Source organism: Amborella trichopoda, chromosome 9 (assembly GCF_054954075.1).
Source record: "Amborella trichopoda isolate Santa Cruz 75 chromosome 9, AtrichopodaSantaCruz75HAP2 v2.0, whole genome shotgun sequence".
NCBI lineage: Eukaryota > Viridiplantae > Streptophyta > Magnoliopsida > Amborellales > Amborellaceae > Amborella > Amborella trichopoda.
The window spans coordinates 56,002,973-56,075,061 of NC_142344.1; the positions used below are offsets into that span (position 1 = coordinate 56,002,973).

General features: G+C 34.9%; 3 protein-coding genes and 1 long non-coding RNA gene across 12 annotated transcripts in view; 3 read left to right on the forward strand and 1 right to left on the reverse strand.

Moving 5' to 3' along the window:
- The first annotated feature begins 6,672 nt into the window (after positions 1–6,672).
- LOC110008429 (uncharacterized) lies at positions 6,673–15,713 on the forward strand. Of its 3 annotated transcripts, none has more exons than XR_016041588.1 (6): positions 6,673–6,814; positions 7,022–7,112; positions 9,357–9,466; positions 12,188–12,306; positions 15,177–15,222; positions 15,325–15,713. It is a non-coding gene; the product is annotated as an uncharacterized LOC110008429 (long non-coding RNA). The 3 variants fall into 3 exon arrangements; XR_016041587.1 differs by having other exon boundaries at positions 12,188–12,301; XR_002283324.2 differs by lacking the exons at positions 12,188–12,306; positions 15,177–15,222; positions 15,325–15,713 and having other exon boundaries at positions 6,676–6,814; positions 9,357–9,566.
- A 2,338-nt stretch (positions 15,714–18,051) lies between these two features.
- On the reverse strand, positions 18,052–31,715 carry GCD1 (ribosomal protein L20). 3 transcript variants are annotated; one of them, XM_006857836.4, is made up of 4 exons: positions 31,450–31,715; positions 28,205–29,608; positions 19,449–19,638; positions 18,052–18,502 (listed from the first exon to the last, which is right to left on the reverse strand). In XM_006857836.4, the coding sequence occupies exons 2-4, from the start codon at positions 28,933–28,935 to the stop codon at positions 18,278–18,280; spliced, it is 1,146 nt and encodes a 381-aa protein (XP_006857898.1). In that variant the 5' UTR covers positions 28,936–29,608; positions 31,450–31,715; the 3' UTR covers positions 18,052–18,277. The 3 variants fall into 3 exon arrangements, with proteins under 3 accessions (XP_006857898.1, XP_011628361.1, XP_088704443.1); XM_011630059.3 differs by having other exon boundaries at positions 28,205–29,611; XM_088848317.1 differs by having other exon boundaries at positions 28,205–29,652.
- Positions 31,716–56,051: 24,336 nt separating this feature from the next.
- On the forward strand, positions 56,052–60,357 carry LOC18447748 (BAG family molecular chaperone regulator 1). Its single transcript, XM_006857835.4, has 5 exons — positions 56,052–57,340; positions 58,501–58,666; positions 58,880–58,970; positions 59,133–59,279; positions 60,019–60,357. Exons 1-5 carry the CDS (start codon positions 57,112–57,114, stop codon positions 60,202–60,204), a joined length of 819 nt encoding a protein of 272 aa, XP_006857897.1. The 5' UTR covers positions 56,052–57,111; the 3' UTR covers positions 60,205–60,357.
- A 9,121-nt stretch (positions 60,358–69,478) lies between these two features.
- CRR1 (Dihydrodipicolinate reductase, bacterial/plant) overlaps positions 69,479–72,089 on the forward strand; it is a 4,994-nt gene continuing 2,383 nt past the window's right edge. For 3 of the 5 annotated variants that reach the window (XR_016041591.1, XR_016041592.1, XR_016041590.1), the window contains exons 1-4: positions 69,479–69,631; positions 70,414–70,536; positions 71,789–71,863; positions 71,981–72,046. Coding sequence is in view for 2 of the 5 variants with exons in the window: in XM_006857833.3 (XP_006857895.1) it covers positions 69,533–69,631; positions 70,414–70,536; positions 71,789–71,863; positions 71,981–72,046 (363 nt within the window). In the remaining 3 variants the exon portion in view is untranslated. Of the gene's footprint in view, positions 69,632–70,413; positions 70,647–71,788; positions 71,864–71,980; positions 72,047–72,089 lie in introns of all 5 variants that reach the window. The other 2 variants (XM_006857833.3, XM_088848320.1) reach the window with 2 other exon arrangements.

Genomic DNA, 72,089 nt, shown 5'->3' on the forward strand with positions numbered 1-72,089 from the left:
GTCAACCCATGCATGTCACATTTGTACGAAATATCAAGGGACAAAGCTCTCTCCATCTCTAACCCACATACATAGCTCTCCCTATATCACAAAAGCATATGTTTCTATGAATCCGCTTACTTGTACTATACATATGCAGACTCTCTCATAAACTATCTTAAAAAATAGATTTTTAATCCAAAATTTTAGGGATGCATGATCTAGTTTTGGATGATCATGAACAATAAAAATAAAAAAAAATTTATGTCTAAAATGTGATTTTTTTTCTAAAACATTTATACATTGTACATATCCTATAAAGTTTTTTACAAGATGGATGTTGGTGAGTCAACAGCTCTTGCACGCGCTGATTCATGAAGGACTTTTCCTTCACAAATCATGAAGGACTTTTCCATCACAAAAAGCTCTTTCTCAAAAAAAAAAAAAAAAACTAAACTAAGATCTTTATCCTTCTAATCAATGGTTTTAAAAGCGGATCAGCGACCCTGATTGGACACTTCAAAAATCGATCTGGATCGGCGAATCGACGATTCGAATCGGGATTCAGCTGAATTGGTCAGGTTAAAACTTCAAAAAAATCCAAAAAAATTATTAAAATTCATTATAAATATTGTTTTTTAGGAATTCAATAAGAAATGAGGGTACTCTATTAAGAATGTTTATTTCTTTGCATGAATATACGAATATTGATATGTTTTTTCCCTGCATGAACTACTATTTATCATTTAATTTACATCACACAAAAGAATAAACATAGAATTATCATGGAATAAGTATATCAACATACATGAACTAAAATAATGCATACAATTAGTAACATACGATCTAAAAATAAAATGACAGACAACGTTGTTATTCACAATGCCAATACATATGGACTTGTCACAAATCTTCATTTCGACAAATATGAATTAGTTCCTACTGAGAAAAAAAAAATATTTATGCAACATTATAGATAAAAAAAAGTCTGTATTAGTCACACATGCCAAATATTCATACATCTCAATTACAAATATGCAAGATAATATAATAAAAAAAGCAAGCTCCAAACATGCCTACAACTCAATTATCAAAAATATACATTTTTTGCATTAAAAATTTAATAATAAAATTGATAATTGCAAGCTAATATAAGTATCATACATGATATTTTACAATGATATTCACTTTAATTCCTCATGATAATACAGTTTAACAACATATATTTTTTGCATTAAAAATTTAAAAAACTTTTTTAATGCAAAACTGCATTAAAAATATAATACAGTTTAACAACATGTATTTGTTAATGTATTTTTTTGCATTAACAACAAATTAAAAAATACAGTTTTGCATTAAAAATATAACAACATGCCACGATTTTTTTACAATGATATTCACTTTAATTCCTCATGATAATACAGTTTAACAACATGTATTTTTTGTATTAAAAATTTAAACAATTAAAAATACTTTTTCAATACAAAAATTCATTAAAAATATAATACAGTTTAACAACACGTACTTGTTAATGTATTTTTTTGCATTAACAACAAATTAAAAAATACAATTTTGTATTAAAAATATAATAACATGTATTTTTTTGCATAAATAAGCTATCAACATGCAATTTTTTTAACTAGAAATTTAGCAATAAAATTTTAAAATATTGTTTAATTCCTCATGATAATTAAAAACAAATTTTCGAAAAATCACGATTTCTCAAAAAAATTGATCATGAAAAAAAAAAAAAACCTAGTTCTTCACAGACCAACCTAACATCAGTCATTCCAACTCAAATAGAATAAATTACATCAAATTTAATACATGTTTGATAAACAACACTATAAGGAATCAAAGCCCTATAATATTAACACATTATTATCAAAATATTAAATTAAATCGATTGAATTGAGGAAAAAAAAAAACTTGCAGTTCTTCACAGACATCAGTCATTCAATCTCAAAAATCATTCCCAAATTGAATAAATAAGATAAATTTGAATACATGAGATGATAAACAACACTATAACGAATCAAAACCCTATAAATTTAACACATTCTTTGCAAAAAAATTACTGAAATTGTGAAAATGGCGGAAAAAAAAAAAAAAAAACAGTCCTCTTTTTTTTTAACAGACATCACGCTTATTTTCTATAAAATCCAACTCAAATTGAATAAATATAATCAAATTGAATATATCTAATAACAAAAAACACTACAAAGAATCAAAACCCTATAAATTTAATACATAATTTGTAAAATAATGACTGGATTTGATCGCATGGTGGAAAAAAAAAAAAACAGAGTTTTTACCTATTCTTCTTGCATCCATGCCTTCAAACTCAAAATTGATATGTATTCCTCCAAGATAATCTGAAATTATGAACACAAAATTCTGACCAACACTCTTACAATCACTCAGCCTGAAATTTTACAAAAAATGAAACTTTATTTCGATTGAAATCACTGAAATGGTGGAAACCCTAAAAGTCACTCTTCGATCCAAATTTGTTGATAAAAAACGGTGGTTTTAATTCGTTTTATTGAATGAAAATGATTCGAAATTTGAATTAAAGCCTGTAAGATTCATTCATAAGGCTGAAAACGTTGAAAATCGATCACAAAATGATAAAAAAAATCGAAATCCCTTGTAGAACACTGTGCAGCCCGTGTTCTTCCAGGTGACTCAGTTTGACTCGGACGGAATCGCGAGTCTACTATTGGGAATCGCTCGGTTCTCTCTGGACACGGGCGATTCCCGTTTTATGTGCGGAACCGGCTCGTCCGATGGTGATTCTCGAATCGAACGGGGTGAGTCCGGTTCGACTCGACGTTTTTTAAAACCCTGCTTCTAATCCAAAAACACGGCTCCCTCTATGTGGCTCTCGGCATTCAAGCAAGATGAAATACTTGAGAAAAATGCATTCAAACAACTTTAAACGAAAAGCTTTCTCCACCTAAATGGGAATCGTAACAAGGTTCGCTTTCAAAGACTGGAATATCTTGGAGAAGCCAAGAATTGTATTTTGGAGGTTCTAATGAAAACAACGAAAGTGAAGAAAGACTTGGAATGAGTTTGGATAATGCAGTCTTTTTGCCGTGTTGAATGGAACTGAAAACAATTACACACTCATATTTTCGTTGAATGAAGGTAACATCTTAGTGACAATTATTTCCGATAATTTGACTTTATGCTTATTTTCTCGCAAGAAAATCAAGACCCGTTAATATATCTGATATTACCACCATAAAATGCATTTGCCGCAATAATATGATCCTCCTCAACAATAATCTTAGATGATAATAATTATAGTATTTAGAAAAATAAATGGGATTGTTTTCAAAGAAACCATTTATTTTTTCTACTTGGAGGTCACAATCATTCACGCTCTTTAAATTTCGAAATGGGTGGTTTTAAGAGTATTATTGAATAGATACAAAGTTCCAAAAAACAATTCTTAGACTTTGTTACTCACCCCAAGCCATCCAATTTGGTGGCTAACGAGTATGAATGATTGTGACCTCAATGTACCAAAATAAATGATCTCTTTGTAGATATTCAGAAAATAAAATAAATTTGAGTAAGAAACATAAACAACGTATCCAAGAAACGTAAAAAACGTATCCCTTACTAATTAGTGATATAATCCCTTAAAAAGTAAATAAGTACATTATTTTTGAAATAACCGAAATACAACCTAAAATTTGAAGGTTGTTGCCTAAAAAGAGCCTTCAAAATTTTTCATCTACATTTTGATTTTTAAAAGAGGCTTAAAACTTGCTCAAATTATGTTTGGAATAGCTAAATGGATCAAATTTTAAAGACTTGACCAGAAAAGGATTTTTATAGGTAAGTTATACTTATTCCACGGCAAATATAATACCACTTCTATATTTTAACTTATGATAAAATTCCAATAAATAATTTTTTTAAAAAAAAAAAAAAAAACAACCAACATTATCCTGGTAAAAATTATGGGCAATAATATCATCATATTGATAATTGTCACTAAGGGTAAGTTGTAGATTATTTCATCAAAGAGAAAAAAAAGGCAAAATCGATCATTTTGACTTTAATAATCATGTATATGGATATAGAAAAATAAAAAATAAATTTGGGAGCCAAAACAATCGCATCTTGTAATGACCAATAATTTTCATTGTTCATAAATGCCCCAGATCTACACCATTCGTAGAGCTTCAAAAGTTCATGGTCGTAGGAGGATATGGTGTGGTTTCAAAGTACGACTTCACTAAATAGGAAAGTATATAAAGAGACCATTTACTTTTAGTACATAGAGATCACAATCACTAGAGTCCATCAAATTTTATATGAGGTGGTTGTAAGTCTATTACCGGCTAGACTCAAGTTCAAAAAAGAAAATTTCTTGTGTTTCATAATATACCTCGAGCCATCCAATTTGACATCTAAAAGCTATGAGTGATAGTAACCTCCTTATAATAATGGTAAATGATCTCAGTGCATACAATTCTTAGCTAAACATGAAAAAGAGGCAGCCTTATGAAAAGGGCAAAGTTTATATAGAGTCGAGGCTTTAAACAATCAAATTCGACCCTACATCAAAAATTTCACAAGAGATTGTTTTGATGTTCAAATATCCTCAAATTGATCATCTCATCATCAAGATGCATGGACATGAGAAAAAAAACTAGATTTCAGTTTTGGAAATAGTGTATTGTGTAATGCATTTTTGGACCGTCAATTTCAAGATTTGCAAGATTTTCAGTTTTCAAAGATCAGTCGATCTATACTATTTTTTAAGCTTTAAACTTTATAAATAAAGATGAAAATATATTTTAAGGCTATCACAAAGATTTTCAGTGTTGAAACCACATTTCTCGATACTATTTGAAGGTAGGCTCTAATTTGATTGTTTAGAGCCTAGGCTCTATACAAACCGCACCCTTATGAAAAACCACACCCCACCTAATTTGATCTCTTTTTAGAAGAACGTTAAATGGATAAATTTATGTCTTTTTAATATAAATAACATCAGTCGAAGTTGTGTGCCAATTCCCCTTAGAATCCTTCGAAATGTAAACGACACACTAAAACACAAACACTCGCCGTCTCTTTCATATGTTTCCAACTTTTCTACGATCCAATTTCCCTCAAGCCTCGAATTCGAATAATATAATAAAAAAAGGGTGCATGAGCCATGGTTCTAAACAATCAAAGTAAAGCACTCCTTTAAATAGTATGGGAAAATTTGGTTTCAATACTGAAAAACTTTACGATAGTTTCAAAATATATTTTCATCCCTAATTACAAAATTTTAAGCTAAAAAAATAATGTAAATCAAGCAAATCTAGAAAATCTTGAAAATTGACTATCTAAAAAAGCATTACCAGAAGTACTTTTTTCAAAACTTGAAATCCATTTTTTCTCACCAGGAAATGTGTGAGTGGTTCAAATTTTGGGGTAACTTGCGTGTGTTATTTTGATCTTCAATAGCTCCCTCAATTGGGATCGGGGTGTCTACACAAATATACAATAAGTATATCTTTGACATTTTAAATTTCTCATAACTATACGATTAATTCCAAAAAAAATTAACTCGATAAAATTCCTATCAATGATTTCCCGATGGTGACAATTGTCACTAATGTTGTGAAATTTGCCCAAATTTCATTTAATTAGGGACATGGAGGAATAAAAACAAATGACATGATTAGTTTATAAGAAAAATGTCAAATTTTTTTCGATCAGTTCAGTAATCGAACTTGAAATGCACTACTAATGCTAGGTGATAATAAATGTTCCAACGGAGCCGATTACTCGGCCGATGCGATGCCCCAGTTGAGTAGTCTCTCGGGTCCGAGTAACTCAGACCGAGCAGGGTCGAGTATTGTAGTAGTTGAAAATTATTTAAAAAATAAAACAATGCAAAAAAAATCTTTATAAATAGGAAAAATATATTCAAATAAAATTTAACGAAAACACAATTAGTTGTGTTTAAAAATTTAGCGAAAAATAAATTTTAAAAAATGAGTTTGTGAAATGGCATTTTAATTTTTTTTTAGAAAGGGTGGGAAAATGAATACTTTCTAATCTTTACCGAAATGATGGAAAACATAAAAAAAACATATTATAAAAATATAAGTAATGACACTATGAAACCCTCCGACACCTATGTGAGTGGGACTCTAAAGGATCACTATTAAATTTTGACACATATATAGAAAAATTATGACATGGGTGTGGAACTTAAGATAATGGGTTTTCTAAACCTCTGTGTCAAAATTTAATGATGATCATTTGGGATCCTACTCATATGGGTGTGGAAGGGTTTCATAGTATTATTATTCTATAAATTTATACTTTTTTCTTATAGTATTTTATAATTTTTTTAAAATCCCCAAGTTGGCGACAAGGGCCCGAGCCCCAGTAACTTGGTTGAGTTGCAACAACTCGGCCAATTTTTCAAACACCGGTGATAACCACTCAAGCCCAAGCCCAAGCCCAAGCCCAGCCCAAGGCCACAGTGGCTTGGGTGGAGGTTGCTTGGAAGGGGCCTTACAACTAGAAGGGGTTCGTAGGGGGTGTTTTTCAGATAAGTTGCCTTTGGAAGAGGGTCTACATTGTAAATTCCGTTTTTGGGTTCTCCAACGAAGTTTCGGCTTCGCCCCCCCGAAATTTATAATTTTCATATTCTCCCGCCCCCTCAAGCCTTTAAAAAGCACAATTCCCTCCATTTTAAGCCCATTGTGAGCAGTGATCTCTCTGTTGAGACAAGAGAAAATAAGGGAAATTGCAGATGTACGCCACGCCCTGAAATTTGCAGAGATATTTACGAATCGTAGGCTGTCTGGTATGCTCTCTCTCTCTCTCTCTCTCTCTCTTTTTCAATCTATGTTTATAAGAGAATTAACATCTCTCCATGTGTTTTTGAGAGAATTAGCATTTTGCCCCACGTATGCTGTAGGATTATCTTCCTCCCTCTGACTATCTAGGTTGCAGAGATTATTACAGAGCTTGTAGATTTAAATCTTAATGTTTGCTCTCTCTCTGTCTTTAGGTTTTGGAGAGAACCAGACACTATACCATTTGCTTTCTCTCTCTCTCTCTCTCTATGATTTGGAAGAATTTGGGCTTTTACAGATTAGGCGGTAAGATTTTGCACTCTCTCTCTCTCTCTCTCTAAGCCTTCAGAAAAAACATGAAGGCACTTGGTGATGTAGCCTTAAGCTACTCTCTCTCTCTCTCTCTCTCTCTCTTGAGTTTAGAACTGGTTTACTTACTATGATGTTGGATTTATATTTTTTCTGAGAAAAATTAAATTTCATCTCACAGCTTTAGCTAATTCCAAGTTCCAACAGTAGTTTAAGCCCTTAAGGCACTACCATACCCTTTTTTTTCATTTTCTATTCAATTATTTGCTGTCCATTACCCCTTAAGTCTGATTTTCATCGGTTTCTATGCCTTTTTCTATACATTCGAGTGCATTTTTCTTATATGGTTGATCAATTCATCCAATTTATCAATACCACTAATAATTTGTGCATCCGGAGTTAACAGATTTGTAATGCTTAATTTGCTGACTGCTCTTAGTTTTAGAAGCTCCTTTTAGTCCGACTATATTTTACTTCATCTATTTTTATCAATAAGGTTGCCGGTGGGCTATGTTACCTAGACACGACAACTGTGTCCGAATCCGATTCATGTCTGTATAAATTTCAGATATGAGGAGACATGTCGGGGAAATTACTGTTTTAATACTATGATAGATTTTTAGGAAATTTTTGCTAATATACTCATATTTTCAAGAAATTAGAAAAAAAATCCCAACTTCTCAAAACCTCACCCACACTTTTTTGCCCTATTTTCATAAAATTTTGGACAAAAATGCCTTTTACAGTAGTAGTTGTACCGTAAAAACAATTACGGTCCTTTTATGACCGTAATGTTCTTTAAGAACATCATGGTACTAAGAGTACGATAATGCTCATTACGGTACTCTTAGTACCGTAATGTTTTTTTAGACCATTACGGTATTAAAAGTATCGTAATGGTTTGTTTTTTTAATTATTGATTCATCCTAATCTTGAACTATTACGGTACTCTTAGTACTGTAATATTATTTAAAACCATTACGGTACTAAAAGTACCGTAATGTTTTTTTTTTATCTTGGAGCATTACAGTACTCTTAGTACCGTAATGTTATTTAAAACCATTGCGATACTAAAAGTACCATAATGTTTTTTTTTTTTTTTTCTTAATTATATCGATTGGCCAATCTTGGAGCATTACGGTATTCTTAGTACTGTAATATTATTTAAAACCATTACGGTACTAAAAGTACCGTAATGGTTTTTTTTTTCTTAATTATATCGATTGATTAATTTTGGTGCATTACGGTACTCTTAGTACCGTAATGTTATTCAAAACCATTACGGTACTTACCGTAATGGTTTTTTTTTTTTCTTAATTATATTGATTGACCAATCTAGATAACGGTATTAAAAATACCATAAATGTTTTTACGGTACAATGAATATCGTAAAAGGTATTTTTGTTCGAAATTTCACAAAAATAAAGCAAAAGGGTGTGGGTGACGTTTTGGGAAGTTGGGGTTTTTTTTTAATTTCTTAAAAATATGGGTATATTAGTGATAATTTTCCTAGATTTTTTACTCGATCCATAACTCCCCACTATAATGGTATTATCTTGTTTGGATATAAATACAGATTCTTTGTATCTTGTGAAAATCTTATATACGATTGTTAAAAGACAGTGATATGACCTTTTTTGCAAAGTCTATGTTACTCTGGTTTCAATCACAGAGAAACTACATATTCTATTTATGTATTTATGCATCTGGATGTCAAATTAAACATAAATGGAACTTAAGATGATTGTCCAAAATTTCTCAATCTCTGTTTTGTTATAACTTGAGGGGAACTTTTTTCTGTTTTTTTGACATGTTGAGTGGTATATGTAGTAGATAGAAATGAAACATCATATTGTGGCTGTGCTACACTGACCACCCAGCCCTCGCTCGGGCCCATTCTTACTTAAAACAGATTTACTTGGCCTAGTTGTTTCAACTTTAGTATTGAAGCTGTAGGAGTATCAATTTTGTATGAAAGAGACATATTTACCTATCTTGAGTGCAAACACCTATAAATCCACGCAACAAGTGGAGATGTTATTTTTTTTATTTTTGAAGAATTTGCTTGTGAAGTGATTTTTCTTAGAGTGAGATGATTATTACATTAAAAAACTGTTGAGGTCAACTTGAAATTGATTTAAATCACGCATAAAACTTCATACCAGGGGAATCATTTTGCTTTTCATGATAATTTATTAAATTTAGTTGTTTTTGCATATTATTTTTTGTTTGCTGTTGCAGTCTTGGGATCTGAATCTGCGACTAGGTGAAAGACTTAGAACTCCAAACTACCACGACACAATCAGATTCATCCAATGGGCATTACTGTTTGTTCTATATAGGAGAAGTTGGTACTTGTACTCAACTGGTTTTCTTTGAACTTTTTACTTTCATGTATAAATCCTATAAAATAATGCATATGGAGACCACTGGCATGTTCATATGCTCTTCTATGATGTCCTTTTTCCTAGTTTTTTAATTTTACAATCTAAAGTTGCAAAAAATGAGACAGGAGGTTGTTCAGTTAAGAACCACAAATCTTCACAGCCCTCAAGAAATCTTAAAAGTTTCAAACTAAGGGAAAATTTTAAATTAATGTGGTTTGATAAAGATCATCGGCTATAGAGGTAAGTTAGCTGTATACAATGTTAGAGGAATGTGGGGTAGGATATACATGTCTCAGCGATTTCCTTTATAAGAAAACTGTTCAGTGAAGCTAAAGGCTTGATCTCACTTGGTCTATGGAACCAATGCTAAATATTGAAAACGGGGAATTGTAAATATATAAAGCCACAAAATCTGATATATCCAAAATCACCAGAGTAGAGTTTAGGAATCTGAACGTGGTAGGTACACTGCTGGTAAGTAAATTTCTCTAGCTTGTCTCAAGTATGATACGATAAGAATGAACATGATGATCATAAAGGAAAGGAATCGCGGAATTGGGACAAAACCCAAAGATATACACCTGCTTTGTTTGCTTGTAGGATATGTCTACGGTGAGTATTGTGTGATTAAGAAAACAAATGTCTTGGTTGCGAAGGGATTGTATACAATGAGACCATTTACCATTAGAGCAAGGAGGTTAGAATTACTTATGACCATCCGATTTGAAATGTGATAGCTTGGGTGTCGCAAAGTTCGATTATTATTATTATTTTATTTTTTTTAATTTTGAGCTTAGTTAGTGCAATTATTGCAGCCATCCAATTTCACATTAAGATTACTTGTGACCACTTTATACAAAAGGTAAACGGTCTCATTATATACTTTTTTTTTTGGATGTAAAACCCTCACAGTTATGCTTTAAAATTGGGCATGTTTTAACGCTTGGATCTTCAATATTCATCAGTATATCGAGACATTTGCAACGTATTGAAACACAACCTCTGGGAAACTCCTATCCGTATATGAAACCGTTGGCAAAATAAAAAGGAATTCAAGCTAATGATATCGGAAAAAAACAATCCTCTGAAGTATTTGGTTTGATACAACATTCGTTATCATCAAGAAAATGGAACAAAAAAGAAGGAGATGGTGATTTGGCAAGGAAATGTACCTTAATCCTACTTCTAGTCCTTGAGTTTTGTTGAAGCCAGCTGTCACTGTCTCCCACATTTTGTGTGTTAGTAGCTACCAAGTAGAAGCGTATAGAAACGTCCCTCAGCCAGAGAACTTGCTCTTTGGCCGGCTGAGGTGAGTTACTATGTGAGTCCAGCACATGGCCAAATGGCTTTAAAAATATATTAAAAAAGTAAGAAAATTTTGAGAAAAAAAATGAAAATATTAAAAATAAATTCTAACCATTAAAACGTTAAAGCAAGGTTAAAAAAGTGGAAAAAATATAAAAAATTGATTATGGCAAAAAACACTCACCATTGTATTGGGACTTTGTTGAGTTCACTCAAATTCGGCTGACCTACTCGGCCTCATCCTTTGGGTGGGGTGAGTTTCGCCCGAGTGTGTTGTATGCATGTATAGTTTATATGTTAATATGCCAAAAGTGATCAAATGGTACATCGGGTAGCATCAATACTTTCTTTTCATCGTGGCAGGAGTTTGAGCCCCCCACAAACACTTCCCATATCTTGTAAAACCCAACTCTTTTATGGTGTCAAAAAAATAAAATAAAAAGGTTAAAAAATGTGCCATTGTCGGAATTGAACTTGTTGCCCACCAGTAAGGGGCACAGGCGGCAAGCATAACCAAAACGCCATCTTATATTTGTTGTAGAGAACATGGAATTTATATGTTATATATTTTACTTTTTTTTCTTTGTTTTTATTTTGGGATGGACACCGGCAAGTTATTCCGACTCGCTTGAGTAACTCACCTCGGCCAAGGTTTGAATACCTTGGCTGAGCCCTGGTCGAGTCGTTTTTCTGTATGTTGACACTGACAGTTGCCAAACACATATAAATCATGTAAGAAAATTGTATAACTGTCATTTTTTTTCAGTTTTTCTTTTCAGTTGGTTTGAATGGTTCTCAGCCGAGTAGTGGACTCAGCCAAGTCCTGGTACAATTCTAAGAAGTATCAATTTTTAGAAAATTGGTACTGCTTTTCTAGAGGTAGGTGGTAAGTTTTGAGGTTGATCATCAAGTAAGCAAGCACCCCATATTATATGCAGCTCGTATGTGATATTTCCTTGATGCCAATGCTTGCCTTTCTTTGAGCTAGGGCCTATTGGAATTGCAGGGAAATCTAGTTAAGTTGTTGCTTTGAGAGTATCTTTTGCTGGTAGCTTCAGTAGATATACTGGCCCAATAATAGGGTTGCGTACAATTTTGCTGGACAGATTTTAGTTACCATAAAGGATTAAGAATGTGGAAAGATTTAAATTCGAATATGACGGTTTAAGGTTTCTAATATGAAAAGTTTGTTACCAGTAATCTGAAAGATAGGTATCACTTTTTCCCTTTTTGGAGCGGCATTTTGAATGAATGAGTCATTATTACTGATTTCACACATTTTAATTCATTTGAATTCAAAAGTTGAGGTATCTGATAGCTGTCAAAGTCTTGTCCTTTGGAGTTGTGATAAGAGCTTAACTGTAAATTCCCAACACTTAGTCTGTCTCAGTGTTTCAAAAAATGGAAAGATAGGATGGATTGCACATCCACCAACTAATGGAGACAAGGAAGGCATCTGATGGTTTCTGCCTAGTGAAGCAATCGATCCCCGTGGTTAAGTAATTCTCCCTGTGTTTAAATGATTTTCAGTCACTCACTTACATGCATAGATTATTTTGGTGTTATGCTGCTGCTGCAACAGATGGCTTTAGAACAGGGGTTACAAAATGAAGAGAAATCTAGTTTAGGATCGAGAAAAAATGTGGCATCACTTAAAATTTGGGCCATATTCTTTCTCTTTTTATTCATATTTTGCCTTTGGTTTGAAAGTATAACATTGAACGGTCCAAAACCTCGTAAATTTGATTATTTGGGAGGTTTAAGAGTCCAAATTTTGAACCGCCTAATGCACAAAAAAACCGACATCTTTGAGCAGTTTGAAAATTGAAAATTGGAACTACCCAATACTTTGGTTTGGAAATTAGGGTTTCAAACTACCCAAACAAGTGTACTTGCAAGCCTCCTAAACAAATGTTTTTGGTGGCTCAAAATGAGACTTTTGAATTGCCCAAATACAAATTTTTTTGTTTGTGTTTTATGCACTTTGAGATCGAGAGTTACACTGTCGAATTGGGGTTAAACAAAAAGGAAAGGTTTATATGCTTCCTCTACAGTATAGAAGTTCTATTTTCCCTCTACTATCCAGCTGTCCAATTTTGATCAAGATAGTCATTCACTATTTGATTTTAGAATCGATCTCTAAGTATTTTATTTTTAGTTTTTTTATACAAATTGTATGAATATGAAATTTGGCACCTACCATATTCTCATTGGGGCGCACCTATAAAAAATATTAAAAATAATTTTTTGATAAAATATAATGACCAAAATACCCCTTAAAATTTTCAAAGGTATTTTGATCATTTTATTTTATTGAAAATGTTTTTATATTTTTTGCTAGTGCAAGTTTAATAAAGGAATAGTCGTCCAAAATTTGGTGTCAAAATAGTTTATAGAAAGAAAATTAAAAATAAATTAGTATAGAGACTTGACATTATGATTGGGGTAATCTTAGCCCTCCATTCAGAATGGACGGTTGGATAAAGGAGAGGATAGAACTTCTATGCTATAGGGGAAGTATAGAAAACTTGCCCTAAACAAAAAACGAAAAAAGTTAGACCTCAACTTAATATTCAAAATTTGGAAAATGAGGTATTGTATCATCTTTTCATAGTCCATACATAAATTTTTCTAAAATGAACTGTCATTTTTTTTGAGAAAATATCTCCGTACCTTCAGTTTTAAGTTTCATTTCTCAATAAATTTAAGGTTTTTAAATATATCTTGGAGTATTGAGATCCAATGTATTATTTCTTTTGACCCCCTGGACCAATTTTATCCACTTTGACTCTATTTTTTGGCCAAAATTAATCTTAAAAAGACATGCCCTTGTGTTTAACCAATCCCCTCTCTGTTCACATGATTCTCCTAAAATTTATTTCTCTCTCTCTCCTCACTCCAATGAATACCGTTACTTTCTCTCTCTAAAATTTGCTATTATAGTACCTAACAACTCCCTTTAGAGCTGGAACTGCTCCACCGACTACTGCTCATGGAGCGGTGTAGCATGCGACACACATCGAACCATGTTGTCTCTTAAGACCTCTCATTGGTTTGGGTCCACCTTAGCTTTGCTATGGTGGAATGCTTACCACTTTGATAACCTTAAACAATAGGGGAGAGAGGTTTGGGGGGAAATACAGAGCGAGAGAGAGAGAAGATTTTGGAGAATCATGTGAAGAGGGAGAGGATTATTTTAAAAGATCTGTTTTTTTAAGGTTTGTTTGGACTAAAAAACTAGAGTAAAGTGGATAAAGTTGGTTGTACGGAATTAGAAGATATATAAGATATTTATATTTTAATATATGTTTTAAAACTTTGGATCTATTGAATAATTAATGTTAAAAATAGGGGGTGCAAAGATATATATATTTTTTTTAAATTATTTTTTCTCAAAAAAAAAGTGTACAATAAGAGTGCTTTACATTTGGTACACTTATAATCAGCGTTAGATATTTGATGCGCAATTAGGCAGTTGACAGTGTATCGTTGACTGGGCCAGGCGTGTAGAACAAATTTTCTAGTGAAAATTACAGTATTTTTACACGTTACAGTTATGGATGATTGTGATATTTGTTTGCGTAAGGAATGGCGTCATTGCATACAAGCATAGATGCTTGGCAGTTATTGCCCAAAATTTGGTCTATTTTTTCAGTACATCAGTCCAAACAATTTTTTTCTTAAAAAAAAGGTCATACGTTTTTTATCTGATAGGAAAACAAAAAACACACGCACCCAAATAGTGCATACTCACTTACAATCTTTTTTACTCCTTAACATCTTTCTAACATCTCTCTCTCAAGTGAAACATTTGATGCATTGTTCAAATGCAAGCAAAGAAATGACACAAGAAACAAATATTTAGGGACACTAAAGTTGAAAGCATCGAGTACATCATCTCTCTAAAGTCATAAACTCCAAGAATTTTAACCCCCACAGCGCTCGATACCTTTGGTGTTCAGTGAAGCGGACTGTGAGTTTCAGTATGTTCTCCCTAACGTCGACAATTTTAATGGCGATAATCGGTAATTACTCTGAAACTTCCATACATTCACCCACCCTATTCTAGAGTTTCAAGGAATTCCAAATATTCGTCTCCTATGAATCCATTTCCTCCTACTCTCTTGTTGGTAAAATCTCTTCCCACTGTTTGTTCCAGGTGAGATTTTTGGAAGTGAGAGGGGAACTAGGGTTATTGGCTGTTCCCCTCTCTTTGGCAACAGAGATTTTTTTCGTTAAAAAAAGAGAATATCAAGGGTAAAAACAAAATGATTCGCCAATAAGCATCCAACTTTCAAAATAGCTTCTAATTTGAACATGTACTGTAAAAATCTACGAGTCTAATGCTTTTATCGTTTGTTTCTTTAAGGTTACTGGCTCCAACTGTCTATGTTCCTCTCCTCTGCAGTACCCAGGTGTTTACACATCTCTGTCAATATATATATATATATAGAAAGAGAGTATTATCTGTTCTGAACTGATCCAACTATCCTGCCCTCTTTCTCTCTCTCACTCAGGTGGGTGCAGGACATCGGCAATGTGTTCCATAACACTGCAGTTGCCAACGCCATAATAACCATCTCAGCAGTCTCTGGCCTCACCTTTGCCATGGATTTTAACACTGATCTGACCTATGCAGCCGCTGCCCTCACCATCATTTACGCACTCTGTTTCACTATCTCAATTAACATCATTCCAATTTCAATCTTTTTCAATCGCTCCCTCGGACACTTGCTTGTTATCATGGTGGGAATCAATCTCAATCTTCTCCTTTTGGCTTTCATACTCCATATGATTATTTTGCTTCCCCATGTAAAGGATATATGCTCAGAGGATGCTGAGCACTTGTTGAGAGAGAGGCATGTCTTATTATTGGGCCCGTGTTTCTACTTAAGCCATCTTTTAAATGGATGTTAGGAGAATCTCTCGACATCTATCTTTCAAATTACTAGTAACAAACTTTTCATATAAGGAAACTTAAACCATCATATTCAAATTTAAATCATTCCACATTCTTAACCCTCTATGGTAACTAAAATCTGTAAAATAAAACTGTACACAACCCTATTATTGGGCTAGTGTTTCTACTTATGCTACCAGCAAAAGATACTCTTCAAGCAATTACTTAACTAGGTTTCAGGGCAATTCCAATAGGCCCTAGCTCAAAGAAAGGCAAGCATTGGCACCAAGGAAATATCACATATAAGCTGCATAAAAATGGGGTGCTTACCTACTTCATGATCAACCTCGAAATTTGCCACCTTCCTCTAGAAAAGCAGTTACCAATTTTCTAAAAGTTGATACTTCTTAGAAGTGTACCAGGTCTTGGCTGAGTCCACTACTCGGCTGGGTACCCCGAGTAGTGTAACAAATAGGGGGTATTTAAAAAGAACTCAAAACAATGAAAAGAAAAACTCAATAAGTGAAGTTATAGAATTTTTCTCACATGATTTATACGTATTTGGCAACTATCGGTGAGTGTCAACATGCAGAAAAACGACTCGGCCAAGGTACTCAAACATTGGCAGAAGTGAGTTACTCAAACGAGTCTGAGTAACTAGCCGGAGTCCATCCCAATGTAAAAAAATTAAACTAAAAAAAAATAAAATAAATTAACATGAAAACTCCTCGTTCTCTACAACAAGTATAAGATGGCATTTTGGTTATGCTCACCGCTCTTGTATGGCCCTCTCTGGTGGAGAAGGAGTTCAATCCGACGATGGCACATTTTTTATCTTTTTTTTTTTTGACTCCTTAATAAGGCCGGGTTTTTAAAAAACATGGGCAGAGTTTGTGGGGGGGGGGGGGCTTGAACACCTGCCACGATGAAAAAAAAGTAGCGATGCTATCGGATGTGCCATGTGATCACTTTTGGCTCACTACATATTAATATAAAAGCTATAAATGCACAGTATAGGAATGCGCTAAGGACGTGAGTTCTCTCTCTCTATCTCAACTTATGACATGATGACAACTATGAAGTCTGTCGTTATGTCATCCGTCATTATGTCATCCATGACATCAAAGAAATATGGGTATTATACGTTTGCCCAAAATTTATTCTCCCAATCCAACACCTATATAGGGGATACTTTCGCTCTCCTCTTTTTTTTTTTTTTCCTTTTTTTTTCAGGGGTAATTCAATAGGATGGAGTTCTTTGTTCATAATAAAACAAAAACTCAAGCCGTGTTGTGGCAACCCACCTCCCTACATAGCCTTGAGCCTATTCCTACTCTTCCTATCCCATTGATTCTATTAACAAATTACTGAGTCATAAAATTATCTGATTATTAACAATAAAAAAGAGCATTGTAATTTGTATCAATTATTAACAAATTACTTAGTAAGAGATTTCATTAACTATGAAGAATACCTGATATTTTAATAAGAGAAATTACAATTGTTAACTACGTTGAAATCTGATCCATAACAGATAAATTACAATCGTTAACAGACAAAACGCAGAAAGTACAATTGTTTATAAGTTACATAGGGTTGAAAATTTGTAGGGTACAGGCATTTAAAAGAAATTATTACAGGGTAAAATCACAGAGAATATCCAATTACAACCAGGAATTTCTAAGTTTCATAGGGCTGAAAATTTGTAGGGTTATGGCAACTTACAGAGAAATAACACTGCCATCATTGAGTAAATCTATAATTTCGCTGTAGTGACAGAAAACTCATAGTAGTTTATCTCGTTATTAACAAATTGGTCGCTAATAGTTCCGCTGATATTGAAAAAAATACATCTAAATTACACATAAGCTAATAAATCATTGTAATTTCTCTATGTAAGCCAATAAATCGTTGTAATTTCTGTTATGTATTGACAAAACCTACGGGGGTTGAAATCATACAACCATCATTAAACTTAACAGTGAGAAGCATCGTACTTGAATGTTTCATTTCCAATAAATCAATGCTTCGAATCATACGCATCTGATATAACTTGTGGACAGGGCCCAGCCCTAAAAGCTAAGCTACAAAGTGTGGCCCTAGAGGCCGGGCCAAGACTGAGCCACCATGGCCTGAGAGTCAAACAAGGCCACCCCTGGCCCTATCCAACCCATGTTTTTCTTTTAGACCCGGCTCAGCCCAACCCCGCATGGTCTGGCCCTGGGTCATGACCGTGGCCCTAACCAGAGGATGCAGCACAGCACGTACAGTATAGTAGGCATTACTCAAACCATTTTGAAATTAGAAAAACCACAAAAGCCCTAATTTCTAAAAGATAAAATAATGTCTCAACTTTGATGTTCATAACTACTGATTGAAATTAACTGTTCTAGTTTCTAACATTCAAAAACGCCTCTATCAGCTTAATGCGTGTGCATCTACATCAGCTTATTTTGTAGGGTTCAATCTCACCAGAGCTCAAGCCCAACAAAATCACCTATAAAACAGCGGAGTTACTCAATAGAAAGTACAAAACCTAGTGGCACAAGAAATGTCAACAATTTCAAGAATCAAGCAGTCGGGAGGATTTTGCGCCGGCGCTTGACTGTCTCCCTTTTGACATACATCTTCTCCATTTCGTTGAGGGGGCGGCTCGACCCATCAGGCAGGCTCACAAACTTCCATCCACCTCCACCTCCCCGCTTTCCACGTGGCCCCAGCTTCTCCACAGTGAAATTCCACCCTTGTGAAGGACGACGCCTGCTATACTTGTGGACTTTTACCTCTCCAGCTACCTGCAATAATATAAGAGCAACAGCATAAACCCAGAATCCTTTTACATCTACACTTTCAGCAAACAACCTTCGCTATGAATATGAAGCAACAGAGAATACATGGAAGACATCCCTTGCCTGTATCATTATATTCATATTCTAATTTAAAAATAACATGATCAAGATTCATAAGAAAAGAAGACATAACTAATATGTCAGTATATCATTCTCATGACGGATTGTCCAACAAATAGCAGCAGTCCCCTGTCATGAAAATCACCCTGGGGAGTAAGTGAAAGCTATCAATAATTTAATTCGAAATCTAAGCTTCTCACTTTTATAGAGTAAGCACCTGGAAAAGAGTTTATATATCTCGTCCATGCATATAATAACAGAATCCGCTTTCAAGAAATAATGCCTTCAATGGGAACATAGTGAATAACATGTGCTCATTAAATATGTGATAATGCAAACGAATATTTAAATTGAGGATTATAAATAATGGAAATGATCATGTAGGAGGTCCGCTGTATTGAGTTTCAAAGGAGATGCCTGTAGTGACTTGGAGGTTATTTACTTTATAAACACCACCCACTACAAGTAAGCACCATCCTATCCCACATAAATCTTCTAATCCAATGGTTGGGGATAGAACTCTCATGAATCTAAATATAGGACCTCCTAGAAGATTATTTCCCTATTAATAAAAAATTATTAGTAGGCTTCATTTCATTGAATCGTTGGTTGACGATGTAAAGATCCCAAGAAAACAAAATTATTCATTTTCTCTTTTTTTTAAAGTTCAAAAATATTTCCTTTGTTAAGATAATAATTAAAAGGCTTCAATGATTTAGTCAAACACAAGAAAAGTGAAATCAAGCATACTTCTTAGTATTAAATCAAGGTATAGAATGGATAGATCTCAAGCATAGAAAACCTAGTAAAGTTGGAAGAATTTCAGACTTACTTTCTTCTTATTGAAGTTAAATCTCTGAAGGAATTCTTGATAGAGCATTTCATCTTCCTTTTGAGAGATCTCATACAACACTTCATCAGGATCCTTGGCGGTGCCATCCCAACCCTCAGGCATGACCTTGAAATCTGGCTTGTATGGAAGTGATGCCACGTGAAATTCTTTGTCATGTGAGTTGAAGAATCTACAAGGGGCAAAAAGAAATGCTCACTCACATAATCAAACAACTTAAAGGCAAACCTTATGTGCATGGGCATGTGAGAGCACTAAAATAAATGGCAGAGAAGAGTAACAGAGAATGTCATTTTGAGAACTGTTGATAAATGCCAGAGATAAGAAAGAGACAGTTTTAGACATTTTTATTTTCTGAAAAAACATGTCTAGGACTTCGACTGTATAACATATTTTGAAACTGTAAACTAGAAATTTAGCTTGATGTGCATTGTTGCTGAATAATACCCATTGTTCCTTAAAAATTCAGTTATATCAAACATGTATATTTACAATGCAACAACGACACATGTCACATGAATCGAAGCGAACTGATGTGTGTCGACATGCAAAACTCATATACACAGGAAATCTGTGTTAACATTTTCATACAAAAAAAAATTCTTCTTTTTTTTTTTCTTTTTTTTTTGGTACTCTCAAGCATGCAAATCAACAGAGAACAAATAAGACATGCCTGTCTATTTTGAAAAACACATGGTTCAGCATTGTAAAAAATTATTCGTTTTTTTTTTTTTTGGTACTCTCAAGCATGCAAATCAACAGAGAACAAATAAGACATGCTTGTCTATTTTGAAAAACACATGGACAGTGTCACGCAAACAATGTGGAGCCACAAGCACTGTTATTTCGAATAAAATTATTGATAGCTTTCGCTTACTCACTTTAAGACAGTGTGATGCAAACGATGTGGAGCCACAAGCACTGTTATTTGCACTACACAACCTAAAGCCATGATGGAACTCCTTTTGTGCAGAAGGAAATTCTGCAAATGTTTTATAGCATGGGTGATCAAGACTGCTGTTGCCCACGAGGCTAACATGCATTTATTTCTTAAGAGATTTTCTGAATGAGTGAATGTGTGCATAGAGTCCAACAAACTGACTGACTTGTTTGCCAAATAGGGACATCTTAATTGGATATAGTAGTTACAGCCATCAAGTAATAGGCAATTAGCTGGATCAATTTTGTTTTATGTGTCAAATGCAAAGACATAAAACACGTTTTTTTTTTTTCTTATATATATATTTTTTGGATTGGCAACACATGTATATTTTGAGAAAATTAATAAAGGAAAGCTGATACTTCTTGAAAGTTCCTAGGATGTATATTGTGGATTTTTTTTCTTTTTGGATTGGCAAGACACGTGTACATTTTGATACAATTGATAAAGGAAAGCTGATACTTCTTGAAAGTTCCTAGGATGTATAGTGGAGATCCTTGGTGCTAGTTCCTCTTTGATAAGGCTTGAAAGAAGCAGGAATACTACTCAAAGGCACACCAAAGAATAACATCCCTCATAACCAAGACAAGAGGAAAGAGTTTGGGGTTCTCAGACAACAGATTTCTTGAATAAATGGAGTTTTTTGTCGATTGCAGCACCAAGATTATTTGACCAGTAAACTGGCATCCATCGCCTGCTGGCAGAACAAAATTTAAATTTTGATAGTAGTTCCATGAGAACAGCAGGAAGGGCAAGGCTATGTGGAATTACGAGGAATCATGAACGTGCAGGTGGAGAATACATCCTAACATTCAAGGCCGGCCCCTTTGGACAATATGACGCAAATGATGTGGAGTTACAAGCACTGTTGTTTGGACTACACAACCTAAAGCCAGGATGGAACTCCATTTTTGCATGAAGGAAATTCTGCAAATGCTATAGCATGGGTGATCGGGACTGCTGTTGCCCAGGAGGCTAATGTACATTTCTTAAGAGATTTTCTGAATGAGTGAATCTGCACTTCGAATACATTTGCATAGAGTCCAACAAACTGGCTGACATGTTCGTCAAAAGACGGAACATACATAACTGGATCTAGTAGTTACACCATCAAGCAATAGGCAAATTGCTAGATCAATTTGGTTTTGCGTCAAATGCAAAGACAACGCATGTAATTTTTTTTCTTTGTTTTTAAGGATTGGCAACACATGTACATTTTGATACAATTAATAAAGGAAAGCTGATACTTCTTGACATCCTCCCAATCAACTTGGGCCCCAAACCTTTACAGTTTGAAAATATGTTTCACTTGTGGTAGTGGTCTTTCCATGGCAGGGGTAAGTTGTAGACTTCACGGAAAACAAAAAATTCTACTACTCAAGTCATCTCCAAAACAATGGATCCTCATCCTTCTAGGAGAAGTTCAACTCCTCAAAGTGGTCCTTGCTGAATAAAATTATCAAACAAAATCTCCTAGAACGGAGCAACCCTTTCCAACAAGAAAAGAAAAAGAGGCATGAGGCCAAATTGGACTGCCATACCATTCTCAAACGAGAAGAAATTGATTGGTAGCAAAGATCAATTTTTAAATGGTAAAAGGTGGGAGATAGAAACACAGCCTTCATCCATAGAATCACAAACTGCTACCAAAGGGCCAGTTCCATTACCAAAATCACAGCGGATAATTGAGCCTTCAAGGAACCCCAAGAAGTCTGCTCTGCCATCATCTCCTTCTAGAAACTGTTTACGGCCTGCCATAACTTTCTTTGATGTATGACAAACCTTTCCATCCTCTCACTCCTTAGTCATTAGGCCACTTGGCTGGAGCAACCCTTCTCAGAGGGAGAAATTCTTCACCCCATCTCCGACCAAGCCCCTAGACAGGATGGCTTTCCAGTCCGTCTTTGCTGAATTTGGGACACCCTGGAGCCGAATGTTTTAGCCTTCTTAATCAATTCTTCAACAGGCACTGTAGAATGAATGCAACCTTTAATCCTCCATTACCTTAATCCCAGAGATCTAAGGAGCACAAGAGATTAAAGATTACAGCCATCTATGCTTACACAATTTTTCTTACAACATCATGGTGAAGGTCTTGGTCTCTTGCTTGCATGAGGTTCTTAACTTTATTATCTCACCTAATCGGAGCGGCTTTGTAATAAAATAGGCAAACCTTGGTTGGGGCTTTCACAACCCATGAAGCTGATCCATTCCAGGCACCCAGCCAAAGGCCCCCCGCCTAATTCTTGAACTGTTCTAGGAGAAAGCATATGACCATGTTATGACCATGTTGATTGGTCCATTTTGGATGAAGTCCTCACGAAGATGAGCTTTGAAGAGAAATGAAGAAAATGAAATTTCTGGATGTATCCTACACCTGTGTCCATCCTCATCAATGGGTTCCCAAAGCGCTTGTCCACATTTTGAGAGGCCTCAAACAAGATGATCCTTTGTCACCCATTTTTTACATAGTTGCAACTGTTCAACATATCTATTTTCAAACTATTCCAACTAGTGTCTTTCAAGTGATTTCAATTCCTCAAGGAATGGCTCAGAAATTTTCCACGTCCAATATAGAGGCGAATAGAGGCGACACTCATATTTTCTGACGCTTTGAAAAACCAATTCGACTGTCTTTGGATCTTCCTCAAATGCTTCAAAATTGCTGCGAGCATGAAGATCTATATGACCTATTCCAAAATTCTGGGTATTCCTATCGAATAGCACTCCTTTGAGGATTTTGCCACGCACCTGAGTACATGTTGAATATCTCCCATCCAAATATTTGGGACTCCCAATCTGCCTGTGAAGCCCATGCAAAGGACTTTGGGACCCGATTACGAAAAGTTCTAATAAAAGCTAGCTGCCAGGAAGGGTAGAAGATTTTTCATTTGGGGAATGTATCACCCTCAACAAAGCAATGCGCTCAAACATTCACATCTTCTATATGTCCCACTTTCAAATGCCAAGCCAGCATTATTATGAAAAGGGAGAAAAACCTATAGAGGACTTCCTATGGTCCACATACGGGACCAGAAGGAAAATCCATCTTATGCCTACCTAAGAAGACTGACAGAATGGGTATATGCAACATAGCTTTCAAATGCCAGCCAGCATTATTAAGAAAAGGGGGAAAAAACTATACAGGACTTCCTATGATCCACATACGGGACCAGAAGGGAAATCCATCTTATACCTACCTAAGAAGACTGACAGAATGGGTATATGCAACATAAAAAAGGCAAACATTGCCTTGTTGGGCAAGTGGTGATGGCAATTTGTAACACAGCCGGACTATTTATGGCAAACAATAGTACACCATAGGTATGGAAAAACAGAATTCAGGGTGGCTTCCCAAAGGGGCACCTCTAAGCGGTGCATTATGCGACTAAAAAAAGTATCTTCTGTGTGTCAGCAAAAATTCATGGACGGTGTGTGATACAAATTTAACAAGAAGGAAATGGTCCGCTTTTGGATGACTGGATCGACCTTTGGACTGGCTACAAGAGCCTCAAAGATTGATTGCCCAACCTGTTTACTTCAACCCCAGACTCAAACACGATAGTTGCAATTTATGAGACTATGGCAGCAAGGGTCGTCAGGAGCCCCATTCTTAGAAGACCACTCACCAACCCTAAAACATAGAAACTCCTATCCATGTTGCAACTTCTACAGTCATTCTTCTTGAACCTCGTGCACCTTGACTATGGCTTCGCAGAGACAACCTTGATCGAGTGTATAGGATAGATGTTGACTGGCATGGAGCAAGACAAACTCATCTGGTCCTAATCCTAGTCAGGAAAATTCACAATCTCGAATCTCCTCTTGGTACCACACCCTCAACCCCAAAACCCCCCACACCATTAGTACATAGCAAAGTGTGGTCCTCCACTATCCCTTGGAAACTGGAAGCATTCTACCGGCCAGTCATCACTAACCAAACATAGAAGTTGACCAGTTACAAAGAAGCCGAAGAAACTCATGACAATCTTTTCATCGAAAGCCCTGTTGCTGCCTTCTTATGGGAGAACCTCCTATAGTCCTTCCAATGTTCATGGATCACACCGAACTCATTCCAACAGTTATTCTCAGCCTTCCTTTCCGCACCATACCCCGCTGTAGGTGTCTTCCAATGGTGGGTATCTATCCTCACCACTATATGGGTCATTTGGAGAGATAGATACAACAGAACATTTGAAGGGACAGATAGAAGCCTAACTGCATTGGCAGACTACAAAAAAGACACAAATAACTTCTAGGAGAAACACTGCAAAGGCATGCAGTCCTTTTCAAGAGTAGATTGTAAGTCCCATTGGCTCATGATGCATCCGAAGATCCAACTTTTAGAGGATGCCTACACTCAAAGCCATCAAGTTTACTCCTAGACCTAGTGGCTTTGGGGGTATCCTGAGAGACACCGAGGGTAAAACTATCCTTCCTTTCTTAGGTCAAACTGGTGTTGTTAACTCAGCAATGCCGAAATCAATGGTTCCACCGAAAGGATTAATGAGGATCAACCCTTCAAGAGGCAAACACTTAATTATAGAAGTGACTTGCAACTCATGGATGTGTAAGTCTGCCCAATATCGTTGGAGAATGTCAAAAGTTTTTAGCACAATTTTCATCTATCTAGGCCTCTTCGAGGCTCGTGAGAGGGTACTAGGATCGTTCTTGTCCAAACCATCACTAACCGTTTTCGTCCATACCACTACTAACCATTTTTCGTTCAAAGCATTACAACAAGTACCGCTACCCTAATTTTTGTATGATGTACCTACTGACCCATCATTTCTGATTCTTGATAACTCCAGGTAAAGCACCCAGCTTGTGGGCTGCCTCGATACCTACCATCTCTCCTGGATCTTTTATTTTGTTTTTTAAGAAAACTCTTTTGTTAATTAACAGATATATATCAACTCTTTCAGAAAAAATAAAGCCGTAAAAAAAATGCATACTTTCTATTTCCATCCTGTTTAAATTAGATAGATATCATTTTGAAATATTGAAGATTGATTGCCCTCTTACAAATGGGTTTGTACCGAAGGGCTAAAACATACTCAAAATATATTTTTATATTCGTATGTGTTGTGAAGGTATATTCCCCAGGATCTTATTTCGAAAAGAAACTTCCTGGGATTTGAGATGCTATCGATCAGTTAATAATCTATGCATCAAAAAAAAATCAAAAATTAATAATCTAATCAAAACAATTATCAAGAACTAGGTACTTATATAAACAAATAAGGTCATATTGATCTACACAAGAACCAGGTGTTGATTTGAACAGGATGACAATAACTCTAATAGGTATAACGAGAAAATTATTAACATAATGTCGTCATGGTGACCATTGACCAATGCCTGGTCCAATCACATATAACCCAAAAGATGGTACAACTACAGAAGAAATGACCAAGAAAAGATGAAAAGGAGCAAAACAAAGAAAACACCAGTTTTGATCTTCCTGATGTGATATTTAAAATTGGAGGGTATGCTAGTGCAAATCAAACCAGTCAGATAGAACACTCAAATTTAGTCCTTATAATATAGAATGAAACAAACAAAAACCTTTCACAAATGAACTAGAAACAGTGCTTTGGATGTGCAACATTATAGTTCACAAGAAATTGTTACTATGAATGAATCCAATCCCAAGAGAATATAATGTTCTCCCTCTAAACAGGATTTAAGACAAGCACTGCAGTTTAGATGAATGCAAGATTCCATATCTGTGCTTTCAGTATTTAACAAGCCACTCCAGTACCATGATCTAAAATAGTTATTCAGATATCTAAAATACTAGGCAATCTAATATATTATGAGCATGCATAAATCTAAGCCGATTTCACAGTTCACTATTATTTTTTCCTTCCTCAATCAAACAAATAAAACTATGAATTTCATTCAAGACAAGTGATGATCGATATTTCAATGCATTGTACGTATGCAACAAAATTTTCAGTTCGTACATATTGCAATAAATAATGCTATAAACTTTCAAATATCTGCATGTTACAAGACATATATAACACCCCTCAGTTCTTAAGTTTTTAAACACTGACTACATATTAAAACAAATTTTTGATTAATTGTCAACATTTTTCAATGGATTTTTGAATGAATTTCAAATGATTTCATATTCACAAGGAAAACCACTAGGATTCAACTCACAAGAAACTTTCCATCCTGAGTGAATTCTTTTATTGAGCTAGCAAAGATAAATCGAAATGTTCTAAAGGAAAATAGATCAGATTTGAAATAAGAAATAGGGGTAAACAATATAAATAATCACTCTGATATCAATGCAAACTGTACCAGTGCTAGAAAGTCCAACAACTTTGAAGGAAACAATGTTGTAGAAAATAAAATGGAAAAGAAGAAGAAGAAAAACATGGTGTTTCAGACAAGGCTTTAACACATATAATGCGCATTTACCACCACCAAACAATGTTCAAAAAGGCAGAGGCAGCCGCCTAGGTGGCCAGGGGCCTTGAACGCCGCCTAGGCAGCGAGGCGGCCGCCTAGGTGGCCAGGGGCCTTGAACGCTGCCTAGGCAGCAAGGCGGACGCCCAGATACCTGGGTGACCCTAAGGGCAGGGAGTTGGGGTGGGGCCATAGGTTGTTTTGTGTGTGTTTTTTGTGAATGTGTGTGTATGTGTTTAGTGTGTGTACGTGTGTGTGCCCATATGTGTGTGTGGGGGGCCTCGCATGAAATTCTTGAAGATCATCCTTTTTCTTTTCTTCTTTTGGATCCATATTTGTGAGAGAGATCTAGAACACTTGGAGGATGTTCTTCTTTTTCTTCTTTGAATATGTCGATTAAGAGAAAAAGAGAGAGATTATCTGTAAGAGAGAGGGACCTTGTGTCGAACACTTGCAGATCATCTTCTTCTTTTTCTTCTTCTTACGTGTAAAGATGGAGCATATAGGTCCAGGCTATCTTTGTATGTGTATGTGTGTGTGAGAGAGAGAGAGACAGGCCATGTATTGAACACTTGGCGTCTATGTTCCTCTTCTCCTCATATGTAGAAAGCACATAGACCCAAGAAAGAGAGAGAGAAGGGCAATACACATGTCTACTTTTTATTTGTGTGGATTTGAGTTTTTTCTTTTTCTTTTTTTTTTTTAAGGGGTGGCACTTGGTGGGCACCCAGACCCGCCTAGGTGCCTGCCTAGACCCCACCACCTAGGCTAGGTGGCTTGTTGGCCAGGCCGCCAAGGCGGCCGAAATTGCGTTCACTACCACCAAATATTGAAAGATTTTGTAGATGTTTTGGCCACTATTCTAGCAACAATTGAATGTTTCGTTGTTTTCTTATCAGTGCATTATCTAAGGAATTTGTAACTATTACAAAAGATTACACGATAATTTCAATGTCAATGTCCAATATTTTCAAAGCTAGAAACTTGTTTTCACTTTTGAAAATTGCAAAGCTAGAAACCACTTTTTAGGGTAACTTAATTAAATATCAAGTGCATTCAACATATAGCAATCAAAACACACACTTCAATTATCCTAAATTCACCGCATGCCCTCAATAAAAAAGATTGGCCTTAAATTTCTAAAAGAGCTTTTTTCTCACTGGAAATAAGCTAAAATAATAAAAAATAGTTGAAATGGGTCTCCAAAACAAATGAACAGAATTTTCAGATGACATCAAGAATTGACCCAAGAATCCAACTTAATGACCTTCCCAGGCAAATGCAAGAACCACAACAGTCAATCAAAAACAAAAGAAGAAGACTATTATGATAACACTAAACAAAGAAATCATTGAAAAAGGAGAAAGGTGCTCACTCTGGACAAGTATCCAACAAGAGCTCCACGGAATCATCCAAAGGGTGCCCCAGTTTCTTCTCTTCCTCCTCCTCCATCTCCTTCAACCAAAGGATCGCATGAACCCTCTGCCTCATTATCCTGTAATCCTTCGCCAGCTTCTCCACAGTGTAAACCTCTGGATTCTGCTTATGCAATCGATACATCTCACTCTTCTCAGAGTCCTTCAAATAAGATCCTCGAGCACCAGGCTCGTGCACCTGTTTCATCAACACTGACATCTCCTTCACACGCTCATCCCAGCTGTCAACAAACGCTCTGCTCTTCCTATTCTCTCTCTCCAACTCTGCAACTGTGTCATCTGCAGCTTCTGGTTCAGACACTTGACTACTACGACGACCAATGGCTTCCCCTTGGAAATGCTCTTCAGTCAAGCCAGTTGACCATGAGGAGATGGAGTCCCAACCTCCTCCTCCTCTTCCTCCAACTCCCCATGCCGCCTCCTTATCTTCAAAAGAGGACCTTGCCTTCAGGTTTTTCTTGCTATCCTCATAGGATGATGCAGCCTCTTCCCAGCTTTTGTCCCATGTGTCCTTTCCACCCCCATTATCAGATTGACTCGAGAAGGCCCTACGATAGAAGAATGGAATAATGGGGAGTAACATAGGGTTTCTGGAAGCAGAAGAAATGCATGATGATGATGACAATGTGAGGGAGCCAGAAATGGAGAAGAGATAACGGACAGCTTTCATGGCCTGCTTGTTTTCTCAGTTTAACTCTTGGAGGGAGATGGAGTGGCGATGGATAATGGTGTTGCAGATGAGGTGTGAGAATGGGGAGAGACAGTAGCTAGGGTTTTTACTCGAGCCTGATCAACAGTTGCAGAGCATGGTAAACAAGGAGACCGAGTTTTTGGGCGTATCCTGAGAGACACCCAGGTTAAAACTATCCTTCCTTTCTTAGGTTAAACTGGTGTTGTTAACTCAACAATGCCGGAGCCAATGGCTCCACCGAAAGGATTAATGAGGATCAGCCCTTCAAGAGGTAAACACCTAATTATAGAAGGGACTCAGAACTCATGGATTTGCAAGTCTGGCCAATATAGTTGGAGAATGTCAAAAAAAATTAACACAATTCTCATCTATCCAGGCCTCTTCGAGTCTCCTCTAGGCAAGCCGGTCACGAAGGCAATTCAGTGGCTGGCTTTTTGGCTAGAGGGTAACTCCAAGCGGATCACTGGTGACAGCTAGCATCGTTCTTGTCCAAACCATCACTAAGGGCCTGTTTGATAACTGGAAGGTTCCCTAGAAATTGGTCAGTTCTTCTTTGTTGGTAAGAAAGAAGTTACTGTAAGAAGTTCTGAGTTTCTGTGTTTGATAACCTGCTGGAATGTTAAACAAGTTCTGGATTTCTGTGTTTGATAACCTGCTGGAATGTGGGTGAGAAAGAATAATTCAGATCACTTTCCCCTAAAAACATAACACACATTATGATATAATTCAGATCACTTTCCCTTAAAAACATAACAAACTTACCATCATATGTGGTATACTATTGATTAAAAAAAACACATACATACCAAACACACACATTGGGCCCATGAATATACAACAACTATGTAATGTCATATCCACAACAACTATATAATGTCATATCCCATTTTATTAATGTAATATACAATTTTATATCCAACAAAAAACGGGTAAAAAAAAACTTCAGTTCTCAAGATGCCAGATACCACAGATTGCCACATGCTTTAACCTTACAATGGCAGAAAAAAGAAGTTTTCATTGATCCACATTTATTCAAATTAGAGCTAAAACAAGAGAACTCGGTAAGCAATTTTTTATTAAAAGATCCACATTTAAAACATTTTGTAATTAAATATTGTTCATTATGTATTTCATCGATAGTCTCTGTCATGAAATCATTTAAATATTAGCAGCGATTGGTATTAATGTGGAAAAACAAGGGGATTGCCACAAGCTACAAGTAAACAATATCAATACAAAGAAAAAGGAAAGCGTGGAGCATTGAAGACTCGAAGGGGTTTTGAAAAACCATATAACCTCATGTATTTGAATGCCTACCAACTTTAAGGACTGCATCCATGAATTTCATCTCATTCAGTATTACATATTATATTTGAAACATTGTAAATGTATGATCCATCTAAAGCACATCCACACCTCAATATACAACCCATTAAGCAAAGTTTGGATGCAATTATCAAGAAGCTAAGATACAAAATTGATTTACATAAGATATCAGAAAAGGACAATGGAGAAAAAGGCAATTAAGGAAGTTAAGAATTTAAGAATTGGAAGCAACGATTTGTTCAAGCCAGGGGATTTAAGAATTTTTAAAATGAGAATCAAAAGAAACTTTGCAATGGAGACAATTAACAAAGTTCAGATTCTTCTAAGACGCTTCAAAGGATTTTCAAAGAAAAAAATGCGAAAAGCAAATTCAAGTATGCCACAAACTTTTGAAGTCCACAATCCCTCAGTCAGTGGGTCACATTTTAACAGGAAAAGTAAATCTTTTGAGGGAGAGAGAGGTGGCAATAGGTAACACAAACAAGTAGCTCAAACACACTCAAAAGAAGATCTACCACAAAACCGGCATGAGTTTCATTTTTTATCAACAAGAAGTGACGCAGAACCAGATGCTAACATTAGAGACTCGGAAGAATCCATGGTATAAACATTCGAGTCCACAAGGTAAGAAATGTATGGTAAATTACTAGTTATCCAAAAGTACGGAAAAGTTATGATCTTCTAGAGAGAGAGAGAGAGAATCTGGTATCAAATGCCAAACATGAATAGCCCAACCATATGCACAAAGTAATAAAATTCCAACCCAAATCAGATATGAAACTCTGATGACAAAAAAAAAAAACAGAATATAGAAAATCAATTCCTTTAAGATAACTCTCAGCAAGTGTCAATATCAAAGTCAGATTTTGATATTACCCACACATCACAGATGAATAATATAGTCATATACATAAATAAAAGAAAAAACAATTTCAATTGTAGAGAAAGGGGCGTATCAGCAATTTATTTGGGGTTTATCAGTGAGTTTTATCAGTGAGTTAACTCACAGATTTGGGGTTTATCAGTGAGTTAACTCACTGATTTGGGGTCTATCAATGAGTTTACTAACTAATTTGGGGTTTATCAACAAAAATAGCAGTATACAAAATTAAATAGCTGAATTAGAGTTTATCGTCATAATAAACAGGAAAAAAGATAACAACTCACTGATTCGTGGCTTCAAGCTCTGTGATAATCGCGATAGAGGCTGCTGTGGGCGTCTTCTCCTTCTTCAACCTCGGTTTTTCACACGCTTCACGGGCTTGAGGGGCTGCTGTGGTTTTTGATCGAAGGAAGCTCGGGTTTTTTTATGCCCCCACTTAAACTGAAGGAAAAAGTTTATATAAGTGCGAGGCTCTAAAAAAAAAATTGATCATTTCAACCTCAACCTGCGTCTGCACGAGAAAAGAATGGATTTCAACTTTTGCGTCCATACGAGAAAAATATGGATGAAAAATAATTGCATCTTATAATGCAATTTTTTAAACGTCAATTTTTTAGATTTTCAAGTTTTCATGCATCTCTTCGCATTTACATTAGGGAAAAGTTTATATATAGAGCCATGGAGCCTATTACAAAAATTTCACAAGAAGAAGTTGTTGTGATGTCCAAATATCCTCAAATTGATCATCTCGACATCAAGATGTATGGATTTGAGAAAAAAAGTAGATTTCAAGTTTTAGAAATAATATATTTTGCAACGTATTTTTAAACCGTCAATTTTCAAGATTTTCAATTTTTTATAGATCTATAAATCTATACTATTTTTTAAACTTTCGACTTTATAAATAAAGGCGAAAATATATTTTAAGGCTGTCATAAATATTTCTAATATTAAAACCACATTTCTTGATACTATTTGAAAGTAGGCTCTAATTTTGATTGTTTAGAGCATAAGCTCTATACAAACCCCACCTTTCACATTACTTTTAAAGCTTTACATTTTATAATGGGTGCGGTTTGTATAGAGCCGAGGCTCTAAACAATCAAACTAAAGCCCACCTTCAAATAGTATAGCGAAATGTGGTTTCAACACTAGAAATCTTTATGACAGCCTTAAAATATATTTTCATACTTAATTATAAAATTTAAATATTTAAAAATAGTACACTCGAATAGATCTATAAAAACTTGAAAATCTTAAAAATTAGCGGTCCAAAAATACATTGTAAGATGTACTATTTTGAAAACTTGAAATTTATTTTTTCTTATGCCCATTGCATCTTGATGTCAAGATGATCAATTTGAGGATATTTAGGCTCAAAACAACATCTTTTAGTGAAAATTTTGAGGGGCTCTAATTTGATTGTTTAAAGCCTCAGCTCTGTATAGAATTTTTCTTTTTATAATTAGAGATGAAAATATATTTTAAGGCTATCACAAAGTTTTTCAGTATTGAAACCACATTTTTCCACACTATTTCAATATGTGTTTATTTTTCCACACTATTTCAATATGTGTTTTACTTTGATTGTTTAGAGCAGCCTCGCAATATATAAATCATACACCTTCACTGAAAGTTGTCGCTCACCTTCCCCTAGCACTGCAAGTTTGTTTAAGTGAATAGTGAAGATGGGAAAGGATAGTATTCCGATTTTCCTTCATCTCGGTGTCATCGAACGGGTGAAATGAACAGCATAGGTGAAAGTATGCCTCTTTCACCCCATTTACATGTTTATGAAATGCTACTTTAATCTTGACCATTGGATGTGAAATTAGGTGGGTGCGAAAATTGAAAGAAAAACCGATGTGATCTTGCCGGGGAAATACAATTTTTTTTTTTTTAATAATAATCACCCTTTATAATTTTGGAACAAGATCACTCACAGATGGTCTTATTACAAACAATAGAAATTCTAAAAATAAATAACACATCAATAAAATAAATCTTAACTACTTGATGTCATTCATACAACCTAATACTGTGTTTGAGAATATAAAATAAAAGAACAAACAAATAAAATTAAAGATGCCAGAGATTACCTCAATCGAGCCTTTTATACCCCACACCGAGTCACCACATCCAATGGCACGGGATCAGCGGTCTAAGTTCAATCTCGAACCAAAAAAGCTAATTTCTGCCAAACTAGATAACCACCCTTAAATCTCTACAAAACCCAAACTCCAAAATAATTAGGCTCAAACCCTAAGTTTTTCAACCCTTAGATTAGATCGCGAGAGAGAGGGAGAATCTCTATGTTGGGGCGTGCCCCCTAGGATCTTTTTAGGAGAGAGAGGAACGTGGTCCTTAGGGACGGGAGAGAGAGTTTATGGGAGAGAGAGGTTATGGGAGAGAGAGAGGTGTGTAGAGATGGGGGAGAGCACCCTTATTTATAGTGAAATTTAGGTCTAGAGTTTTTTTAATTTTATATAATTTATAAAATCAATAACTTCATATTTATAATTCAAAAAATCATAAATAAAATATTAAAAGATTCATAAAAATTCAAATAATAAATCTAAAATAATTTCTATAATAAAATGAACACAATTAAATTAATATAATGGGAAGTTGATCCATATGGTTCAGGAATTCTATCAACGATCACGGGGTACTCCATCTTCAACTATGGACTACATACCACATTTACTTTATCGAACCGACCCAATATTTCCCATGACCCACAGTCTAAGCAGGGGCTCATTAGCGGGTCATCAAAGTCTGGTCGATGACCCAAAGAGTCACAATCCCAGTTTGTGGATTACAGATCCTCCCCCAGAGACAAGTCAAGGTAACCACGACCTGATGCGACCACAACTCTATGACGCATAGGGGTATCTCTCGCACATGCATACGCTTCACCCAAAGGTGAATATATGGCTTTTCCGAACGATCTATTTATATGCATGCCGTGTGATTAATCATGGATGAGGTTTTGACCCCCGCCTCTGTAGGCCTACCATCACACACACACATTCCCTTGCCTCACTCAACTAGGCATAAGCTCTGACCTCATTAAGGGCTCTCGGTTTATTTTTTATGCCCAGGTACCTTAGGTTTTTCAACCGACTGGCCTAGATCGTCAAGTACAACTCGGTATCAGCAAACATCATTTGTTTAGTATAGTCATCAAGGGAGCACACTTCCACTGAGTTTATGTTCCACTATAATAAATGTTTTTCATTACACCCTCATAAGGCCTTTAAAAGCCACATAAACCCAACATCTCCTACTTGGCCTTTGAAGGCCTTATATTCTCTCTTCATCACTTTCTCTCATCCCCATCTCTCTCACATGTCTTACAAAAACATCAAAGACAACTCCCTTATTCAAAGGGTCTGCAATCATCAGATATGTAGCTGATATCGATCTCTTTCAATCTCACCTCATTTCTCAGGTAATAGAAGTATGGCTTGGTAAGCTTGGAATTCTTATAAAATCGATGCTCCTTAGAGATACAAATAGCCGCCGTGTTGTCGCAAAAAATTCGCACCGCCTCACAACATACTGGATAGAAATTAAGTTGATTAAGAAATTTCTTAATCTACGCAGCCTCCTCGGCTGCTAGACAACATGCCACAGACTTGGATTCCATGATGGACAAAGCCATAATATCTTGTTTCTCTGACTTTTAAGAAACCACACCCCCTCCAAGCATAAACACATACCCAGATGTAGACTTCGCATCATCTGAATCTGCGAGATAGCTTGCATCTGAATATCCCTCTATTGTTATTTCAGTTCCCTCCTTATATGTGAGCGCATAGTTCATGGTCCCCTTTAAATATCTGAAAATTTTTTTTACTGTTTTCTAATGCTCCTCTCTTGGATTGCTTTGGAAACGGCTCACCAGACTCATGACGAATGACAAGTCAGGCCTTGTTCCCGTCATGGTTTACATAAGGGATCCAACTACGCTCCTGTATGACACTCTCTCCTTGACTCTTATATCCATATCCTCGGTATGACACATTTTATTACTAAGCTTCATCTTTTGTCAATTGGGGTTGACATGGGCTTACACATACTCATATCAAACTTTTCCAGTATCCTCTTACAGTAGGTTGCTTGGGAAAGTTGGATAGTCTTCTCTCTCCTGTTTCTTATTATCTTGATGCCCAACACATATGAAGCTTCTCCAAGATCCTTCATATCAAAGTGTTGTGCAAGAAAAATTTTCGTCTCTACTATTAGGGCAATTGAGCTACTCACAATTAGCATATAACGATATAAAGGCCACATCACTCCCATTGACCTCTTGATATATGTAACAATCCTCATTATTTGTAAAGAATCCTGCAAGAGCAAGGGTCTCTTGGAATTTTATGTACCACTGTCGCGATGCTTGTTTCAGGGCATAAAGGGATTTATTAAGTTTGCATAGTAGGTTCTCTTTCTCTTTTTCCTTAAATCCTTCAGGTTGGGTCATGTAAATTTCTTCTTCTAAATACCCATTTAAAATGGTTGTTTTGACATCTATTTGATGAACCTCAAAGTCAAAATGGGCTGCTATAGCTATAAAGATTCGGATGGATGGAAATTTGGCAACAGGGGAAAAATTTTCATCATAATTTATCCCTTCTTTTTTGGTGAAACCCTTTGCAACCAACCTAGCTTTGTATTTTTCTATTTTTCCTTCATAGTTCAACTTTTTCTTGAAAATCCACTTACAACCAATGACCATACATTTTTTAGGTAGCGGTACTAATTTCCATATATGATTTTGGTTGATGGAAGCATATTCATCTTTCATGGCTTCTACCCAGTATTTCATTTTAGGACAGGTCAAAGCTTCACGGTGAGTTCTAGGTTTTGAATTTGGATCTTCCCCAACATTATCAAAATGTTCTCCAAGGTAGACAAAATGTTTTAGGTAAAGAGGTGGTCTGCTGACTCGGTTACTTCGTTTTGGTTCAAGTAAATGTTCACTTTCTTTAGGGAGTTCAGAACAGGTTGGGTTAGTTTAGAAGTTTCAGGTTCAGGGTCTCGAACTACATCATTGTTTTTTGCCTCCTCATAAAAGTTGGCTCGTTTTCTACTCACCCTTGCTTCAAAGAACTCTTCCTCAAAAAGTGAGCATCGCGGCTTTCAATAACTGTACCAGTTTCAAGGTTGTAGAATCGATACCCCTTATCGTGATCTGCGTAACCAATGAAAATGGATTTGACGACTTTGAGTTGTAATTTGGTTATATTTTGATGTGGGATAAGGACATGGGCTGAGCAACCTCAAACTTTCAGGTGTTCAAGGGATGGGGAACGACCTGTGAAAATTTCGTGAGGAGTAAATAGGGCAGCTTTTGTGGGAGTCCAGTTAAAGATGTAACTTGCCATTAATACGGCTTCTCCCTAAAACTTCAATGAGAGATTTGCATGCCCCATCATACTCCTTACCATTTCCACTAAGGTTCTATTCCATCTCTCAGCTACACCATTTTATTCAGGAGTATAAAGCATGGTGTACTGATGGATGATCTCATTTTCAATGCACAATTATTTGAAAAGGTCAGATGAATATTCTCCCCTTCTATCGGTTCTAAGGACTTTAATTTTTAGGTTGGTTTGATTCTCTACTTGGGCCTTATATTCTTTGAATTTTTTTAGGGTTTTTGATTTTGCATTATTAAGGTACATATAGCCATATCGCGAGTGGTCATCTATAAAAGAGATAAAATATCTTTTTCTACTTTTCGTAGTCACATTCATAGGTCCACATATGTCACTATGAATGATTTCCAATACACTAGTAGCTCTTTTTGCCTTGGTGGTATTTTTTCTTATTAGTTTTTCTTGCACACAAGACTCACACACTTTCGATAAATCTCCTTTATAATTTAGAAGAATCTCATCCCTTTTTAATCTTTTCATTCGTTTGATATTAATGTGTCCTAACCTTATCTGCCATAGGGTAACATCTAATTCATTAGGGGACAAGACATAAGCAACGTTCTCTTTTATTTCATTAGTAAATAGCCCGTCTACAAAGTCGTCCAGTCATGATCACATCTTTCCCCTTCTTGATCACCACTTTCTCCCCAATGAAAGTGGTTATGAATCTAGTCATAGACATCTTAAGAACCGAAACCAAACACTTCCGCATATCAAGAGCATAAGGTGCTTGCTTTAAGATCGAGATGCTCCTACTCTTCAATTTCAGCTCAAAATCTCCAACTCCAAGTACATCAGTCTTCTGATTTCATCCCATATAAATATGTTGTTGTACGGGCTCCATGGGAGTGAAAGAACGGTAACCTTCCTTGGTGTTTGTGATATGGGCCGTAGCTCTCAAATCAAGATGCTCCCTTGGGGTCAACTAGCATGGACTCGGAAACCACAAATGCCAATTTCTTGTTAGTTCCACCAGATTTGTTGAACCGACAACTATTGGCTATGTGACCTACCTTCTTGCAAATAAAACAAGTTCGAGTCTCTCTCTTTGCTCTCTTATTTCCAAAATCTCTTCTTTTGAAATATTTTTTTTTCTCAAAAGTATTTCTTCCATTTCCTTTCTTGAATTTAAAAGATGGTTGAGATTTTACTATATGCACAGCATCCCTAAGGGCTTGCCTTGAACTCCTCTTTTCTTCATCAGATTTGATGGTCCTGATGAGTTCCTCTAATTTTGGTGCCTTTCTTCTATTAGAGATGAAAGATATGAAAGTCTCCCATGAATTAGAAAGAGAATTCATTAAATGAATCGCTTGCATAGATTCATTGGGCTTCATGCTTGTATCTTCTAAATCTTTGACTAGCGCCCGAAACACGTGCACATGATCTGCAAACTTGGTACCTTCTACCATTTTTAAAGCATTGTACCTTCTCATAGTCATAATTTGCTTCATGAGAGAGGGTTCAGCATACTCTCTTTCAAGTTTATCAAAAATCTCACTTGCAGTATAGATTCACTCGTACTCAGAAGCATACGAGTCAGTCATGGTACATAAAATAATGTGCTTGCATTTCAAGTTCCTCCTCTTCCAAATGGCGTACTCATCTTTGATTATTTGAGATGAGTCGTCAGTTGGACGACGAAGTCGGTCCTCAAAGAGTACCTTATGCAAGTTTTTTTCATAAAGCATAAATTTGATTCTTTTTTTCATGAAGCAAAGTTGGTCCCATCAAACCTTTCAGTTTTCAGGATCTCCGAGATGAAAGTACGAGTAGCCATTATATTTCTATTCTCAAGCAAAAATAAGAAAAGACTGCTAATGGAAATCACGTAAAATTAGCTCTGATACCAATAAAAGAAAGACTTATGTGATCTTTTGCCTGAGAAATACAATTTTTTTTATTTTTATAATAATCATCACCCCTTATAATTTTGGCAACAAGATCATTCACAGATGGTCTTATTACAAACAATAGAAATTTCAAAAATAAATAACACATCAATAAAATAAACCTCAACTACTTGATGTCATTCATTCAACCTACTAATGTGTTTGAGAATATAAAATAAAAGAACAAACAAATAAAAGAAAAGATGTCGGTGATCACCTCAACCGGGCTTTTTACACCCCACACCAAGTCACCACATCCAATGGTGTAGGATCAGCAGTCTAGCTTCAATCTCGAACCGGGAAAGCTAATTTCGGCCAAATTAGATAACCACCCTTAAATCTCTACAAAACCCTAACTCTAAAATAATTAGACTCAAACCCTAATTTTCCCAACCCTTAGATTAGATCATGAGAGAGAGACTCTCTATGTTGGGGCGTACCCCCTAGGGTATTTTTAGGAGAGAGAGAGAGTAGAGAGAGAGGGGCGTGGCCCTTAGGGAAGAGAGAGAGAGATTATGAGAGAGAGAGGTGTGTAGAGATGGGGGAAGAGCATCCCTATTTATAACGAAATTTAGGTCTAGAGTTTCTTCAGGGTTTCCCATAGTTTGCCTCTTTTTTTATATTGAATATGGATCGTTAATCAATGTGACTTATGGGATGAGAGATCTAAGTCATCCATTCTATAGATGAGCCATCAACATTATAGAAAGTGCATGAACCACTATCCCCCTTTCTTTAAACCATTTTTTCCATCAATATATTCAAGTAAGTTAAATCTATTAAAATATCATGCATTCCATAAAATTGCATAATCCATCTCATATTTTCCATAAGAATATTCCAATGATATCAAGTCAATATATTCCTTTAATAATCAAGATAAGATATGGTCAACATTTCCCAAACAATATTTGACCATATGCTTATAAGATGGACTTTCCAAAACTTACAAAACTTGATATCAAAGCAATAACAAAAGGGAGCAATGGGTAGGGCGTGCCACCCATATGTGGCATATGTGGGCCCCCCACCCATTTGTCACATGGTGGGCCCATGTGCACTATGGGCCCCCATGAAAATTTTATAAATATTTTAAAATTTTATTTAAATTTTATATAATTTGTAAAATCAATAACTTCATATTTATAATTCTAAAAATGATAAATAAAATATTGAAAAATTTATAAAAATTCAAATAATAAATCTAAAATAATTTATCTAATAAAATGAACACAATTAAATTAATATGACGGGAAGTTGATCCATATGGTTCAGGAATTCTATCAACGATCACGGGGTACTCCACCTTCAACTGTGGACTACGGACTACACTTGCTTTATCGAACGGACTAAATATTTCTCATGACCCACAGTCCAAGCAAGGGCTCATTAGCGGGTCACCAAAGTCTGGTCGATGAGCCAAGGAGTCGCAATCTCAGTCTGTGGATTACAAATCATCCCCTAGAGACAAGTCAAGGTAACCACGACCTAATGTGACCACTGCTCTATGTCGCATAGGGGTATCTCTCGCACATGCATACGGTTCACCCAAAGGTGGATATCTGACTTTTCCGAACGATCTATCTATATGCATGTCGTGTGATGGATCATGGATGAGGTTTTGGCCCCTGTCTCTGTAGGCATACCATCACACACAAGTGTCACACAGTCCCTCGACTCACTCATCTAGGCATAAGCTCCGACCTCATCAAGGGCTAGCCCAAAAACCCTTCTCGGTTTATTTTTTATGCCCATGTACCTTGGGTTTTCCAACCGACTGGCCTAGATCGTCAAGCACAGTCCAGTATCAGTAAACATCATTTGCTTAGTATGGTCCTCGAGAAACCACAATCCCACTGAGTTTATGTTCCACTATAATAAATGCACACTCATAAGGCCTTTAAAGGCGACATAAACCCAACAAAAATTGCACTAACCAAAGCTCAAAGTTAAAAAAAAATAAAAAAATTGAACTCTGTGACACCCGAACAATCATATTTCGTATTTGATGGTTATAAGTAATTGCCACCTCTTTGTTCCAATGATAAATGGTCTCATTGTATACAATCCTAAGGTTAATATAGGAAAAAGAGCGAGAGCAAAACAGGTTTTATGCTTTTATTTTTGTATGGACCTGGTTTTAGTGCGGCAGGGCCGACAGTTGTTATGACCTACAATACATACATTACATCTGCATCATTCATGTAATCTGATGTTGCTGAGTGCATGCATGTACCTAGGCGAAGGCAACTGGGAACCAAAAATACTGATTACTAAGTGCATTTCTTTAAAAGAAAATGGTTTGATAGGGCCGCAATTCTATTAAAATAAGTAAAACCTCGCCTCATAAGTCATAAAAAATTGCAATTCAAGAATTGGATAGCCTTTATATTGAGTATCTCGGATTGAGCATTATGGTTATGAAAAAAAAAAAGGATTTCAAGCTACAAAAATAGTGTATATTGTAACAAATTATTTAGATTGTCAATTTCACCCTAAAAACATATGTTCAACAATCTGCCAGATATTTATCATTTTTTGAGTTCAAAATTTACTGTCAGTGTTAAAAATTGATTTTATAGCCATCCTGGCGATATCCATTACCGAAAGTGCTTTCTAGGCGAGGATTTGAGGTGAGACTTTACTTTGTTTTCATAATGCCCAGGCCTTATAAAAACTTAATCATTAAGCCTATGGCTTGATGGCTGCAGGGGCCTTCTTGCATGTTGTCATTTGTCATGCTCTCTCTCTCATTGCCTTGGGGTTTAAAAGTTAGTTTCTCTCTCATGCTTTGAGGATTGGGAGTGATCGTTGTGTTAATCAGATGCCTGGCTCTTTTATAGGTCCAGTTGATTGTTTTTTTTCTTTTAATTATTTTTAATGCCGTTTTTCTTTTTCTTTTTTTTTTTTTTAATATTGTATTCGTACAAATGGTTAGAGACCGGTAATTTTCTGTTTAGATTTCTCTATATAATTATATCAAATTTTTTCTTTTATCTTTTTTCTTTTGGTTTTTTTGACCTAGTTTTGCTTAATTTGATGAATCGTTTACGAATTTGTGATCTAGGAGATCTCTTTAGTCTTGTTTATTTTTCTAAAAATATTTATTTTAGCCATCATTTTTCTTATGTGCGTTTATGAAGAAATTATGGGCTAGTCTTGGGCATTTGCCTATATAGATGAATACAAAAGTTTTTTCTAGTTTGAGCCTAATTTTACATTTTGAATTAGTTAGAGATTCATTGGTTGTTTATCAGGATTGTCTACAAAATGACCATTCTTTTGTACATGAAGGTCACAATCATTATCACTCATTAGATGTCAAATGGGATAACTTGGAATGAGTCACGAAATTTGAGAATCTTTTAAATATGTATCTATTCAAGGATACTTTTATGGACACTCTTATAGCCACCCATTATGAAATTTAAGGGACAATAATGATTGTAACCTCTATGTATAAAAGATAAATAGTCTCTTTGAAGAAAATCCCTTGTTTATCTTGCCAATGATTCTTATAATTGTTTGTCAGTTTTGTTTTCACTTTGATTAAGTTATTGTAGGAAAACAAAAGATTGCTACATATTTGTTCAGATGCCATGATACAAATTGTGCGGAGAATTTAAGTCGAGATTGAATAGGATCGGTAGTGCCTGTGAGCTATTTTCATTCGATGGATCAACCAAATATGGAGATACAAATACAACTCAGGAATAGGGTCAGAGCTTGAATTCGATAGATTGCCTAGTTCCGTAAGTGATTCTGATCGCAAGTGGTTTGGATCGATCAATTTAATGAGTTTCATTTCAACGACCTCACACATGTCTATAATGGCTTCAATCCTTTACCAGTTTTTAGCTGGGAAGAGCTTGCAGCTTTTTGCATGTTGCTTCTGTTTTGAGAAAATAATTCCATCTTTTGTGTGATTTTCCCAGTTGAGCGTATGTCGTACCTCATTTGTAAAGTTGATTTTCCCATGAGTGAGTCTCTCTTGCATGTTTGCTTAAGGATTATTGTTGTTCTTGATAGCTACCTGCTTGCACACATGAAATCTATGAAGTATGAAAATATAAACAAATAAAGAAAAAAGAAAAATAACATGTATCATGTGAATAAAACTTAAATGAATATCATATTTCCAATTTAGAGGAGTGCAAAGTCCGAAAGTAACCATTGAGTCAATATTGATGTTTTATGTGGGTTTATTTTGTGGTTTTATTGGGTATGTATTGATATGGACTCAGTATAAGGGCTTGTTTGATAATTGGAAGGTAAATATTCGAAGTTCTTTTTTGTTAGGAAGAACTAAGATCTCTAAGTTATAGGTATCTGTATTTGATAATCTACTGGAATGTTAAAGAAGTTCTTGGTACCTATGTTTGACAACCTTTTGGAATATCACATAAATATATATAGGGATTGTCTATAAAAATACAATTTATCTTTTGTACATGGAAGTCACATTCGTTCTTGTCCCTTAAATTTCAAAAAGGGTGGTTATAAGAGTGTATTGAATAGACATAAAGTTCTAAAAAAAAAATCCTGGACTTCGTGACTCACCCCATGCCATCCAATTTGATATTCTAATGAGTGGGAATAATGATCTCTATATTCAAAAAGATAAATAGTCTTTTTCTTGACAATCTCATATATATATATATATATGAGTAACGATCCTATGAGACCCTCCCACACCTATATGTGTAGAACCCTAAAGGATCACCATTAAATTTAGTACAAATCTTTAGAAAAGTCAAGTCTTACACCCATGTGATAACTTTTCTAAAGATACGTGCCAAATTTAATAATTATCCTTTGGGGTCCTACACACATGGGTGTTGGAGGATTTCATAGGATCATTACTATATATATATATATATATATATATATATATATATAAGAGTGTAGTTTCTATAAGGTTGCAAATCTTAAACAATCCAATTAAGATGCACTTCCAAATTTTATCATAACATGTAATTTTGATGAAAAACTTGTTAGGATTATCTCAAAATCTATGTTCATATCTAATTATAAAACTTTAAACTCAAAAAATGGTTAAAATGAAGTAGATCTATAAACATATGAATCATGAAAATGGACGGTCCAGATAATGTATTTCAAGATGTACTATTTTTGTTACTTTAAATCGTTTTTTTTTTTTTTTTTTTCATATTCATACATCTCGACATCGAGATGATAAATTAGAGGCTTTTCAAAATTAAAACAACTTTTTCCAATGGATTTTTGAGGTGCATCTGTAATTCTACATTTTAATGTTGCAACCTAATATAAAATTTTTCCAATATATAATATGGTGCATTTTATATTTATTTTATTAATATACATTTGTATTATATAAAGTATCTTAAATATCTATTACATAAATAAAATATCTTATATAATAAATATATTACATATTATAAAATAAAATAATATTATATAAATATATCATATTACATAAATATATATTAGGTATAATACAAATATATATTAATAGTTTATATATATAATATACTATAATATAGTATATTTTAAATTTATTATATTAATATGTATTTTTATTATATAGTATTGTATACATAAATAAAATATTTTATATAATAAAATATATTACTTAATAAAAAATATATATTATATAAGTATCACTCTTGGTATGGCGCTCGCAGCCTGTTTTCCACACGATTGTGTTGTTGTTGACCAGAACTTTGATGAGGTCGTGCAAGCCATGATATATATATATATATATATATATATATATATATATATATATATATATATATATATATATATATATATATATATATATATATATATATATATATATATATATATATATATATATATATATATATATTAGATAAATGATCCTATAGGACCCTCTCCCACCTATGTGCATAGCACCCCAAAGGATCACCATTTAATTTGACACGGATTTTTAAAAAAGACAAGTCTCACACTCATGTGATAACTTTTTTAAGGATCTGTGCCAAATTTAATGGTGATACTTTGAGGTCCTACATACATAGGTGGGGAAGGGTCCTATAAGATCATTACTCTATATATTATTACATAAATATATATATTACATATAATACAAATATATATCAATAATTTAAATATAAATATATAATATAGTATAATATATAATGAACAATTGTTTCATGCGGTCCAGAGATATAAAGCATCCATCTTAAAGATAGATGCAAATAGGTGATCCATCTAAAAATAATTGTAACTAATAGTCCAAATGGTTTCTTAATATAATTATTATTTATAGTTTTTTTCTTTTTCATATTCATAATCTCCATGTTAAAGATTATATATAATCTAAAAATTAGGATCAAATTATATTTTAAAAAAACTTCTCTCATTAAAACAAGAAATTCTTTAGCACAAAGGAGTAAGGAAGTTCCCCCATAACTTCTTTGCTGTATAAGTCTCGTGCATCAAACACATAACTTATACAGTAATGGGGAAGTTCCTACTTCCTCCCCCTGAGTTCCTGTTATCAAACACGCCCTTAGATTCCATGCATCATATTATGTGAAAGTTTGTTCTCGTGATAATAATGGGAAGCCTCATATTATTGTGATAAGTTGATATTATAGGGTTATTAATGAAGTTATTATCGACATCAAAACTTTTTGTGGTAAAATAATCATAAATTGAATTTATCAATAAGTTCACAAGTTGGACGAAATTTTAGAAGTGGTGGCACTAACACTCGTGTGAATAGTAAATACCATAGTTATCAAGACCTGATCGGACCGATGGTTTGACAGGTCAAACCACTAACTGGTGCGTTGGCCAATATAGTCCACAACAATAGTAGAATTTAGTAAAAACCAGTCAAAACTAATGTTTGACAAGTTTTGGCCAGTCTGATTGACTAATTTCGATCAATTTGACCATCCAAACAAAGTGGGCAACTTTTTCTAATATATAATATATTTTTAAAATATTGTTCATATTTTTTATATTTTTAAATCCAATCAAATCAATTCATCTCACAGTCCAACTGACTTTGACCGGACCAAACCCTCAAATGACTAGTCCAAACCTAATAACATTAATAAATATATGTTAGCAGGTTTCGATTTTTTTTTGACAAAAATGTTAATAGCTTTATTAATAGGAAAGAAAAATTATTACAATAGATATATAGCATCAATAACTAAGAGCGAGGGAAGCAGGACACCACTCTTAGCAAGAAGTCCTTCCACTAAAGAGTTCGCCTCCCAAAAGACATGAAATTGAAATGGCAGCTGTAATGTTAGCATGTCTCGTTTCTAGGTAGTTGTAATGCATAATTGTAGAGGCTATATATAGAGAAAAGGGTTCAAGAAGAGTGTTTACATTTCTTGATCAGCCAATCTAAAACCCGACAATCTGGATTGGGAATTATTGGTCCAAATAGGATTTGGTGGGTAGGCAATGGTAGTCACTTCACACGCGAGTTCCTCTAGTTTTTTAGTTCTTTCATTGATTTTGACTGGTTCGGTTGATCCAGACTGGTACAACGCATGAGCGATCCTAAACCGATTTGGATTTTCAAACAGTAATTATTAACCATGAAATAATGCAAGATTTAGTTTTAAAAATACCCAAAATACTAAAAATCCTTGACTTTACAAACCTAATCATCTCTCTCTCTCTCTCCTTCCTACAAGGTAGAACACAAATTTTTTTAAAAAAATTATCATGTTTAGAAGATTTGTCTCCATGTGAGGGCCACCTACACCAAAGGGAGAATCATGAGTAGTTTAGTCCACATAATAGTTTAAATCTTTAAGGAAATCATCAAGATTTTCTTAAAAAGATCCCATAATTGTCTCCCTTTTTTTTAATATATAGAATTTAATAGACCTTCTAAGATAGTTAACCATGTTTCCATCAATAATTTTCCCTCTCATGGTCCCTTGGGCTTTTTCACTTTCTAATACTGCCTTTAAGAAGCTATTCCCCCTTTCTTTTCTTTTTCTTTTTCTTTTTTTTTTTACTGAGAGCTGCCTTTAAGAAACCACTACATTCTTCTCCATGAAAAGGAGACACTTGAGCATTTTCATATAAAGATAAGACACATGAGAATCACTAGGACAACTTAGGGAAGCAAGGCACTATTGTGGATAAAAGGTAGGTGGAGTGGTTGCTTGCAAGAAACCCCTTATTCTCACTAACATGCCTTGATTCTAGGGCCAGTCCAAGGCATTCTCAGATATCTCCCCTCTTCTTTCTTCTCTTTTTCTTTTTTTTTTTTTTTTTTGAACTTCAACTATGAAAAAAATTTGGACCATTTCTTTGTTAAATTTATGTATGTGTGCCCGCACCGATACATATGCATGTGTATTTGTATGCATGTATGTATGTGTACGTTGGAGATATGGGGAAAGGAGTGGCTTAGTATGTTTGGGAACATAACAATTCATATGAGTTTATGTGTGTGTGTGTGTATGTGTATGAGCATATGCATGTGTATGTGTATGCATGTATGTATGTGTACGTTGGAGATATGGGGAAAGGAGTGGTTAAGTATGTTTGGGAACATAACAATTCATATGAGTTTATGTGTGTGTGTATGAGTTGTTTGGGGTTCGTTAATTATATTCGGGATCTTAACCCAAAATCCATTGTGGTGATGGGTTTTCAATTAAAAACTTTGAAGATCTGTCATATGAACCACCACCATCATGAATATGAAAGGGCATTCGAGTCTTGATGATGGTATGTTTGTGTTGTTTTCAATTTCTCTTTTAATTCTTCAAAGATCAGCAGATTTACACTATTTTTTGAGCTTCAAATTCATGGATATGAGGTGGAAGTCAATCAATGTGTTTTGGTTTCTAATCCTTTGAAAACCAAGGCAAAACATGAGTCGTTTGGCTCTCAAAAATCCTATGTACGTACATACATAAATAGACACACACATAGAGATCTTGTTTGAAACATACTACTATATTTCGGCAAATTTTCACCGTTTTGGTAGAAACATGGTTTAAAATTTAAGTTAAAACCTGTTGAAATTTAGAGGCCACTAGCTAAAGTAGACTACATAATGAATTTTTTTATTTTCCATGTTCAAAATGTAGAGATATTTAGTGGCCACTAGCTAAGGTAGACTACATAATGAACTTTCTTATTTTCCGTGTTCAAAATGTAGTTAAGATATTTACCTAATGACCACAGTTGATTACTGGTTATGTACTAGAGAATATTATACCTTAACCCTAACTGCCCAATCAAAGAGATGTGCCCCATCTCTGTGACAAAATTGTTAATACCTTTGACATGATGTTAAACCTAATTTAGGGTTATGTGGACCACTTGTGATTCTCTCTCCAATTTAAATAATCTAACCCCTATTTTGTGAGCTATGGGCCATTCTCCATCTACCCTTAAAATGGTTCATGCCACTACAACTCAATTTAAATACCTTTGACATGATGTTAAACCTAATTTGGGGTTATGTGGACCACTTGTGATTCTATCTCCAAATTAAATAATCTAACCCCAATTGTGTAAGCAATAATCTAACCCCAAATTTGTGAGCTAAGGGCCATTCTCCATCTACCCTTAAAAATGGTTCATGCCACTAAAGCTCAATTTAAATCCAAACCTAATTTTGAGAATTCCATTGACTATGGTAACATTAATAGAAGGCAATCGGCTCAATGCCTATCACAGACACAATTGATGTTTCATTTTTCTTGATAAAACTCATTCTTTAGTAGCACTAACCCTAACCCTAACATTAGCTCCCATGCAGAGAGACTAATCCACGGGCTGCACTGGCTAAATAAGGTAGTGCAAGAACTTCCTTGTCAGCACCATGCTAATCTTGTAGAGCCTTCTTTCCATAGATGCATTCTTTTCTGTAAAGTTTTACACTCGCATTTATAAATAGTATTATCAAGATTTAACTGGCCAACGAATTAGTGAGGGATCTGGAGTGAACAAAAGAGATGTGATTGTCTGTTGAACCGGGTAAACTAGATTTAAAATATAAATAATAGTTTAAAAATATGAATTATATTACCAAAAAAAACTGTCTGGCATTGTTTTGCCCAATCTAAGTTGTCAATATTGGCTAATTGGACTGATGAAAACCATTCAATTCTATGTTTTCACCAGTTTTTTTATCAAACATGCATTTTTTTTGTGGGAGTGTGTGTGTCTGGGGGGGGGTAGCGGCAATAGCAGGTGAGGTTAGATCAGTGTGAAAGGTGCCCCTATCTGTTTTAAGTATGAGATTCAAGACGCCATGTTGTGGCATCTCACTCTGACTTACCTATGCCTCAAGTCTATTCCTGATCATACATGATTTTTATGTTCAACCAGACCAACCACAACGCCAGTTAGCAATTCAAAATGTCGCACTGCCCGATCTTGACAATCGTGCTTGTTAAATCAATTTTGAAAGATATTGAAAATTTTAACACTCATAAAAAAAAGAAATTGTGATGGGCCAATGTATCACCATTAATCCAAAACTTGAAGCCAAAACCCTAGGGATCAATAACACATGCAAGGACCACAACTTGAAATGAAATCCAAACCATGACCTTGGACTCTCGTGGTCCTTTCAATCTACTTATCTTGATCCTTCTATGACCCCACTACTCTTGTTTGGGAAGCATTTCTAAGCTTTTATAACATGGTTGATGTCAAAAATTGGTGATGTATAGGAAGGCAAAGTGGGGACATCCTACTGTGCTGGATCTATTTACATTGCCTAGCCTCTATTGTAATGCACTCCAAGCAATAGGAGAAAGGATGCTGGCCTTTTGGACATATAAATCATTCTAGAAGGATAATTTGTTTACAAAAAGTGACACAGCAACAAGAATTATAATAAGGAAATGATTCCTCATGTGTAGTTAATATAAGGCAGGGTATTTCACCAGGGATTCAAGCACATGTTTGATTAATCATGGCATTGACAATTGCAACACTACATCCATGGTTCAAATTCTTGACCAAGGATATGTTTAATTTGTGAATATTTGTGTTTTTTGTCAGTTTTATAATACCTCGCCCGACCCTCAGATGTTGAGATGGAAAGGTCAGATGCGGCGGACTTGGTAGCAAACTGTATGAAAACCAAATGCACCCCCTGATTTCTTGGTTATTCGTTGTGAAAGCTGTGTCACCCTGAAACCTCATTCATGTTGAATCACAGTCTTCACATCCAGACACAGGAAATTTTAAAAAAGCATAGAGAATAAAACTACATTTGAACCCAGACGTTTTCGCTACAAGTTCATTGTTGCAGAATTTAAATGTGACAAATATGTACTATTTTGTTACTATGAAGTTCTTAAACATTTGCAGCGGTAGTTTAATTGTATTGCATGTGTGTATATATATATATATATATATATATGTTACAAAATATTAATTATACAGACATTTGCTTTAATGATTTTTTATGACAAAATGTTTTAGACACAATAATATGGGTGTCTAAGCAACCAGTGTATTGGGTCATGTTTCATATAACAAAAGATTTGAGTTAGATTCTCATTAGAAAACTATAGTATTATTCTTCCCTGATTTATTATTATTCTTACTAGAAGAAGTAAGAGTAGGAAACCCATTCATAACCAAATTATAATTACTAATAGATGAGAGAGAGATGGGGTTTCAAGTCAAATAGGGCATACAAGACTGAAGATGCTAATGATGAGAGAGAGGAAAAAAAATGAAATGGGTCACTCATGATTTTAGAAAAGATCCTAGAGAGAGAGAGAGAGAGAGTAAAAAAATTGAAATGGGTCATGATTTTAGAAGAGATCCTTCATATGATGTGAAGATGATTAAGTCTTAGGTGCATAAAAAAATGAAGCCTAATGAGGAGAAAAAGAGAGCCCATGAAGCTTAATGAGATGAGAGACAAAGTGGGAGAGAGAGAGAGAGACCATGAAATGTAATGAGGAGAGAGAGGCCATGGAGCCTAATGAGGAGAGAGAGAGAGAGAGACAGGCCATGAAATATAGTGAGAGAACGAAAACCTGTTAGGTGTGAGAGAGAGAGACCATGAAACTTAATGAGTTGAGAGAGAGACCATGAAACCTAATCTAGAGAGAGGCGCCATCAAACCTAACAAGAGTGAGAGCGACCATGAAGCCTGATGAGGAGAGATGGAGGCCTTGACACCTAATTAAGAGAGAAAGAGGGGGGCCGGTCTTGACTAGGGCCGGCAACGGGTCCGGTCTACTGGGACCCGGACCCCAAAACAACACTATGGGATCCAGATCTGGATCTGGACCCAACCTAAAAACAAAAAAATTATATATTTAATTATATTTAAATGTTATATTGAATATATAGATATATTATTTAAAGGAAAAAAATTATATATAGCCAAGCTTCTAAACAATCAAATTAGATCGTACCTCAAAAATTTCATTAGAAGATGTTTTGATGTTCAAATTCATCATCTCGATATCAAGAGAAAAAAATGGTACAGAACACGAGAAAAAAATGAATTTTGAGTTTTGGAAATACTGCATCTTGTAATGCATTTTTTGACCATCAATTTTCATGACTTTAAAGTTTTCATAAATCTATTCAATCTACACTATTTTTCAAACTTATAAATTTATAATTAGAGGTAAAAATATATAATAAGGCTATCACAAAGATTTTTAATATTGAAACCACATTTCTCGATACTATTTGAAGGTGCACTCTATTTCGATTGTAATAGCCTTGGCTCTCTACAAACCACACCCTTATTTAAATATTATAATTAAAAATATAGAGATAAATTTATTTAAATATTTTTAAAAAATATGTTATAAATGTTATCTATATAATAATACTGTTCATATGAGGTCCGGGTCGGTCTACATGGATCCGAAGCAAGATCCAAATAGTTTTTGGGTCCAATTCTTGGATCCATGATGAATTTAGGCCGATCGGGATCTCAAGTCTCCGGTCGGATCCGAATCCATTGCTAACCCAAAGTGAGAGAGAGAAGAAGCCTCGTAGGGGAGAGAGAGAGAGGAAAGGAAGCCTAACGAGGAGAGAGAGAGGCATGAAATCGAAGGAGGAGAGAGAGAGACATGCAGCCTAATGAAGAGAGAGAGAGAGAGAGAGAGAGAGGCTGGTGCCCCGTCCAATCATGAGAAGCTAACCCTTCTGTCTCTCTCTCTTTCTTTCTCTCTCTTACCTTCCTCTCAAAACAGCGAACCACCGGGTGGGTGTATGGTAGCCGGCCGCCTTCTTAACCCTTTTTTAAAAGAGAGAGACGGTACACCGTCTCTTTCACACGCCTTACGATACACGTGTGACGTAGGAACAAGTGCAATACTCCACGTGGCACTTTTTTGGCCGTCCGATGTGGTGTCCACGTGGAGCTAATCGTGGGTTAAAGAGTGTCGGTGGATTGGGTTAGGTTTAGCCGGCGGTCTGCGCTTTTCTTAAACCACTGTGGTAACCTGAGATCCGTACGAATCAGAGTATCACTTTCTGGGGACACGTGTCCGTCGCGTACGAAAAGAGCGAAGGCCCGAAACACCCTTTTTGTTTCTCTTGAATGACGTGGACCTCCTCGGATCAGTTACATAATTGCGAAAATAGCCCTCGAAATGAGGATTAAAGGGCTTCTATTTTTCTAGAGTTTATTTTTTGGGAAAAATTTATATAAAGTATAAATCTTATATTATGGGAAAGTGGTGGGGTCATGGTAACCCCTACTCTCTGGTCACCACGTTGTGGCTTCTATATTACTAATACCACTCCGTTAATATTTTCAAAAAATTAACTCCTATATTATTTAAAAATACTAGTAAGGTCTGTCTTCCCCACTGAATTACCCAAAAAAAAGTTTTTTAACTCACGAGAAAATGTCATTATGATGCCAAAAAATCCATCTAATTGATCATCTTGACCTTTACATATATGGGTGTTGAAAAAAAAAAAAAGATTTCAAGTCCTCTAAATAGTGCATATTTTAATTGTCAATTTTCAAACTTATCAGGTTTTTATATATATGTTAGATTTATAATACTTTTGAAGCTTAAATTTCAAAATTAGAGGTAAAAATAGTTTTTTTAGGCTATCATATGAATTTTTGGCTCTAAAACAACATCTTTCGGCATCATTTGGAGTTGCATCTTTGTTTAATTATTTAAGGCATTAACCTTATATAAGCCGCACCCCTTCTTTTGTTTGATAGTTGATGTTAAGTCACCCAAATAAAAAATTTATATAAGGTTGCAACCACATTTGTAGAAGTGAGGTTGTAGTAATCTTTACATTCAATTTTTTTGGACAAATAGATTTAGTATTATCTGAAAAAGTGTGCTGTTTTTTGATAATTTTGGAAAAGGGATTGTATACAATGAAACCATTTACCTTTGATATAAGGTGGTCACAATTCCTTACGTTATTTGATGTGAAATTTGATAGCTTTGATGTGTTACAAAGTTCAAGAAAAATTATTTTGAAGTTTGAGTTTGCCAATGGAATAATTGCAGCTAACCAATTTCATATCCAATGGTCAAGATTTTTGCGATCATCTTGTATCAAAGGTAAATAGTCTCATTCTATACTTTTCCTTTTGCAAAACATGTAAAATTTACACCATCCAATGAAAATGAACGGTACAGAACATCACATTTTTACTTTTACAATTAAGGTTGCAACCATATATAAAATGCACCCCTTACCGAAGTAACTTCAAACTTGTTTAATAATTAAGAAAATTATATTATCAAAACGTAATTAACTTTATAATAATTTATTGTTTTCCCACTATTCCAACTCATGCTCGCACGTATTCTGATCAGTATTTGAAAATTGAATCAAAAGTAACATATAAAATGTTAAAGGGATTGTATACAACGAGACCATTTACCTTTAATATATGGAGATCACAATTACTTATAACCATCCCCTATAAAATTTTATATAGTTTAGGTATGTCACAAAGTTCGAAAAATTTTATTTTGAAGTTTGAGCTTGGTCAATGAAATAAGCACATCCATCCAATTTTACATCCAATTGTCAAGATTAAATATGACCACCTTGTACCAAAAGCAAATTATTTAACTATATACTTTCCTAATGTTAACTAGTTGATCTCTCACATATATTTTAAATAATTTCCCACTAGGAAAAAGATCTCGATCCGGATTCATTTAAGCTGTTAACAAAAATAACATATAATTGGACATGAAAATATATGAGTTCAAACGTGTTTGTTATTTCGCTTGAGTACTTTCCTTCAATTTGGATCTTCCAATTTCCTAAACCCAATTGACTCACAAATCTTGTAGTTTAAATAATTATTAAAATGGCAACCAAAAGGAAGGCTATAATCATAGTAATCGAGATGGACTAGACCAGCTGGTCATACATTTAATTGGTTGTTTAATTGGTTTAATCCAAAGTAAAAATAATTTTGATTTGAGATTATTTAAAACACACAATATTTCAAAACTTGATTGACAAGGTGAACCGACCATCTAAAAACTGGCTAGTCGAGAGAATTGGCCAATAAAAAATAAAAAAATTTAGTAAAATTGAAAAATTATAATTTAAAAAAATAGACCAAATCGGCTAGTTTTCTAACAAAACTGGTTATGTTAAAAAGCTGACCAGCTTTTACCTAGGAACCACCTCATTCCTCGTTACCTAGAAATAAATCCGGATCCGCATTTTTTTCAAAACATTGATAATGCGAGTAAGAAAGAGAAAGGAAGAGTTGATCTTAAAAAAAAGATAAATTATGAAAAAAATTGAACAAAAAAAAGCCGGCTATCAAAATCGAACCGATCAAGACCATCGATCGCATTACAAATGTGATACTCTAACCCCAACTTATATCAATAAGTTACCAAGGTCGAATTTTTCAGTAGAAAGAGAGAAGACATTCATTTGCAAAGGAGGAGTAGTCCGTCATTTAGTTCATAGTCAGGGCTTCTAAGCACTCCAAACAGATCTGTGGAATATCTAACGGACACGTTACGGATCATCAGTGGCTACAAGACTTCCACGTGTCAGAAATCGCACGGTTTCCGTCTGTGTGTAAAGTGACCGTGACCGTGCGGTCCGTTGGCCGCTGACGGCTCATTCGCCCCTTGGTTTCTGTCCAAAAAAACACACTTTTTAAGATTTGGTGAGCTCTATTTTTCTTTTTAAAATAAGGTAGTTTAATTTCACATAATGTACTCCCGCGGGATTACAATTGTGTAATTGCTACTTCGAGCAAAAATGTAGACGGGAGGTTTTTTTTTTATATCTAAATTTGGGGATGCACTTTAGATTATATATATTTACAATAAAATTAAGTGTTTTTTTTATCCCTTTTTTTTTTTAAAAAAATATATATTAGAACCCTATGGTCCGATTTCAACTGTGTTTGAAACCCTGACGATCTGGATCAAGGAACGATCAGGTTCTCCCATTATTTTAATGCTCTTTCCTATTTTTTGTCAATCCATATGGTTGATTTCGATCTATCCAATAAGCAAAACGAGTGGTAGCAATGTCAAAGCACTAAACTTTTTACGTTGAAAGCATTAGCATATAATCTTTGTTTTTTATATGATTCATGAAAAATGCTTTAACACTATAATATAATTTCCAAAATTGATTTTAGAGAGAAATTTAGTATCTTAAACACATTTTAAGTCACTCTAAATACATTTACACTTAAGATCTACGATTTTGAAGCCCAAGAGACACTAAAATATTTAAATAAATAATACAAAAATGAAGAACAAAATAATTTAAGATTGAAAACCTATTGTTTTATCAATCAAATTTTAGGTACAAAACTTATCTATTAGATGAAATGCAGAAGAAGAAAATAATATAAGGGATTATACATAAAGAGACTATTTATTTTTTGTACATTGAGGCCACGAACATTTATAGTCAGATATCAAATTGAATGGCTCAGAGTGAGTCACAAAATCTAAACATTTTTTTTAGAATTTTATATCTATTCAATGATACTCTTACAACTACCTATTTAAAAAATTTAGGAACAAAAATGATCGTAACCTATATATATAAAAAATAAATAGTCTCTTTGTAAATCATACCCTAATTTAAATGCCCCTAAAACCCTATCATGTATTTTTACCCTAGGATTTAATGATCCCTCTTTTTTTTTCATATTATTTTATTCTATAGTTTTATAACATGTTGCAGTTACTTTAATCTAATGTAATTTGTCTTGTTTTAATTTAACTTATATTTTATTGTTCCGATATTTATTTATTTTGGGGGTTTATGATTAGGTAAAAGAGCGAAGCTTCCACTCTTTGATTTTCACTTTTAAACCCATCTCTCGCTCTCTCTCTCCTCTCTGTCGGCTCTCTCTCTCACTCTCTCTCTTCACTCTGGCGGCTTTCTCCTTTCCTTTTATATATTCGAACCCTCGCTCTATTTGCCTCGGTTCCATAATATTCATTTCCTCTCTCTCTCTCTCTCTCTCCACACGATCTTCTTTGTTCTCTGTCTCTCCGTGTAATATCATTGTTCCTCTCTCTCTCTCTCTCTCTCTCTCTCTCGGTTGGTGATTTTGTTACAGTGAATGTGCAGTGCATTCGCGGTTTCGATTGATAACTCACATTTTCCGGCGGTTTTGGCCGGAATTTCGATCGGGAAGTCATACAGTCTTTGGTTTGTGCCGGAGTTTACAGCGCATTAGTGGAACTGATACGTTTGAGCTCTCAGTGGTGGTCATTTCGGTTTGTTCTTTATGCTTTAGAAAGACGAAGTGGAGTCTTTTTTTTTTTTTTTTCTGGTATTTTGACCGGAGTAGTGGCCGGAAATTACCTCAGATGGTTGGAATGAAATTTGAAGCCTGGAAAGGTTTCTGACTTCATTCCTCAAATTTCTGTATTTCTTGAATTCAAAGCTTGTTGACTACCTCTTAAGTCTCTCTTGAAACGGAGTTTGAGGAGATCTGAACACGTTTTAAAGAGATTGGGGTGAAATAAACTGAAATCTAGGGTTTCTTGAGTTAAATTCTGCTACTTTTAGCAGTTTAGGGATTGAAATAGGCGATTATTTCGGAGTGATTTTGGATTTGGAGGTTAAAATCGGTGATCTGGAACTGGTTTGCCACTTTTAGAGGGAAAAGGAAACAGTTGAGTCTATTTGTGATGATTTTGAGTTGATCTGAGTCCATTAGCTCCACAACAGTTGAAAAAGGATATTATTTCTTCCTTTTCTGGAACCTGCAATTTTGGAGATACTTGGTTGTGTATTGTAGTCAAATAATTAGTGGTTGCAACTCATTTCTGGGCAGAATTAGAAGTATAAATCGATGGAAAATGGCAGTGGAGCCCAGTGGAGAGGTTCTATGGTCTCTCTAAAGGGCAACTCATTGTAGGCAACAGTTTTCTCTGGCCTTTGTGTTTTTTGCACGCCATTGTTTCAGACAAGTGTTCAATCTATTCGCTCTCTCATTTCATCTATTATTTGAAGAGCCAGGAGTTTCAGTTATAAAATTAGAGAAAATTTCAGTGTCGGCCGTGAAGAATTTGATCCCCTTTCATTCAGTCTTCCGAGCCTTTCAGAGAGAGGTTTGGGACCAAGCGTTCAATCGGGGATATTTCCGAGCTTCAGATACCCTCCTTTCAAATTCAAGATGATGAGAATCAGGGCAAAGAATCCAGGACCCATGACGATGAATGGGAGCTCAAATGGCGGTGGCTCTGAAATAGTGGATTGGGAGCTCAGGCCAGGAGGAATGCTTGTTCAGAAGAGGAGCCTAGGTATTGATCAGGCTTCTTCTGCGCCAGCTCCCACCATCAGGGTTAGAGTAAAATATGGAGCTTTGATGCATGAGATCCACATCAGTTCTCAAGCCACATTTGGTAAGATTCCTTCGCTTTCTCCGCTTTCTCACGCCATCGATTGTTTTGGTCTAATTGCTTTGTGATCAGTGCTGAGTTTATTGATGCATTTGGCAATTGTAATTATCGATATTGAATTCGTTGATGCATTTGGCAATTGTAACTTTTCCTTTATCTGTGAATTAATGCCCGCGTAACACGTGGGGCGTATGTAAATTCAATTCCTTTATTCCATACTTAATTGGAAATTGGAAACGAATCGGGTGCGGGTCGATAACATAATTACTTCACTTTTATTATCTCTCTTTGTCACTTCATATTACTAATGTAAAGGACCCTGTTTCCTCTCTTTGACCTTGCCTATATGTATGTATTGATCTATGGTGCATGTGTTTGTTTTAAAAGCATAATAGTTGTTTGAAGAAGTCCACAGGCCCTTCATTATCTGTGTTGCTCCTAGGTTTTGAAATGCAGATGCAAATTTTGAGCATTTCTATGTATTCATCGAGGTGCTTCAATCATTCAATGCTAATGTTAATGACTGCATTTCTTCTAATTTCATTTATGAATTTATTTAGAGATTTATTGTTGTCTGAAAGATTTATAGTTGTTTGAAAGAGGTTTATATATCCTACTTTGCTGGCATTGTCCTTAATTTGGAAATCCAATGGCATAGTTGGAGCATTTTCCTATTCTTGTTGAGATAGTCCAATGCCACGTTTGGTCCACCTATCGTTTCACTTACAAGTGCAGCGAACCCTAGGCCTCTTTGACCTTGACATAGAGAGTGCAAACATATTAGTGAAGTGCAGGGGTTTGAGCATTGGGTGTTGTTAACTCATATATATTTCGGGTTTGTTTTAATGGATGACCAATCACATGTTCTTTAATTTGCTTAGGTGGGTTTGTACTCAATGATCTTAAGTTGCCACCTGAACATTTAAACGGTCCACTAAAAAGCTAAGATGCTTTTTATAGTGTGTTTAAGGGACCTGCATTATCTGTGTTTGGGCTTGTTAGGATGTTGTCCCGGTAAATTTGCAGCACTCTATGTGTCATCAGTGATGCCTATTTGGCAAAGCACATTCAAGTTGTAGCATAACCATCGTGATATGTGAGTTTTGTGGTTTTTGAAATGAACTTCAACTTGGATGTGGCTTCTCATGATTGATATGCTGCAGGGGAGTTGAAGAAATTGCTTGCATCCGAGACAGGACTCCACACTCAAGACCAAAAGCTTCTTTTTAAAGACAAGGAGAGGGATTCTAATGCTTATTTGGACATGGCGGGAGTGAAGGACAAGTCAAAGATTGTGCTGATTGAAGATCCCACCAGTCAGGAGAGAAGGTAGTATTGAATTACAGGAAACCCATGAAAGCCTTTTTCTTGAAAAAAAAAACTTCAATATTCTTAAGGGCAAAGTAATTGAAGAAAAGGTCACAGTGTCTTCCATATTGGGTGCAGTCTTGATTTTCTGTAGTGAACATTGAAACAGAAATGGGACCTGTATAAGAACTGTGAAATGTTAGATTCATATTTTGGTGATATGGGTGTATACAGGTATATTGAGATGAGGAAGAATGCAAAGATGGAAAGAGCTTCAAAATCCATTGCAGAGATCAGTTTGGAGGTGGATAAGCTTGCGGCCCAGGTTGGCAACGGAATTTGAACCCTATTAATCAACACAAATCTTCGCATCTTTTATTGTCAATCTACATTTCTAGCTCACTAAAGTCTACTAATTTTTTACGAGGAATATAGTCTACTCGAATTTACCGAAGAAACACACTATTAATACATTTGGTTTTTCCAGGTTGCTTCTCTTGAATCTGTTATCTCCAGAGGTGGAAAAGTAGCTGAGAATGAGGTCTTGGGTTTGATTGAACTCTTGATGAATCAGCTTCTCAAACTTGATGGCGTTGTGGCTGATGGAGATGTCAAATTGCAGAGAAGAATTCAGGTAATGTGCTTTGACGCTTGACTGAAAATTATTTTTCATAAGTGCCAAATTGATGGTGCACGATCTTGGAAACGTAGTCAACACTTGAAGCCGTGTCTTCTGGGTAGAGACACTTGTAATGTATACTTTTTCATTAGTTGCATGGCGGAATGCTTTATAATAGAAATAGTTAGCACTTTAGGAAGACACAAATATCTGGAGATTTAAGGATCACCTCTTATTTCAGTCAATTGTTGTTTCTTTTCCTTCTGTTCTTGTTTTAGCAGTGTCATTAGACTGTGGAACTATCCTCTTGTTGTGACACCTATTTGTTAAACTTCCAAAACTGAGTGGAGTGGTTGGATCTCCATTTTGTCCTATGAAAGTGGAAGTCGTTAGTGGCTTTCTTATCCTTGCCTTATGTGATCATTGTGTGATAGCATGATTTATTAACTATTATCTTTGGTTCATTCAAAACACACATGCGCATGCGCATGCACACACACATTCGCGCGTGTGCATGCACACACACACTCTCTCATGCACTCACAGAATCTTTTGTGCAGTCATGGGGTTGCAAATCTATGTGTGCACTCTTACCCTGGTAATGGTGTATCTGGTTTGAGCCATAGCTACTAGGATGTGACGGTTCCGTCTACCATACGAGAGAGAGAGAGAGAGAGAGAGAGAGAGAGAGAGAGAGAGAGAGAGAGAGGTTGGACTATCTCACTAACATATTATGAAATGAAAAATTGTGCAGGTGAAGAGAGTGCAAAAGTATGTTGAGACTCTAGACATGCTAAAGATACGCAACTCCATACCAAACGGACACATCCCTCAGCGTCAGGGCCCCGTGGTCGTGACCACAAAATGGGAGACCTTCGATTCGGCACCTCCCCCTTCAACCTCGTCCTCTGCAAAGCTGAATTGGGAGTTTTTTGATTGAGTGAGTACATATGGTTTGTATCAGAGTGAGCGTGTTTTTTGTTTTTTTACTCAGTTGATCTCTCTCTCTCTCCCTCTCTCTATTATTTTTTGTATCTAATGTCTGCTCATTGATCCTTTGGAATAAATGGGGATGATAGTCTTGTTCTGTTCTTGTTCTCTGTTTTTGTATTTTTTGTTCGTATCTCTCTCTCTCTAGGAATTACATTGATTTAGAGAGAGAAGGGGCAAGTTTATTGTAGTGTTCAGAGTCTGGAGCTTGAGAATTTTAGTGCAGGGATCCATTTTTGAAAACCCATGTGGGTGGTCACATCTTACACTGGTTCTTCATAGATAAGAGAGAGAAAAACTGGGTAGAGAGAGATAACGTGAGAAGTGATAATGGGGGGACAGCCCCAGCTTTTGAGATTCTTTGTTAGAGAGAGAAAGTGTGATAGGAACGGTGGAGAAGGGGGGAAGTGATTATTATTCTTGGAATCTTTTGTGCTCCCCTGTTTCCTTTTTTTTTGTTCTTTATAAAATGTTTTCATGGCATTGCAGTTTCCTGGGCTGTTTTTCCTTTTGTTTATGGATACGGAAGGCTGTAAAAACAGCTTTGTTTTGCCACTCTCTCTCTCTCTTTTGAATGTTTTGCTATTTTCTCTCTCTGGAAACATTCCTTGGAATAATCAGCCGATTTTCTCTTTCATTATGGATTGGTAGCTGGTTCTTGGATTATATGACTTTGTATGTGCAAAATGTGGACGCAAGGTCGTGTCCTGTCGGTTGTCATTTGGCCTTTCCCTTTCCCTGTGCTGCTGTGTCAATGAGTTTTCCTTGTGATTGATTTTACCTGAATTATCAGTGTCATTACTCTCTCTCTCTCTCTCTAAAATATCTGTTTTCTTCCTCATAATGGAATTTCATGGACTCTTTTCATAATGGAATTTCATGAACTCTCTCTCTCTCTCTTATGGTGGAATTTGCTTGAATTCTAATCCCAACCGTATGATGAATTGTCATCTTTCGCCTGAATCCTCTCCCCCCCTCTCTCTCTCTCTTCCCCTCTGTCCCTCTCTCTCTCTTGGAGTTGAGAACCCAATCCAAAGAGATGGTTAATTGGCCAAAGCATTGTGAGCAAAGTTGTCCACAACATCATGTTTTGTACAAAAAAAGCTTTTGATTTTTTAGGTGGAAGTATTCAAGCTTGAGTTTCGAGATAACTCCAAATAATCAATTTTTTTCGAAGAAGATGGAACTTTAGTATAATATATTTGCAAGAACTTTTCAAAAGAACCTCTAAAATTTGTCTTAATTTTATTATTCTTTGGTACTTGTTTCTATGAGCACCAACAAGAGATCCATATCGGTCTATTACAAAATGGCTATTTACAAAAGAAATAAAATTTTGGATTCTTCAACACTTAGATTTTGCCCCCTGAAAATTGTTTAGGATCACTTTTAAGGTTATTTTTCGGTAAAAAGATTGTGTGCCGACCAAATTTGAAGTAAAAAAAAAAACTTGTAGATTCTTGAGATCTGCCATTCTACTCAATTAAAAACTACTATTCGGGTTCACCAATCTGTTGAGTTTCTTAATTTAAGTGTCTCCTCATTATTCCAGGAACCTGAAATTTCATGGTAGTTGTATAGACCATTTGTAGTACCTAACCTTCAAATAAAGAAAATAAAATCATATTAAAGAAGCTTGCAAATTGCTACACCTTTTCCTATTTCAAAAATTGAAAAAGTAAAAAATGACTCATGGTCGAGTCTTTGCATCCCATTGGATGGGATTGTATATTATAGTCATTAACCCATTTAAGGCATTAAAATAATTTTTGGGTTTACTATTTGATTCCTCTAAAGGAAGGTTGGTTTCATCTGGGTCTTGCCCTGGAGACATGCGGTCACACATGCCCTAAACAAGCAAAGTAAGGCGCCTCTCAAAAATTGATTACCCATGCCCTAAACAAGCAAAGTAAGGCGCCTCTCAAAAATTCATTAGAAAAGATTATTTTGATGATGAAAAACCTTCAATTTGATCGTCTTCACCTCAAGAAGTATCGACATGAGAAAAAATAGATTTAAAATAGTGCATTATTATTTAGATTGTCAATTTTCAATATTTTCAAGTGTTTGTATATCTACTCAATCGATTTTATTTTTAAATTTTAAATTTTATAATTAGAGACAAAAATAAATTTTCAGGCCATCATAAAGATTTTTGATACTGAAACAACATATTTCGACAATATTTAAAGGTGTGCCCTACTTTGATTGTTTAGGGCCTCGGCCTTATACAAACCGTACCCTTTTTATATTTCAGTTATTAACCATATTAAGGCACCTTCGGTTGACTATTTGATTCCGTTAACTGTGTCATGCCCTGGAGACATGCTGTAACACTTGCCCTCTCTCTCTCTCTACTCTTGATTATAATCTCTCTCTCTCTCTCTAATGACATTTCTCTTTCTCTTTGAATGTTTCAAACAATTTAAAAGCGGTTTGCTTTTTGTCTTCTTCTCTTCCCACCAATAGAGGTCCCGGCACGTGCTTTAGAGGAGAACTCCTAGAAATGTTATAATACAAATATGAAGTCAAAGAACGATGGTGAGCCTTTTTCAACATTTATTTGGAGGGCCACCAGCTGCACAGCCTGGCCATGACTATGCTGGTCCAAACCTCTCTCTCCCTCTCATCCAGGCCATGGCCATGGCCATGGCCATGAGTTCTCCCTCTCTTTCGAGGGCCAGGGTCACAATAATGGTGGCAATTGGCTGGGCTTGGGTCCGGGCTAGCCCGGCTCTGTACCCTGTAGGCCTAGTTCAGACCAGGCTTGACTTTGGTTTTCGGTTATGAGGCCATGTTCTTCTTCCTATTATTATTTTTTCTGGGTAATTCAGTGGAGAAGACAATTCCCTACCCATTTTTTCATATTGATTAAGGAATTAGCTTTTTGGAAAGTGCTAGTCGGTGGTGTCAACAAGATTGAAAACCATAACGTGGTAACTAGGTATGGGGGTGTTACATGCTCAACCGAGCCATGTTAATGGTTTGAGCTAAGTAAGGCCTACTACAAATAAAAATATATCCTGTTCAAAACTTCAGATACATACTAAAAAAAACAAAAACAAGGGGTCTGGAGAGGGCCTACTGAGCCATGGCCCCAGGTTAGGTCCAACTTGGTCCGGCTACTGGGCAGAGGTTTTAGGCCAAGTCAAATTTAGTAGCCAAGACCTTGGCTGCTCCGAGTCAAGCTGCTTGGCCCATTGCTTAGGGTAGCAGTAGACCCGAACGCGATCCAAAATCCAACATGTAGACCCAACCTGGCCCCGGGTATGGGTTCAAAATTTGGTCCACCCTTTTACAAAAATTCTATTGTCTAGAGCTCTCACTTTTCATTTTTATTTGCGAGTATATAGCAGACCCCCACGGCAACACTATACACACTATTCCCCTCGGACAAGAGCATTTTTAGGAAGGACGAAGGTTTTATAAAGCCGAGGCTTTGTGAAAACAAAGTCAAGCCTTATCTCAAATCCTTGTTCGAAAAGCACTCTTAACAACAAAAATCACAATGAGATTTCTAAAATTAATTTTCAATACTGAAAATAAATTTTGAAACTAAAAAAATGTCCAGATCTCGTGGATCTATGAACTCTTATTTTTTGGGTGAAATGGACGATCTAGATAATTTGTTACAATATAAACTGTTTTTAAAGCTTGAAATCCTAATTTTTCTTCACAATCATAATGTTTAAGCTAAAATGATCGATATAAAGGTTTTCTAACACTTGAATTACAATCTTCAATGGTTTATTTTGATACGGCTGCAGCCCTATCAAACCATTTTACTTTTAAGAACTTTATTGGGATCCACTTTAAACATATAGATCAGTACGAAACTGGACTTTGAATTCTTAAAGACAAAGATCCTAATTGTTAAAAAGTGGGAAAAAATTTCTTCAATATTAGGTCTTTTTTTTTCAAGCACATGTAGAATGTATATATTTTACTTATTTATTTATTTTGGCAAAAGATTTCGTGCCTCCACATGATTATACTGTCTATTTACTCCCTCGAGTAAAACCCAATCTAGGTGTAATTTTAGGTTTTCAAATTTTGTGGATCTAACATTTTGAACCCATATGCTAATCTCAAAAAAAAAAAAAAAATCTAAACCTCACTCTACGTAGGCTCAGAAAAATATAATGTCTAAGATTGAATAGAGTCTGTCCAAAATTGAAGGATAAAATTTATGTGTTAGAAAACTCAAAACCCAATTTTTTTTTTTTGAAACTAACAATCTCGTGATTTTTAGATAGCTCCCAAAATTTAGATCAATTTTTTTTCCACCTGAGGGAGTAAGTATCTTGTGTATACTTCCCGAGGAGCATGGTATACATGTCAATTTATTTATTTTTCGAGGTATGTTGATCGGTTGAAAATGTTACGTCCCCAAATTTTAGAGTCCTAAAAATACTTCAAAATAAAAATTTTACTTAAGAGAGTCAATAATGGACAATACACTCCCAGGAGCACATAATCTTTTAAATTTGTTCATCAACTTCCTTCACAAGCATTAGAATTCAAGTGAAAGAATAAAAGCATTGAAAGTAGACCTCGTAAAAGTCCACATTTATTTGTCTTTTTTTTTCTCGTGATGTATAGTTTTATTAGAGTTTTACTCCCCTACATGTGACTTATGCTTCACCCATTCTTTTACGAACTTTTTACTTTTTGCACTATGTTTGTACAATTTAGTTAAGGGTGTTGTTTGTATAAGGTTGCAGACTTAACCAATCAAATTAAGGCGCACCTCCAAATCTTGTCATAAACATAATTTTAGTATAAATTTTTTTTAGGATGACTTAAGTATCTATTTCCATCTCTAATTATAAAATTTTAAACTCTAAAAATGGTTCAAATCACGTAGATCTAGAAACACTTGAAAATCTAGAAAATTGACGGTCCAGATAATGTGTTGTAAGATACATTATTTTTAGGACTCAAAATGTTTTTTTTCTTTTCCGATTCATATATCTCGATGTCGAGATGATCAATTAGATGGTTTTCCAATATCAAAACAACCTTTTATGATGGACTTTTGATGTGCACCTTAATTCTACATTTTAAGGTGGCAACCTTACATCTCCTGTAAAAAAAAAAGAAAAGAAGTTGCAACCTTATATAAACGTTTTCTTTTAATTAACAAATATTAATGAAAGTAGAGATCTAAATGCCCTGGCCTTTGGCTTCATTTTGTTGATTAGGTCAACACTGCATTGAACCAGTAATCCAAAGGGTTGGATCGATGACTAGTATTCTGATTGGTCTGGTAAAAGGTAAATATTGAGCTTAATAAAAAATCAGTCAAAACCAATATCTGATCAGTTTTTTATGGTCAAACCAGTCAATTTAAATAGGTTCGATCAACTAAATGAAGTAGGGCAATTTTTTTTTAATATCTTTTATATTTTTAAATTATTTATATATTTTCTTCCCTCTTTTATAAAACCCATCCAATTGATTCCACTAGTGATTGAATCGGTTTTAAAAACTCCGGTCCGATTCTAATAGCACGGTGAGGGGCTCGTTTTAACTGACCGGCCGGGCCGCATGGCCCATTGCTGGTCCTACTAAAATGCATCAATGCAATTTTGCATGCACCGCACACACCTCCATTTATAAATCGAAGTGCATGTAGAGATCTAAGTAAAGGTGGTGGGGTCACAAGCTTTTCCCACTTGTATTAGTACGAATTTTCTTTGGGCCGTTGTTTTATGAAAATTGGTAAAGTTGGGCCTCTAAAACCTAAGGGGGGGAACATAGTTTTGGCACAAAAAACTATTTTGATGCCTTGCGCATCTATTTTCCACCATGGGATTCATTTTTTTTGCAAAAAAAAATAAAATAAAAATAAAAAGCCCTTTATGATGGCTTGCAAATGAGTATTTTTGTGTTTGACTATGAAATCTAAAGCTCTATAAATTATACAGGTCTAGCGGATCCATGAAGACTTGAAATAGAAGGTCTATAAAAATGTGTTGTAAGATAAACAAGCTATATGTATGGATGGCTTGAAGTGAAATTTTCATAAAATATGCTGCAAGATGGACCAAGTAGATCTGTAAACACTTGAAGTGGGAGGTCTGTAAAATTTGTTGTAAGATGGACTACTTTTAGGTTGAAATTTATGTTTTATGAATCCATAATTATTGAGGTGGAGATGAGCAATTTGCATACTTTTCAATGTTGGAATTGCATTTTCATGTGATAGTTCATATGCATTGTTATAGACCCGCAGCCCTACCAATGACTTTTGACCACCGTGCATCGAATTGAGCGTTAACGAAAATCGACGGTGGAGATTCACTCAACAATTTATTGGTTACACCTTACACCTGATTATTCCTAGAAACTTATATCTTCCACCTTAATTTATGTCGCATATAAAATGTGCCATAAAACCTTGCACCTTTGCCGCAGTGTTTGACCCTCAATTTGTGATCTATGTAGCCAGAAAACTCTTTCTTGGGTAAAATACCTATAATATCTCTGTGATTTGAAATTTTAAATCGCACTTTAAAGCTCAGAGAAGTATGTTTTGGAAGAAAATAAACTTTGAGTTTTTAAATATTTAGATTTGATTGTCTAAAAACGATAATTATATTTAAGGCGCGTTTATTTTTTTTTAAATATATCTTTTAGAGAGTTGAATGTTTTGTTAAAGTATATTATAATATAATATATTAACACCATAAATATAAATATATAATATAATATAGTATATAATATAATGTATTTTATATATTTTAATAAAATATATTTGTATTATATAATATATAAGATAATATTTATTGTAATATAATATAAGATATTTATATTTAATATGATAAATATACATTATATTTATATATTATAATATGTATATATATTATAATATTTCATATAATAAATATATATTATATACAATATATAGTTCAATATAAGATAGTTATATATTATATATATTGATATTAATAATACTAATATTATGTATGGGTGTGGTTTCGATAAGGTTGCAACTTTAAACAATTCAATTAAGGCGCACTTCCAAATTTTATCATAAAATATAATTTTGGTGAAAAAAAATTCTTATGATTATCTCTATTTTCATATCCAATTATAAAATTTTAAATTTATAATCATATAAAAATCTTGACAATGGACAGTCTAGATAATGTATTGCAAGATGCAGTATTTTTGGGACTCAAAATCTTTTTTTCTTTTCTTCATTTTCATACATCTTGATGTCGATATGATCAACTAGTTGTTTTTTTCAACATTAAAACAACTTTTTCCAATGGATTTTTAAAGTGCATCTATAATTCTACATTTTAAGGTTGAAACCTTATATAAACTTTTTCCAGCATTTATATTATGCATAGTGAATAGTGATGAACAAAAATGTTATGAAATATTATATTCCTACCACCTTAAGAAATTACTCTTTTATGTTTTAACAAATGCATGTGAACTTTGTTGGCAGATTATTTTATGAACTTTTAGATGGAAACCGCATGTCAAACGTGGAACTTTGAAAAAATTTGAAAGAAATCATTCAGAAAAACAAACGCGCCCTTAAGGATTGCATAGAATGAGACCATTTACTTTTCATACTAGGAGGTGAAAATTAATTATAACCATCTGATGTAAAATCTAATCGCTTGATTGTTTAATAAAGTACAAGAAAATTTCTTTAGAACTTTGAGTTTGGTCAATACAATAAATGCATCTACCCAATTTTATATCCAATGATCAAGATTAATTGTGACCACCTTTTACTAAGGTAAATTGTCTCATTATATACTTTTCCCTCCATTTATCCTTAAGACAAGTATACTAGGCTTATGTCCTTTTTTTCTTTCTTTTTTTGAATATCCTAAAATTTGGGGTTTTAAAAATTCTCCAAGATGAAGCTTTTCCAGAGGGTTCATGTATGCATGAGAACATATAGTTTTTCTAAATTTTTCCATATCCTATCCCAAGGTGCATAGGAACCAAGGGGGCATTTGTTTCATGGAAGAGGGGGCTGCCAAAGCCTTGTCCATGTATTCCATGCACTTTGGAAACCGTGGCTTCTGTGGCAATTGATGGAAGCCACGCGTTTCCCAAATAAGATCTTTTTTATGTTGATTCGGAAGATGTGACTTTCAAATTAACTGCAAGAAGCTATGACTTTCAAATTAACATTGCACTTCCCACAAACAAATGTCGGAAATGCAATAGTAATGCAAGTCACAGCTTCCAGTAAACGAACACGCCTTATAGATTTTTTAAAATTGATTATCTTCGAAGTCTATATCCGCTACCAAATAACTGGTTTGAAAGAGTCCATTTATCTTTTGTATATGGAGATCACAATTATTTTTCTCTGTTAAGTTTCAAAATTGGTAGTTTTAAAAGTGTCATTGAATAGACACAAAGTTCCAAAATAAAATTTCTTAGATTTCGTGGCTCTTCCCAAACCATCCAATTTGATATTTAACGAGTGGGAATGTTAGTGACCTACATGTACAAAAGATAAATGGTTTATTTATAGACGATCTATGTTTTTTCTAATGCGAAAAATTTCAAATCATTTTTAATTCGCCATATAAAAAATCGAGAAGAAACAAACAAAAGCTTTTCAGCTCTTAAATCTCATGTGCTTAAAATCAAGAGTTAGTCATTTAGAGGAAATGATTGGATTACTTTTTGAAGCCGTATTTTTTCTGAAAAATATTAATTAAATAGTTAAATCACTTTATAAAATTATTAAGGTGATCAAATCATCCCATTTAATATTAAAATTATTATTTTAAAAATTCCATTTCACTCGTATACCTTCTTAAAATTATGGTGACAATTAACCATATGGTCCCTATTCAAAATTGGGAACTTGGAACTAGAAGCATTTGGTAATTTGGCCCCAGTTAAGTAGGGCATGCCAAATGATGAAAGTATCCTGGGGTTGGAAGGCCACAAGCCTGTTCTAAATATAATGATTTTTCAATATGATGATTTTTAAATAGTTTCCAAAATTTTAGAATAAAAAATATTCCTAAGTCTCCTCACACAGGAGTATAGTAAATGCACTCATTCATCTCTACCGTCCACTGTTGTAAATCAAAGGGTGAAGACGACATATGGCGTGACATTCACAGGATGTGTTTTATATCAATTCCTTCTCCTTTCCCTATTACAAAACAGTATGGGTAAAACCGTCTTTGAGAAGATAGATATGGACAGTTTTTGGGTAGTCCTACTTATCTTATCAAACTACTTCACACTTCACAGTCACTGTAAGCTTTGCACATATTGCAATGGCGGCTTCTTGTATCCCTTTACAAATTCGAACCCATAAAATAAGCAATTCTCTGGTCCAATGCTCAATCCAAACTCCCAAATCCAACAATATCAAGGTACCCAAGTTGCATTTTTATGCTGAAATTCCAGATATTAAGCCAAATATTCATTAAATCTTTGATGGGTTCAGTAAGTTATCGATCAAAAAAAAAAAAAAAACATTTTTTTATGGGTTTTTACATTTTGTGAATCTGAATTTTTCTTTTTTTCGTATAGTTAATCTTTTCCATGTATTTCATCTATTTTTTGAATATTTATGGTTACTATATTTTCTCTGATGTTTTTATTTTTTTTTCATTTTGATGACAACTACTCTTGTCTCTGATGCTTAGCTTATGGTTTTGGGTTTTTTTCCTGTTATAGATATTGGATTTTTTCCCTCTTGTATTTTCTAATTTTATTGCTCTTAGTCGTGATCTTTTAATTTCTTTTTCTTTATTCTTCATATCATACTAATGTTATTTCTGCTTTCTATTTTGGCAAATTTATTTCTTTTGTATTCAATTTTTAGGTGGTTGAAATACTAAATTTTCTCCCTTTTTTTTTTTTTTTTTTTGTGAATTAATTTTTCTAATTCACATAAGACTAAATGCAACCCAATATTTGGACCGTTTTTTCTTGGATTTTTTCTCCAATTCCTATGCACATTATTTTAGTTCCCAATTCATGAGTAACTCACATGTTAAATATTTTATTGGCTTTTTAAAGTATTTATGGTCATTTGTGTAGTTATTTATAAATAGGTGGTCATTCTCCCTCTTTTTTCTACATATTTCTTGGGTTTTTTCGGTTGTTGTTGATTTTTACTTTGAAGTTTTTGTTTTCTATTTTTGCTTAGGTGATCATCAATGGTGCAACAAAGGAAATTGGCAAGGCTGCAATAGTTGCAGTGACCAAAGCCCGAGGAATGGAGGTGGCTGGTGCAGTTGATACCGTTCTCATAGGACAAGATGCTGGAAAGGTTACTACTACTACTACCAGTGCTTTAAAGCAATGACTTGGGTCAGGGCTCGCTAGGGTCCCAAGCCAAACCGAGGCAACTTGACTCGTCCGAGTCTGATGGAGACTTGGGTGACTTCTAAAACGATTAACAAAAACTTGCCTGAACCGACGGCCGGTTCTCATGGTTTTGGTTTCAGAGTCGGCAGCTTATGGAGTATGAGTAACTCTAGTGTGTCCGATTCGGATTCGTTGAGTTTTCAAACAATGACTACCGACATGTAGTATCTTCTAATATTTATTATTACTCACCGATATGGAACTCGGTGAGGCAAGTTAGGGGCGAGTTGGGTACCCACGCCCCAATAACTTGGCTGAGTTCAGTCGGACTTGGCCAAGTTACCGGCCTAGGAGGTGATTTCCAAAACATTGATATTACTAAAGGGAGTAAGTAGGAAACTGATTTTTTACTCTTTATTTGTCTTTAATTTTCCATAAATCTCTTGAGGAGAATGAATAACTTTATAAATCTTAGACCATCTCTATCCTCACATTCAACTACAATCGCTCTATGAAGACAACCCAATAAGCCTATATCCATATCTAATTCCAATTAGTTCCAAGATTCTGTCTTTCAAAATTGCATGAAAAGTAGGACTTCTGTCTCGTGTCTTTCCTTAAATTTCAAATCTCTATTTTAAATTTATTATTTCTAAAACCAAATCTAGATGTAAAGAAATGTTATATATTAGTTTAAGAATATTTGGAAAGTCTGATTTTAAATAAAATGACTTAATCAGTAAAGATGCAGCAAAAAAATTCAAAATTCATTTATGAATTTCATAAATTAAAGGTTCATGCGACGGATGTGTCATTTGGTAGTGACTACTACGTCTAGTATGACCATATTTTCACTACCAGTGCAACTACTTGTCCAACTCCTATGCTTAGTATTGGGATTGTCTACCGAGTTTCAAAAATAATATTTTTGGATTTCATGATCCACTCCAAACCATCTAATTTAACATCTAATGAGTGAGAATGATTATGACCTCCATGTACAAGAGATAAATGCTCTCTTGTAGACCATCTCTAGTACTACTATATTGCTGGCTGCTGCTACTGTTGCTATTGTATCAATGCTACTACTATCACCACTACAACCGCTACCACGACAACTACCTTTATCATTGTGTCGAAATGAATATAGAATTTAATCTTCATTTTCTTTGTCACTTTCGAATTGATGTTACTGATATTATGATTCTGATCAGGTATCTGGCATGGAGGAGCCTCTGGAGATTCCTATACTTAGTGATTTAACTATGGTTTTGGGTTCTATATCTCAGGTTAGTGTTTTTACTCAGTTTTTTCCCCTTATTTATTGCCCTTCATCCTTGTTTATGTCAGTTTCTCTTGCCAATTGTTGATGCTTAATATGTTTTATCTTTGAATCTCACATGCAGTCACAAGCAACCGGCGTCGTAGTAGATTTCACTGAACCTTCAACTGTCTATGACAATGTGAAACAGGTTGGTTGGTCTCTCTCTCTCTCTCTCCCTGATTGGTTTTAAC

Excerpts from the sequence above, each read along its gene's own strand:
- GCD1 (XM_006857836.4), bottom strand. The coding sequence starts at position 28,935 with ATGAAAGCTGTCCGTTATCTCTTCTCCATTTCTGGCTCCCTCACATTG. Across the intron at positions 19,639-28,204 it reads TTGTTGGATACTTGTCCAGA|ATTCTTCAACTCACATGACA; the intron begins GTGAGCACCTTT and ends TGCCCCTTGTAG. Across the intron at positions 18,503-19,448 it reads TTAACTTCAATAAGAAGAAA|GTAGCTGGAGAGGTAAAAGT; the intron begins GTAAGTCTGAAA and ends ATATTATTGCAG.
- LOC18447748 (XM_006857835.4), top strand. The coding sequence starts at position 57,112 with ATGATGAGAATCAGGGCAAAGAATCCAGGACCCATGACGATGAATGGG. Across the intron at positions 58,971-59,132 it reads TGGATAAGCTTGCGGCCCAG|GTTGCTTCTCTTGAATCTGT; the intron begins GTTGGCAACGGA and ends TGGTTTTTCCAG. Across the intron at positions 59,280-60,018 it reads AATTGCAGAGAAGAATTCAG|GTGAAGAGAGTGCAAAAGTA; the intron begins GTAATGTGCTTT and ends AAAATTGTGCAG.